The sequence below is a fragment of the Lissotriton helveticus genome, chromosome 11 (assembly GCF_964261635.1).
Source record: "Lissotriton helveticus chromosome 11, aLisHel1.1, whole genome shotgun sequence".
In the NCBI taxonomy this organism is placed as follows: Eukaryota; Metazoa; Chordata; class Amphibia; order Caudata; family Salamandridae; genus Lissotriton; species Lissotriton helveticus.
The window spans coordinates 1,149,616,078-1,149,681,248 of record NC_136072.1 but is presented as its reverse complement, the minus strand read 5'-3'; the positions used below and the strand labels follow the sequence as shown (position 1 = coordinate 1,149,681,248).

Here is a 65,171-nt window from a genome sequence, read left to right as displayed (position 1 = left end):
TCTTCCGGGTCTCCTCTGGACCCTGTGCCATGCAAAATCTGGAAGGAGTATGAGGAGGAATTGTTTCCCACACTCCGCCTAATTTGCAACCAATCCCTTGTTACTGGCACTGTCCCAGCTCAGTGGAAACAGGCGGTGATTTGCCCCCTGCTGAAAAAGCCCTCTTTAGACCCGGAGTATTCCAAAAATTACAGGCCCATTTCCCTGCCGCCTTTTCCAGCTAAGGTGGTCGAGCGCCTGGTCAGTGCAACCCTCTCTAAACATCTGGAACAGCATCATTTACTAGAGAATGATCAATTTGGTTTCCGGCCAGCTCACGGGACCGAAACGGCTCTGGTGACTGCCGTGGATGAGCTTCAGAGGCGTGCAGACAGAGGACAGACCGCGTTCCTGATCCTGTTAGATATGTCTGCTGCCTTTGATACGGTTAACCATAAGATTTTGCTGAACCGTCCATTTGAGGCTGGGGTGAGAGGTAATGCCCTGGCGTGGTTTCGATCTTTTTTGCAGGATAGGCAGCAGGCGGTGTCTCTGCCCCATTTTCAATCGGCGTTCAATCGGGTGCCTCATGGAGTCCCACAGGGCTCAGCAGTAAGTCCCATACTTTTTAATCTTTATCTAAAACCCTTGATCTCGCTTATTAAAACTTATAACATCAAGACTGTGAACTATGCTGACAACACGCAGATGATCCTCTCCTTTGAGGGAGAGGACTCAACATATGTGGAAGTTTTCCACAACTGTATGCGTGATACGTCACGGTGGCTAAAGGATAACTCTCTTCAGTTTAATGCTGGTAAAACCGAGGTGCTTTTTAGCGCCGGGAATAAGATCTCCCACCCGTTTCCAGAAAACTTTTGGCCTCCTGAAACAGGGACTAAAGTACGGCCTGTGGCTTCAGTCCGTAATTTAGGGGTTATGCTTGATCAAAAGCTCAGTATGGAGACTCATGTAAAAAAAAACGACCGCCGGCTGCTTTGCTATCCTTCGATCTCTAAGGAAAGTTTTGCCACTTTTACCATTCCAGGCACGTGCTCAAGTGGCAAGGTGCACAATCCTCAGTAGATTGGATTATTGCAACGCCCTTCTGCTGGGCTCCCCTGAGTTTCTGTTGGATAGGCTTCAAAGGTTGCAATCAGCGGCTGCTAGGCTGGTTCTGGGGCTTCCTAGAAGAGCACATGGGCCGGCTGCCCTTGCCAAGCTGCACTGGCTACCTCTGCGACAGAGGATACAATTCAAAGCCCTTTGTCTGGTGTTCAGGGCTCTTCATGGAATTGGTCCTGCCTCCCTGCAATTGAAATTTACCTGGTACACACCAGCCAGGCCTCTTCGGTCTTCAGCGGCCAGGCTGGTGAAAGTACCTAGATTTAAGAAGGTCAGAGCAGGGGGCAGATCCTTTGAGGTGGCCGCCGCTAAATTATGGAATCTGCTCCCACCTGAGAATAGGCAAACCACGAACTTCTCCCATTTAGGAGAAAGATTAAAACCTGGTTGTTTCCTACGTGACCTATTGTGTGGTCCTGCCCTGTCTGATACTTGTTTGCCCGTGAGTCCGCTAGCGCCAGGATGCCTGCAAGGTGACAGTGCGCTTTATAAATAAATTAAATAAGTAGCGAAACCCCTCCAACTCCAGCTTCACCGGACAATTCGCCGGGACCCAAGGCGGATCACCACTCAAAACAAAGAGGACTGACTTAATTGCAAACCCGGAATACCTCCCATATATCGCCAGGATATCCGAAAAAACAATCAATAAATGTCTAGGGGAGGTCAAATACAACAGAATATCATCCGCATAAAGCGAGATTTTATCTTCCCAATCCGACGTCCATCTCAACCCCTTGACCGATCTGTCCCACCGGACCCAAGCTGCGAGCGGCTCGAGCACCAGTGCAAACAAGAGCGGGGAAAGGGGGCATCCCTGCCTACTTCCCCTCCCCAAGGGGAAGTCACCCGATTTACGATTGTTCACAACCACCCGAGCCAGAGGATCGGAGTGCAAGAGACGGACCCATCGCACAAATTCCGGACCAATCCCCAACTTGCCCAAAACCGCAAAGAGATAGGGCCACTCCACTCTCTCAAAAGCCATAGTAGCATCCAACGACAAAAGTACTGCCGGCTCATGTATGTGTGACGTGCCTCCCAGGACCCCATGAAGTCTGCGGAGATCGAGGGCGGTATTGCGGCGCGGCATAAAACCGGATTGATCCTGATGCACCAGTGTGTGATGGCTAAGTTGCTTGCGACTAGACTGGTGAAAGTCAACACCTTTGGTTCCACATTCAGAAGCGAAATCGGCCGGTAGGAGGGGCACTCCAATCTCAGTTTACCATCCTTATAGATCACTATGATATTAGCGACCCGTTGATCATAAGGCAGACTACCCCTCTCCCTACTTTCCACATTCATATCCCTGAGAAACGGAGCCAGCTTATTAGCATTAACCTCATACAACTCAATAGGGAGCACGTTTGGGCCCAAAGCCTTCCCAAGAGTGGACCCCCCCCCTAATGGCCGCCACCACCTCATCCTTCGTAAAGGGGGAGCCGAGATTCTCTATCTGCATCCACCAATGTAGCCAATGGGATATTGCGTATCATGTCAGTTTTCAGCCTCCGAATACCCCCTCTCCGCCTTATACACCCCCTCATAGTACCGGGTGAATTCGTCCACTATCTGCAGGGGATCTGATGTTGTACCCGACCCGCCTATCAGCAATTCCGGAACAAGCCGAGATGCCCACTCCCCCTTTTCCAACCACGCAATAAGCTTTCCGGCCTTGTCTCCATGCTCATAAATTCTGCTCTGGGTATCCGAGTGCTGCATCTTGGCCCTATCATGAGCTAGACTCCTACACTCATCCCGAAGGAGCGGTGCTAGCCCGCCGAGCCAGTGTTAGACGACACCTCCCTCTCCAGGGCCAACAAGTCTGCCTCCACCTTATCAATCTCAGCCCTGGTCTTCTTCTTCTTCCCGGAAATGAGTGAAAGCACCTCCCCTCTGATAAGTCTTATACGCTTCCCAAAGGGAGCACTTCGAGTCCACCGTATCCACATTCTCTCAAACAGCGATCAGTAATCCGTACTAACTCTTTCTCAGTGCCAGGGTCCCTCAAACGCCATGCACTAATCTGGGCAATCCTAGCCACATCACCCTGCCCCAGCTGAAACCTAATCAAAATCGGCGAGTGGTCGGACACCCCTCTAGCCAGGCGCCGCACTTCATGGAACAAGACTGCCTGAGCCGCCGGCACCAGCACATAGTCTATCCTCGAGAGGAACTGTGGGCCACGAGACACGCGTATATTGGATGTCCCCCGGGTGTCTCAATCTCCACCCATCAACCAGGCCGGTGGTACTTACAAAATCCGACAACCATCTATGGGACGGCAACAAATCCCGGGAAGGGTGTCTATCAGCCTCTCCATCCATCACTGCATTAAACACCCATCCCCCTCCACCCCTCCCCCCAGCACCAGCACCCCAACAGGCAAAGTGAGGAAAATTTTACACCGGTCGCAAAAGGTATCCGCCTGCAGGGCCGGGGGGACATAAACTGACGTAAACGTGACAGTCCTCCCTTCCCACAACCCCGAGATTCCAATGTATCGTCCCCTGTTGTCAGACCAATTTGCCTGTATATTGAGTAGGAACGAATTCTTCACCAGGATCCCTACCCCTCTAGAGCTAAACCAGCATGTGCTACCAGTTTGTAACCCCCTCTATGCAGTGCCACACATCTCTTTCCCATTAGATGGGTCTCTTGCAGCAACGCCTCATCCGGCGAGTGCCTCCTGATCAGTTGTCCCACCATAGCCCGTTTGATCTTCAATCAATCAAGGCATTTATAGAGCGCACTACTCACCTTGAGGGTCTCAAGGCACCATTTACCTTCCAACTGAATGCAGAGAAGCCCAATCCCGGCTAATGGAATTCATAGTGATAGATCAGCCAGTTTGAAGCAGTCAATTCCACCCAATGCCAAAACAAAAAACAAACAACAAAATGAAAACACCACCAAAACGAAGCACCCAACCCCCCACCCTGCACCCCTGCATGCAGCTTGCGCTCATCCCCAACTAGCAGTGTGCCTGTCTCCCCCAATCTAGACTACTTATAAGTAAATGTAGAAAGCAGGAGGACCTTCTAACCGGTCCTACACCCCAGGACTCAGTGCAGCCCCCCCCACTACGGATCAAAACGTAAACCTATTTAATAACACTCCACATGCTGGGGGATCTGATATCCGCCCCTAACTAACCCACAGCTGGGCCATAAGCTGCAAGTCCTCTCGGCCCCAAAAACAGAGTCATTATTCATCGTCCTCCGCCTGGGCGCGAGCCTCAGGCTTCAGTCCCCGGACTCTATCCAGCCAGTCCACCGCCACCTCAGGATTGTCAAAGAACAAAGCATTGCCATAGAGTTCTACCCGGAGTCAGGCCGGGAACATCATCAAGTACTTGACACCCATGTCTCTCATCCTTCGTTTAACTGCCATGAAACTCTGCAGCTGCTTTTGGATGAGTTGGGTAAAGTCAGGAAAGAACAAAAGTGAGGCATTTTCGAAGGCCAATGGGCCCAAAGCCCGAGCCGTCTGCAGGATAACATCCCTGTCCCAAAAGTTCAGGACCCGAGCAATCATAGGATGGCTATTTGCCCCTCGGAATCCTGTGCGCCCGCTCAACAGTGAAAGTTACTAAGGCCCTTGGGCTTGAGGTGGTTGAGAATGAGGTTCTCCACGAAGAGGTCCGGAGTGGGACCCTCTGATTTCTCCAGCACTCCGAGGATGCGAACGTTGTTCCGTCTTGCACGCCCCTTCATAATCAAGTTTCCGGTCAACTAGTGACCTGGCCGCCTTGAGCTCTCACCTCCTGTTGCAATTCGGAGACAACCTCGACCTGACTAGACGTTTTGACCTCCAGGGACTTAACCTTCTCACTCGTCTTCGTGAGGTCCGCCCTTATTAGCCCCTCCTCAATGGAGACAGTGTCCAGTTTATTGTCCATTTTACTCCGGGACGACTGGACCCTGGTGATAGCAGTCATGAGATCCTTCAATGTAGTCTCATCCCCGGCTGGATCCCCCTCCTGGTCCCCCGCTTCACCTCAATAGGGGACCCCTTGGGCATGGTATAACGGTCCAGTTTATTGGTTTGGACCTGTCTGGCCCCTCTCACAATCTTGGTCTGGGGCTTATCGGGGTCCGCTCTCGCTGCCATCTCGCCTCCCGAAGCCGATACGCCGCCTAAAATTGCAGTGATACCAGGCTACAGCACTCAATCACATCAGGGCCCCCCAAGAACATCAGGCAGTCTATGCATATCTCAGGGTCCACCAAGAGCCCCAGGCACCACGCCGGTCTCGCGACCCCAAGGTCCAACTATATCACCACCTCCAGTCAGGCCGGGATCGGGCGGCCGCAGGTCGCCCCGTCGTGTCGTTGTCCTCTAGGCAAAGCAATTGGACGGTGAGATGTTCCAGCAATTACTGGAGTGACCAAGGTTGCACGGCCAGGTCTCCGATCGGCCACTTCCGGTCACTGTCGCCGCTGTTGAACTCCAAGGTGGGTCAGGCCACACTTGAGGTCTCGGTCTCGCCACCCAGTAGGCCGCAGAGTTTCAGAAAAAGTTTTCTGGTCACCGGACCACTTGCGCACACTTTTTAAACTTTTTTATTCTGTTGATAATTTTCTTACTCTGTTGCACAGTTGGCAGCTGGATCTATTTCTAGGCCTAATAATTTGCTGATGTTGGAGTGTACCGCGTTCCTCTTTATTTGCATGTGACAATGAAATGTTTATTTTTGCAATATTGTTATCCCTTTAAACTAGATTTCAAAGGTCAAAAACTGTGTGAAGAGAATTAAAATCCTTTTAAATTGTCTGATTATGTTAATTTTGTCATTCCTACACCTTTTTCCAGTGGTCTGATGCAAATGAATCATGCATTTAACATGTCTTGTATATGATTTGTCTACAGTTTATCATATGACCAGCCTTTTTTGTTTTGCGCCTTTCAGATGGTGGTTGCCTCTACAGTTGTCTTTTCTGTTTCTGGGGTTCTTCTTGCGGCTGGTCTGCTTCTCTTCGTCTTAATCCGAAACAACGACTTGGCAGCGATCCTTTGGAACGAGCTGGTGCTTGAAAGAATTGCAGATTTCTTCATGTGTCTCACAAAGGAGGAGCGAATTCGGGACTATGTTCTGCAGAATGCGGTCAAAGGCGACCCACAGAGCGTCATAGACACCATCGACAAGTATTGCTATGAGAAGGAGTGGGCCATGAATGTAGGGGATGAGAAAGGTAAGCACACACCTAAGATGCACACAGGCTCACCAACCAGGCTCCTCCAGCCTCTTTGCAATGTCCCAATCTAAGGCTTGATTCAGATCTTGGTGGACAGGTCACAGCGGTGATTGTTATCACGTTTGCCGAAATATAAATCCCTTAGGTTATAAGGGGATTTATATTTTGGTGGAGGGGATATCCGTCACCATTGTGATAGAGTAACCCGTCTGCCCAGATCTAAATCTGGCTCAAGACCGATGGCCCCTGGATCCACTCTGAATCCCACTCCCTTTGTAATCTTTCATTCCTCCTTCTGGGGTGTTTTAGGAAGCCCAATCTCCTATAACATGGCTGGAAACTCCCAAATACTGTAATTAGTCTGACTTACTGCCCCCCCACCCCCTTATAACATGCCCCCTATGCATAGATTTTGTCTGAAACACCCAACTAATAGATCCTGTGTGAAACCCATGTTCCTTGAATCAACACGAAACTCCGACTCATAGACCCTGTCTGGAATTCATTCCTTGTCCCCAGCGTCCTGGACTTCTGAACCAGTCTGAAAGCCCCCATCTGCTGGAACCTGTCTGTACCCTCCTCCTGCCCCATTTCCTAACTGCAGTAACTTGTTTAACCCCCACTCCCTGACTGCTGGAACTCGTTTGAAATCTTGGGGCTCGTAGACACTTCCACACTTCTCTTGTTCCTTGAACCCCTAAAAGAAGCGGGGAAGCAAATTTATATTTTTGAATTATTCCCCACAGGTTAATGTAGTCTCCCAACTTTTATTTTTTCTTCTATTTTAATTATGTTTAATTTATATATGGCCAGACCTTTCCTTGGACGCGTGCCAAGCACTTCACATTGGACCGAATGTTGTGTGTCGCAACGATTAGTTTGCAGGCGAGCAACAGGAATGCTTTGATAAGCACAAAATTGTATGAACCAGGTGTGGATTACAGAGAGATGAAGTGCCATGTTGGTGTGGAACACACTGAAAGATAAAGTAAAGTTCAGAGGGGGTGTGGATGGCAATCTACAGTAAGTTCTTTCCAGAAGGTGAAGGAAGTAGCATTAGATGAGAGTGGAGATTGTTCCAAAGAAGGGGTAAACAAGGAGATCTGCCTTTGAAAATTCCTAAGACCAGAAAGTAGAAAACCGAGGGTGGTGTTTTGTGCTGCCTGTGATGTTGTTCTAATGCTATGAATGCAAAGGTGAGTGTTGCATCTTGAAAGCAAGTGTAATGTTGCCCCAAAAATGTGTGAGAGGACAAGAGCCAGCACAGTTGAGTGGAAGTTTGGTTCAAGAGGAATAGTTTGATCTGACAGGCAATCCGATGTCCTAGGTCCTGGAATCTTTACTTGATGTAATCCTTGTAGGGGAGGTGTTGGTCGTGGGAGATGCCAAAGGTCTTGGTGTTGGGGGCACAGGTGGCTAAGACACTATTGAATTGCCTTGTGTTAAGCCAGTTGGTGGTATTTTTGTTGAAGCTGCCCAAACTTTTAGACTCTCCTTTCTGGCGGAGTTTAACTTAAGGTAATTGGCTGACCTGGAGGATCATATTGTGTCCAAGCCGCCTGTAAGCCGTGAACGTTGGTTTCCAAGTTAAATTAGAGTTGTGTTTCATCATCACTTTGTTGTTGTGCGATGTTTGGTTCATCCAAAAGGATGTCAAGGGGCTTCATCTAAAGGGTAGACACAATTTTTGCCTGCATTGATAGGTCCTTGGGGGGACTTAAGATTTGACTAGGATGACCAGAAATTATGGAACATACTAGTGCATTTTTGTTAGGGAAGTGGCAAACCAAATAAGAACATGGTTGGCGATCCCGTAAAGGTTGGACAGCCTCAGAGTGCACAGAGGCCAGTAAAGTACAAAGGATCGGCCTTCATCCGGGACCTGCAGAGCACCTTGGATAAACTGGGGAGTCACTGTTACAGCGTGGTACAACAAGCAAAATCCTTATTCCTAGGCTGCCACAGTTGTGAAGTTGGAGCTCTTTAAAGTGTCTTTATTTTGCTTAATGCTGGTGTAGGAGTTTGCATGTAACTATTGAATTACATAGTTCTGTTTTCTCTAGTCAGGGTGATCCAGATGGCTGATACTGATTGGTGGATCTGTGCAGCGTGTGACACCTTTAGGCAGTTCTGGCTTTCTGGTCTGTTGACCAGAGAGCCAGAAATCTGACTTTTGTTGTACCTTTTTCTACTATGGGTTGTAGCCTACACGAGCCTAGAGTCCTCTTACCTAAAAACGTAAGAAGAGCTGAGAGTCATGCATACTATTGGCCCTCACTGAAGTTATAGGTAGTGCACCATTCAGTGGCCACGGTAGGTTTTTCTAAAATTGGTGGACTCCTTTACACCCTGGGAAGCATGGGTATATATTGTGAAAGATATAGGGCTCCAATGATAAACAAAATTTGAGAAATGAATCCCAACTATGGTCAGATACCAAACACTAGTGTAAGCTGGTACATTTATTAGTTATGTCTTTGTAATAGTACATTTTATCTGCATTTTCTGAAAGTAATATTTATGCACAAGATTCTGTATTACATGGACATTTTACTTATGCTCTCACTTTTTTATTACAAAAGTGAACACTGAAATGTCAGAATGTCAGACTTTCAAAGCATAAATCATGGATTGAAAACCTTGTTAGCTAAAAAAAGAAGAAAATAATAAAAAAAAATAACCAGAGAAAGTATTGCGAATTCAGCTATTGTGTATGTTACATAGATACGGTTTTTACTGTAGTGACAAGACAGAAAGGAAGTTTTGAACCCATTCTGTTTCTAAAAAGAAAACACTGGTGTAATGTTCTTGCAGAATCAAAGTGGTATGTGTGAATGTTACAATGTTAAAGGAAAAATAAGAAAAAAAAGAACTTGTCTCTCTCACACACACACACACACACACACACACCTGTTCTAGTTGTTGTTGGTACCAGCCACTCCCAGAGGGCTGGCTTACCCCCACTCATCCAACACAGGCGTCACAGGACATGTGACACTAATCAAAGGGGCCCGGCGCACGTGCCCTTGGCCAGTTCTACCCAGTAAGATACTGTGTCCATGTTGTGATTACTTATGCATGGGGGCCTAGGGCCCCGCAGTATTACATTGGTGACTAGTGGGTCTGCCCATGCATGCAGGAGCCCAGTGGATTGGCAAGGGGGTGATGTGTAGCTGGTGTAGACTGCTCCCCTGCCTACGTGTTCCAGCAAGGAAGAATGTGGCCTTAGTATAAGGCACTCCTGCCTGCGTGCTGCACGGTTGAAGAAATTAATGTGGCCTGCCCTGGTGAGGAAGCCGGCAGCAGGTGTGTGAAAACGGTGGAGTATAGCGCTGTGCATCGCACTGTGGCTGCTGGAAATCAGTCCCCCGGAGAAACAAGGGGGGAGCGACTGCTCCATCATTGGACATGAGGTGATCCCTGAGGCATGTTAATATAGTGGTAGGCACAGTGATAGCAGAGTTTGCACCCCAGCACCGTGAAGGAAAGCCCGGTTGCAAGAGAAGGCACAGCACAACAAAGTAGAGGCAGCGCCTGGACGAGAATTTTTCCCTAGGACTCGGTGTCAAGAGCCCTGGAACGTTCCTGAGTTTACGCCTGCAAGCAACCCTGCAAGTCGACATCAACCTGGTGAGGTGAGGCTGCCAGGGATAGGATGCAAGGGATGGGAGAGTGGCGTTAAGGCAAGTGGAAACGCATCTGCACTTGAGTAGTGCTCTCGCGCCCCCGCAAAACACACCCAAGGCGCGGAGTGCCCCGGGATGAAAAAGAAGAAAACCTGCCTTGCAGGGGGAGGAGGTGCCGCTGCCTTGCCGGCAGTGTTCTAAGTGGGGGGAAAAAAGTAGGGGAACTGTGGGCGGAGACTCAGAGGGCGGCAACCAATGAATTGGCTCAGTGGGTGGAGTCAGATGTACCAGAAAGAGCAACATATCCAAATTTGTAGTATTTGTTTCCCATTTCACTAACCGGTTACAGCTTATTACGTTATTTAATTTAACCAATAGATACACAAGTTTATTTAAGTTTTAATAGGAGTTATTGACAATAAAATTACATTCACAAAGTGGGATAAGTTTCCAATCACAGAATGTCCCAAATATCCTTAAAAGTGGAATTGCAAGCCATTAGTCTCCCAGCCATGGAGTGTCTGTCATCAGCACTTCTCCTCCCTTTTTCCACAAGAGCAGTTCAAACATGAATGGCAAAATATCCTAGCTTGCGAATGTTTTCCACATAACTATGGCTTTGCCACATTTGCCACATAATGAATCATCTGCTGCATTATCTGACAATTTAAACTAATAAATTGTTTATAGCTCAAACAGAACAAAAGTTACTAAAAAGTGTGACTTGTGCTGCTGTGAGGTGGAGGGCCCTTTGCAATGGTTGACTGGTCACCTTTCTCACTGCTGCAGTTGTATGTTCCACTGGTGCTAATAAGGAAAAATCTTTGCGGAGACTGTTAGCATGTGTAAAAATGTCAAAATAATTAAGTATCAGAAAATGTACAGCACCACTAATACCAGTGCAGTGTGACGGAGCACTTTACATCACACATATTACAGAGACAATTATTCATACGTAGGCAGTATAGTTTAATAGTGATTGGTCTGGAGAAACACACACTTTGAATTTAAAGCGTAATGCCATGGTTGGGGGTTCTCTTTAATTGATTTCTATTCATATGAATCCTTTTTTGCAACATTAGATTAATCAGACTGGAGGAAAAAACAACTCTCTAATTTAATCCTTTATGTTTGCATGCAGCTCTTACATGACAGTTAATAGCTCACTTTCCTATGTTAGGATCTTAACTTATTAACTGGAAGTAACAATAGGGTCTCTCAGACAAAAGCAGTATCCCACTGACCTATTTACATTATGTGCACATTGTGATCTGCATAGCACATGTTCTTAGCAGCATACACTGTAAACCTATGCCATTCCTTTTCAAGACTCAAACCTTCTACTAGACAAAACAGCATCTCGCTCTACTAAGAACATGAATCACTGGAGTTATGACCTTTTTATTGCTGCCGAAAATTGTTGGAGGCTAGGAAAGAGGCAGTAAGTGCTTTTAAAACCAGAGTATATTCAGAAACACGATGCCCCCACCCGAAGTTAGCACCCTGTGTGGTCGCACTGCCCTACAGCCACCCTGCTCAAGGGTCCTGTAACCTCAGTGAGAGTCACTGTCACTCTGTTGCGCTGCTTCATAGGTCTGTCCCCAAGACTGGAGGTGAACTTCATGGATTGTGGTGGACGGGTCTTCAAGGTTAATCCAAACTTGCCACCGCTAGGGTCTACCTGCTGGTGCTAAGACACCAGGGCTTTTAAGATCTTGCTGCACCTTCTAAGGTCTAGCACAGGAATGTGCTCCCTCAGGAGAGTGGTCTGGGAGCCTGGTCATTAAGGCCGAACCTGGTTCCCAAGTTCCCAATTCAGCAGCTCTGACCATAGCGCCACCTCCGCTCCCCCACTGAATACCATTCTGCCCCACTTAGAGAAACTTGAACTGACCCGCTATAAACACCTGGATGTGACTCAATTCAAATTAAGCACTATACAAGAGAAATATGCTGCCTAAAAAAATTAACATCCAAAACAAGCATTGGCATAGCCAATAGGTCTCGCCTTTGGGACCTCATAAGTGTTTAGTTATCCAGCACAATATCCTTGGTGCCACAACATCAAGTGTTGCATGTGTGAGTGGCTTGTGCAGCTATACCACTGTGAGGTTGAGATGCTGCAAGTGCTTTTACAGGAGCCCTTGTGACATTGTGCCACATCAAAATGTATCGTTGAGTCTGGTGTAATACTTCTAGCCCCTATTCCGGTCTTCTCCCACCCAATTCATCCTTAAATGTCCCATGTTCAGCCTGTGGTGGTGGTGGACGTGGTGGTGGTGGACGTGGTGGTGGTGGACGTGGTGGTGGAGGAGGACGTGGTGGCGGACGTGGTGGTGGTGGACGTGGTGGTGGTGGACGTGGTGGTGGTGGACGTGGTAGTGGTGGACGTGGTGGTGGTGGTGGACGTGGTGGATGGGGTGGTGGTGGATGTGGTGGTGGATGTTGTGGTGGTGGTGGATGTTGTGGTGGTGGTGGATGTTGTGGTGGATGTTGTGGTTGTGGTGGTGGACGTTGTGGTGGATGTTGTGGTGGACATGGTGGTGGTGGACGAGATGGTGGTGGACGAGATGGTGGTGGACGAGATGGTTGTGGACGAGATGGTGGTGGACGAGATGGTGGTGGACGAGATGGTGGTGGTGGATGAGGTGGTGGTGGATGAGGTGGTGGTGGTGGACGAGGTGGTGGTGGTGGACGAGGTGGTGGTGGTGGTGGACGAGGTGGTGGTGGTGGACGTGGTGGTGGAGGACGTGGTGGTGGTGGTGGTGGACGAGGTGGTGGTGGTGGTGGACGAGGTGGTGGTGGTGGACGTGGTGGTGGTGATGGACGTGGTGGTGGAGGACGTGGTGGTGGTGGACGAGATGGTGGTGGTGGATGAGGTGGTGGTGGATGAGGTGGTGGTGGTGGACGAGGTGGTGGTGGTGGACGAGGTGGTGGTGGTGGACGAGGTGGTGGTGGTGGTGGACGAGGTGGTGGTGGTGGTGGACGAGGTGGTGGTGGTGGACGTGGTGGTGGTGATGGACGTGGTGGTGGAGGACGTGGTGGTGGTGGTGGAGGACGTGGTGGTGGTGGTGCTGGTGGATGTGGTGGTGGTGGTGGATGTGGTGGTGGTGGAGGACGTGGTGGAGGTGGAGGACGTGGTGGAGGTGGAGGACTTGGTGGAGGTGGAGGACGTGGTGGAGGTGGACGTAGTGGAGGACATGGTGGTGGACATTTGTTGGATGTGGTGGTCGACCTGGTGGAGGTGGTGAATGTGGTGGTAGATGTGGTAGTGGTGGATGTGGTGGTGGATGGCGTGGTGGATGACATGATGGGCGTGGTGGACGTGGTGGTGGTGGTGGACGTGGTGGTGGACGTGGTGGTGGTGGTAGACGTGGTGGTGGTGGCAGTGGACGTGGTGCATGTGGTGGTGGACATGGCGGTGGTGGTGGCAGACGTGGTGGTGGTGGCAGACGTGGTGGTGGTGGCAGACATGGTGGTGGTGGACGTGGTGCATGTGGTGGTGGACATGGTGGAGGACGTCGTGGTGGCGGTGGATGTGGTGGTGATGGACGTGGTGATGGCAGTGGACATGGTGGCGGTGGGTGTGGTGGTGGGCGTGGGGGTGGACGTGGTGGTGGTGGTGGAGGTGGTGGTGGATGTGGTGGTGGATGTGGTGGTGGACCTAGTGGATGTGGTGGTGGACGTGGTGGATGTGATGGTGGTGGTGGTGGACGTGGAGGTGGTGGTGGTGGTGGACATGGTGGAGGTGGAGGACGTGGTGTTGGTGGACATTTGGTGGATGTGGTGGTCGACCTGGTGGAGGTGGTGAATGTGGTGGTGGTGGTGGATGGCTTGGTGGATGACATGGTGGGCATGGTGGTGGATGGACATGGTGGATGTGGTGGACGTGGTGGTGGTGGACGTGGTGGTGGTGGACGTGGTGGTGGTGGACGTGGTGGTGGTGGACGTGGTGGCGGTAGACGTGGTGGCGGTGGATGTGGTGGCGGACGTGGTGGTGGTGGAGGACGTGGTGGTGGTGGAGGACGTGGTGGTGGTGGAGGACGTGGTGGTGGTGGAGGCGTGGTGGTGGCGGAGGACGTCGTGGTGGAGGAGGACGTCGTGGTGGAGGAGGACGTGGTGGTGGTGGAGGAGGACGTGGTGATGGTGGAGGAGGACGTGTGGTTGACATGGTGGTGGTGGAGGATGTGGTGGTGGTGGAGGATGTGGTGGTGGTGGAGGATGTGGTGGTGGTGGTGGAGGATGTGGTGGTGGTGGAGGATGTGGTGGTGGTGGTGGAGGATGTGGTGGTGGTGGTGGAGGATGTGGTGGTGGTGGTGGAGGATGTGGTGGTGGTGGTGGAGGATGTGGTGGTGGTGGTGGAGGATGTGGTGGTGGTGGTGGAGGATGTGGTGGTGGTGGTGGAGGATGTGGTGGTGGTGGAGGATGTGGTGGTGGTGGTGGAGGATGTGGTGGTGGAGGATGTGGGTGTGGTGGCGGTGGCCGTGGTGGTGGTGGAGGACGTGGTGGTGGGTGTGGTGGTGGTGTGGACGTGGTGGATGTGGAGGTGGATGTGGTGGTGGATGTGGAGGTGGTGGTGGTGGAGGATGTGGTGGTGGTGGAGGAGGATGTGGTGGTGGTGGTGGTGGTGGTGGAGGGCGTGGAGGTGGAGGATGTGGTTGTGGTGGAGGACATGGTGGAGGCAGTGGACGTGGTGGTGGTGGAGGCGGTGGACATGGTGGATGTGATAGTGGATGTGGTGGGCGTGGTAGTGGTGGTGGACGTGTTAGTGTTGGTGGTCGTGTTGTATGTGGTAGTGGTGGTGGACGTGGTGGTGGTGATGGACATGGTGTATGTGGTGGTGGTGGTGGTTGATGTGGTGGTGGTGGAAGTGGTGTATGTGGTAGTGGTGGTGGACGTGGTGGTGGTGGACGTGGTGTATGTGGTGGTGGATATGGTAGTGGTGGTGGATATGGTAGTGGTGGTGGATATGGTAGTGGTGGTGGATATGGTAGTGGACGTGGTAGTGATGGTGGACGTGGTAGTGATGGTGGACGTGGTAGTGATGGTGGACGTGGTAGTGATGGTGGACGTGGTAGTGATGGTGGACGTGGTAGTGATGGTGGACGTGGTAGTGATGGTGGACGTGGTAGTGATGGTGGACGTGGTAGTGGTGGTGGACGTGGTAGTGGTGGTGGACGTGGTAGTGGTGGTGGACGTGGTAGTGGTGGTGGACGTGGTAGTGGTGGTGGACGTGGTAGTGGTGGTGGACGTGGTAGTGGACGCAGTGTACGCAGTGTATGTGGTAGTGGTGGTAGACGTGGTAGTGTTGGTGGATGTGGTGTATGTGTTAGTGGTGGTGGACATGGTAGTGGTGGTGGACGTAGTGTATGTGGTGGTGGACGTGGTAGTGTTGGTGGATGTGGTGTATGTGGTAGTGGTGGTGGACGTGGTAGTGTTGGTGGACATGGGTGTATGTGGTGGAGGACGTGCTGGTGGAGGACATGCTGGTGGACGTGGTGGCGATGGATGTGGTGGAGGCGATGGATGTGGTGGAGGCGATGGATGTGGTGGAGGCGATGGATGTGGTGGAGGCGATGGATGTGGTGGAGGCGATGGATGTGGTGGAGGCGATGGATGTGGTGGAGGCGATGGTGGTGGTGGAGGCGATGGTGGTGGTGGAGGCGATGGTGGTGGTGGACGCGATGGTGGTGGTGGACGTGATGGTGGGCGTGATGGTGGGCGTGATGGTGGGCGTGATGGTGGGCGTGATGGTGGGCGTGATGGTGGGCGTGATGGTGGGCGTGATGGTGGGCGTGATGGTGGTGGTGGACATGATGGTGGACGTGATGGTGGTGGTGGACATGATGGTGGACGTGATGGTGGTGGTGGACATGATGGTGGACGTGATGGTGGTGGTGGACATGATGGTGGACGTGATGGTGGTGGTGGACATGATGGTGGACGTGATGGTGGTGGTGGACATGATGGTGGACGTGATGGTGGTGGACGTGGTGGTGGTGGTGGTGGACGTGATGGTGGTGGACGTGATGGTGGACGTGGTGGTGGTGGACATGATGGTGGACGTGATGGTGGTGGTGGACGTGGACGTGATGGTGGTGGTGGTGGACGTGATGGTGGACTTGATGGTGGTGGTGGACGTGATGGTGGTGGTGGACGTGATGGTGGATGTGATGGTGGTGGTGGGCGTGATGGTGGTGGTGGACGTGATGGTGGTGGTGGTGGACATGATGGTGGACCTGATGGTGGTGGTGGTGGACCTGATGGTGGTGGTGGTGGACCTGATGGTGGTGGTGGTGGACGTGATGGTGGTGGTGGACATGATGGTGGTGGTGGTGGACATGATGGTGGACCTGATGGTGGTGGACCTGATGGTGGTGGTGGTGGACGTGATGGTGGTGGTGGACGTGATGGTGGTGGTGGTGGACATGATGGTGGACCTGATGGTGGTGGACGTGGACGTGATGGTGGTGGTGGTGGACGTGATGGTGGACTTGATGGTGGTGGTGGACGTGATGGTGGTGGTGGACGTGATGGTGGATGTGATGGTGGTGGTGGGCGTGATGGTGGACGTGATGGTGGTGGTGGACGTGATGGTGGACGTGATGGTGGTGGTGGACGTGATGGTGGACGTGATGGTGGTGGTGGACGTGATGGTGGTGGTGGTGGACATGATGGTGGACCTGATGGTGGTGGTGGTGGACCTGATGGTGGTGGTGGTGGACGTGATGGTGGTGGTGGACATGATGGTGGTGGTGGACATGATGGTGGTGGTGGACGTGATGGTGGTGGTGGTGGTGGTGGTGGTGGACGTGATGGTGGTGGTGGTGGACGTGATGGTGGTGGTGGTGGACGTGATGGTGGTGGTGGTGGACGTGATGGTGGTGGACGTGGACGTGATGGTGGTGGATGTGGACGTGATGGTGGTGGATGTGGACGTGATGGTGGTGGACGTGGACGTGATGGTGGTGGTGGTGGACGTGATGGTGGTGGTGGTGGACGTGATGGTGGTGGTGGACGTGGACGTGATGGTGGTGGTGGACATGATGGTGGACTTGATGGTGGTGGTGGTGGACGTGATGGTGGTGGTGGACGTGATGGTGGTGGTGGACGTGATGGTGGACGTGGACGTGATGGTGGACGTGATGGTGGTGGTGGTGGGCGTGATGGTGGACGTGATGGTGGTGGTGGACGTGATGGTGATGGTGGACGTGATGGTGGTGGTGGACGTGATGGTGGTGGTGGTGGACATGATGGTGGACGTGATGGTGGTGGTGGACTTGATGGTGGACGTGATGGTGGTGGTGGTGGACGTGATGGTGGTGGTGGTGGACGTGATGGTGGTGGTGGTGGTGGACGTGATGGTGGTGGTGGTGGTGGACGTGATGGTGGTGGTGGTGGTGGACGTGATGGTGGTGGACGTGATGGTGGTGGACGTGATGGTGGTGTTGGTGGACGTGATGGTGGTGGTGGTGGACGTGATGGTGGTGGTGGACGTGATGGTGGACTTGATGGTGGTGGACGTGATGGTGGATGTGATGGTGGTGGACGTGGTGGTGGACGTGATGGTGGTGGTGGTGGACGTGATGGTGGACGTGATGGTGGTGGTGGTGGACGTGATGGTGGTGGTGGTGGACGTGATGGTGGTGATGGTGGTGGTGGTGGACGTGATGGTGGTGGTGGTGGTGGTGGTGGACGTGATGGTGGTGGTGGTGGTGGACGTGATGGTGGTGGTGGTGGTGGACGTAATTGTGGTGGCAGATGTTGAGGGCCTGGATGGGGGTGGTGGTGGTGGTGGTGGATGTGATGGTGGTGGTGGACCTAGTGGATGTGGTGGTGGTGGATGTGATGGTGGTGGTGGATGTGGTGGTGGTGGATGATGAGGGCCTGGTTGGGGTGGTGGTGGTGGTGGTGGTGGTGGTAGTGGATGTGGTGGTGGACCTAGAGGATGGGGTGGTGGTGGATGTGATGGTGGTGGTGGACCTAGTGGATGTGGTGGTGGTGGTGGTGGATGTGGTGGTGGTGGATGTGGTGGTGGTGGATGTGGTGGTGGTGGATGTGGTGGTGGTGGATGTGGTGGTGGTGGATGTGGTGGTGGTGGATGTGGTGGTGGTGGACGTGGTGGTGGATGTGGTTGAGGTGGTGGTGGTGGACGTGGTGGTGGAGGATGTGGTGGTGGAGGACGTGGTGGTGGAGGATGTGGTGGTGGTGGAGGATGTGGTGGTGGTGGTGGTGGAGGACGTGGTGGTGGTGGTGGTGGTGGTGGAGGAGGACGTGGTGGTGGTGGAGGACGTGGTGGTGGTGGAGGACGTGGTGGTGGTGGAGGACGTGGTGGTGGTGGAGGACGTGGTGGTGGTGGAGGACGTGGTGGTGGTGGAGGACGTGGTGGTGGTGGAGGACGTGGTGGTGGTGGAGGACGTGGTGGTGGTGGAGGACGTGGTGGTGGTGGAGGACGTGGTGGAGGACGTGGTGGTGGTGGAGGACGTGGTGGTGGTGGAGGACGTGGTGGTGGTGGAGGACGTGGTGGTGGTGGAGGACATGGTGGAGGACGTGGTGGTGGTGGAGGACGTGGTGGTGGTGGAGGACGTGGTGGTGGTGGAGGACGTGGTGGTGGTGGAGGACGTGGTGGTGGTGGAGGACGTGGTGGTGGTGGAGGACGTGGTGGAGGACGTGGTGGTGGTGGAGGACGTGGTGGTGGTGGAGGACGTGGTGGTGGTGGAGGACGTGGTGGTGGTGGTGGAGGACGTGGTGGTGGTGGTGGACGTGGTGGTGGTGGAGGACGTGGTGGTGGTGGAGGACGTGGTGGTGGTGGAGGACGTGGTGGTGGTGGAGGACGTGGTGGTGGTGGAGGACGTGGTGGTGGTGGAGGACGTGGTGGTGGTGGAGGACGTGGTGGTGGTGGAGGACGTGGTGGTGGTGGAGGACGTGGTGGTGGTGGAGGACGTGGTGGTGGTGGAGGACGTGGTGGTGGTGGTGGAGGACGTGGTGGTGGTGGAGGACGTGGTGGTGATGGAGGACGTGGTGGTGATGGAGGACGTGGTGGTGATGGAGGACGTGGTGGTGGTGGAGGTCGTGGTGGTGGTGGAGGTCGTGGTGGTGGTGGAGGTCGTGGTGGTGGTGGAGGACGTGGTGGTGGAGGAGGAGGAGGAGGTGGTGGTGGTGGTGGATGTGGTGGTGGTGGAGGAGGAGGAGGTGGTGGATGTGGTGGTGGTGGACGTGGATGTGGTGGATGTGGACGTGAATGTGGTGGACGTGAATGTGGTGGACGTGAATGTGGTGGACGTGATGGTGGTGGACGTGATGGTGGTGGATGTGGACGTGATGGTGGTGGATGTGGACGTGATGGTGGTGGACGTGGACGTGATGGTGGTGGACGTGATGGTGGTGGACGTGATGGTGGTGGATGTGGACGTGATGGTGGTGGATGTGGACGTGATGGTGGTGGTGGACGTGATGGTGGTGGTGGACGTGATGGTGGTGGTGGACGTGATGGTGGTGGATGTGGACGTGATGGTGGATGTGGATGTGGACGTGATGGTGGTGGTGGACGTGATGGTGGTGGATGTGGATGTGGACGTGATGGTGGTGGTGGACGTGATGGTGGTGGATGTGGACGTGATGGTGGTGGATGTGGACGTGATGGTGGTGGTGGACGTGATGGTGGTGGTGGACGTGATGGTGGTGGATGTGGACGTGATGGTGGTGGTGGACGTGATGGTGGTGGTGGACGTGATGGTGGTGGACGACGTGATGGTGGTGGTGGACGTGATGGTGGCGGCCATTAGAGGGGTTCACTCCGGGAAGGCCTCTGGCTCGAACGGGCTCCCTACAGTTGTACAAGTTGCCAGCTAATAGGCTGGCTCCGTTTCTAAATGACATATATGTGGAAAGTAGGGTTAAGGGTTGTCCGCCTTATGATCAGCGTGTCGCTAATATCATTGTGATCTATAAGTACGGTAAACCGCGACTGGAGTGCCCTTCCTATCGGCCGATTTCGCTCCTGAATGTTGAACCAGAGGTGTTAGCCAAATTACTTGCAAGTAGACTAGTGAAAGTCATTACGTCCTTAGTGCATCCGGACCAGTCTGGCTTTATGCCATGCCGAAATACCACTCTTAATCTTCGTAGACTGCATGGTGTCCTGGGAGGAGCGTCCCACATACATGAGCCGGCAGTTCTCCTATCGTTGGACGCCACTATGACTTTTGATAGAGTGGAGTGGCCCTATCTTTTTGCGGTCTTGGGCAAACTTGGGATTGGTCCAGAATTTGTGCAATGGGTTCGCATCTTGTATTCCGGCCCTCTGGCTCGAGTGGTTGTCAATAATCGTAAGTCGGGGGACTTCCCTTTGGGGAGGGTTACTCGGCAGGGTTGCCCCCTTTCCCCCGCTCTGGTTTGCCTTGGCTCTTGAGCGCTTGCGGCTTGGGTGAGGTGGGACAGATCGATTAAAGGGTTGAGATGGACGTCGGACTGGGAAGACAAAATTTCACTGTACGCGGATGATATCCTGCTGTATTTGACCTCCCCAAGGCATTTACTGATTGTGTTTTGGGATATTCTGGCGATTTACGGGAGGTATTCTGGTTTTGCTATTAATTGGGAATTGGGCGAGTCAGTCCTCTTTGTGTTGAGTGGTGATCCACCTACTGTCCCGACAAATTGTCCGGTAAAACTGGAGTTGGAGGGGTTTCGTTATTTGGGTATTTTTGTATCGAAGGACCCCAAGGTGAGATATAGCGCTAATTTGGTACCCCCGTTGGCTAGGCTTAGAGGGAAGGTGGGGAGATGGAAATCTCTGCCGCTCTCCCTGTTGGGTCGGGCGGTTTTATTTAAGATACTGGCTCTTCTGCGCTTCCTGTATGCCCTTCAAAACACCCTTGACCCGGTACCTCCCTTGTACTTTAAGGAATTCGAGTCTCTGCAGAGACAGCTCCTTTGGGATGGGAGACCGCGGATTGCGCTATATAAATTGATGTTGCCATGGTATGACGGGGGATTGGCTTGCCTAACATCTGGAAATATTATTGGGCTTCCCCGCTGGCGGCCATCAATCATGCCATCTATGGCTCGCCAGTCGATCCCGGGTATGCGATGGACCGTGGCCAAGTGCCTTGGGGGGGGGTGAGTACACCAGAGCTTTATATGCTAGACCGGGACGGTTTCCTTTGGTGGGACCGCCGGCGGTTACGACGTGGGTGTGGCATGAGGCCAACCGTTCTCTTAAGTGGGACGGGAAGATTACTTTGGCGACTCCGCTATGGAACTCTGAGGGTCTGGGCAGTTTGTGGAAATCAAAAGGATTTGATCGGTGGGATCTTATTGGGATCTCACAGGTGAAAGATTTGTGGGGGAAGAACGGGATTCTCACGTTTGAAGAGTTGCAGGACAGACACCAACTGCAAGAGTGAGCGGTTTCGCTATATGCAGATTAGGCACGCGTTGCTGGCTGGCGTTCCCCGTGGTGTTACACCCCCTGTGGGCTCTCCGCTGGAGGACCGGGTACTGGATGGGCATCTCCCCACTAAGGCAATATCGCTGATTTATAAAAAGTTGATTAACTACACCGATGACCCCTTAGTGACACTCGGTGAACAATGGATTGCTGATGGGTTGGTCTTAGACAATGAAGATTGGGGGGAGGCGGTTTCGTCTCCTAGAACTGTAGCCGTCCCGATGAGGCTTAGATTGGTGCAGCTGAAGATTCTCCATCGCTCTTACACCACAGGTCCTAGATTGTTGCGGATGGGTTTGGCTGCAAATGTGGACTTCCGTAGAGGGTGTGGGATGATTGGGACATTTATGCACATCCTGTGGGAGTGTGCGGAGGTTCGTGGATATTGGACTGCTGTGCATGGGAAAATACGGGAGGTGTGGGGCGTGCAGCTTGAGTTGGAAGCGCGCCGTTGCTTGCTGAATGTATGGGAGCCGACCGACCTCACGAACCACGGGAAACTCTGGGTCACACTTGCTTGTATGATTGCCAAACGCAATATTGCGCAGCTATGGGGTGCCAGCCAGGTCCCTCAGATTGGGAAATGGATGGAGGACCTGGATTGATGTATGTTTTGTGAGCGGTCAGTGTATGTTGCCAGGGGGAGACCCGGAAAATGGGGGAAGATTTGGGGTGCTTGAAATACATACCGAGGTGATATTTGTGTGCCCCCACGCTCCAGCAGATATTACTGAGATGTTGGTTCCACCTGATTCCGATATTGTTTATCCTGTATTTTTGCTGTAACTGAGGAAGTAATGGGATAGTTGCACAATGTCAGATGTCACCCGATGCACTTTTTGTTATTGTTTTGTTTTTATGTGTTTAATAAAAAGATTAAAAAAAATAAAAAAGTAAATGGCAGCCCTGCGGATACTCCCATCATGAACATAATGGAGAAAAACTGCCAAGGCCTAGGAAGAGGACTGCAGTTAGCCCCTTCCATGCGGGGCATATTCCCCTGCTGTGCTGGGGGGCGCGCACAGCGCCCCGGTGCTCATGACGAGCTGAGCTTGTCGTGAGGCACAGTGCTCGTGTGCTCATGTGCTCGTGACGAGCTGAGCTCGTCATGACCACACCAGTTCCCGTGGAACGCTCAGCACAGCAGGGGAATTATCCCCTCGTGTGAGCGTTCCACGGCTCATGACCAGCTCAGCTCGTCGGGAGCAGCGGAGCGCCGTGCTTCATGACGAGCTGAGCTCGTCATGAGCATGGAAAAGGTTAATCCTAGTGCAATGGGTGGGCAACTATAGCCACATGGTAGCTCCAGGATCGAGGTACAAGTAACTGTGACTGCTGGATATGACTGGGCAGCCCTAACTGCAGTGTTTTCCCTGTTTTCAGATAAAACTCCAACAGGACACAGTGCAAGGGAAATGAGCAGCAGTACAGGAGCAGCTGTTGTAGCTCAATGTTGTTGGGGGGAAAGTGTACCTGCGTAAACTGAGCTAGCAAACCCCTAAGACTCCATCTTGCTTTGGGTGTAGAAAGGACTAAAGCATCCATCAGCAATTGAGCCCCCTAAGGGAACTTTAAGCAGTCCCCTAAGGGAACTTCAAGAAGACAAGCTGCCAGGGCTTGTGTGATTTGCAGTGACGCCTACTGGCCAGAGGTGGTCACTGCAGTAGTGGTGACACCAGTGAGTAATGCACTTGGGCGGGAGGTGTGGTACAGGGTAACAGTCCCAGGCAGCAAGTCCTGAAGGACTGACAAAGTGAACAGCATGCGCTCCCAGTGCTGAAAGGACACCACCGAAGAAGTGAGTGCACATGCCACCCGAAGTAGAAGTACCATCCGTTTGCTTTTGTAATTTGTTCACTTGTAATCTTCTCATGTATCAGTTCTGTTCCTATTGTGAAGCGCTCTGACACCTTTGGGTAAAGTCTGCGCTATATAAAAACGCATAAATAAAGGTTGGTGTGCCGAAGATTGTACCCTAAACACTGACGGTACGGGCTGGAGCCCGAGAGCGAGAACACTTAAAAGTAACAAGGACCCCCTGAATATGGATCAAATTCCTGGGTCAGGGTAAAACATATAGTGAAAAATAACAGTCCCAGGCAATTTAAAATATGAGACAGGCAATGTGGGCCAGCACAAAATAATCAGCTATGCAAAGAAAGTTTTACTTTGTATAAGAATCACACATTTTTAATTTATTTATTTATTTTGGAAGTTTTCTATAGCGCTGTCAAGACCCGGAGGTAGCATAGCGCTTTACAGTAATAGAATCACAAAAATCTGTATAAACATATACATAGCATAAAAATAACATATGTAAAGTATAAGCATTCAATGAGTGACATTGTAAGCGGAACATGGGTGAGTTGCCGAGCTTCTTTGGTTATGGGATTCACTGTAGTCACATAGTTCAAGGGTTGCTTGCTGACCCCGGTTATGCACAGCCAAAGGAGCGGATCAGGAACAAGGATTTGAGTTGCCTTTTGAATTCCACAAGAGGGAATAGTTCTGATGTGCGGAGGGATGGAGTTCCAGATTTTGGGGGCGTTTCCAGTGAAAGAGCTGTCCGCTGTTCTTTTCTTTCTGGTTTTGGGTAGGATGAGCAGGAAGGAGTTAGAGCTTCTCAGATTCCTGGCTTGGCCTGCTTTTTTGAGTTTATTTGCCAGGTATTCGGGTTTGCCGGTATGGAGGGCTTTGTGGGTTAGGCAGGCCGTTCTGAAGTTACTACGCATTTCTACTGGGAGCCATTTGAGTTCCTTGAGCGCTGGGGAGATGTGATCTGATTTTTTTGATGCCGGTAATCATTCTAGCTGCAGCATGTAGTGTTTTGATCGGTGCCAAGTTCGATTTCGGGATGCCTGTTAGGATTGCGTTCCCATAGTCTAGTCTTGACAGTACCAGAGATTGAGTGGCCAGTTTGAGATCCTTGTTAGGAATGTAGGGTTTGATCTTGTTCAACAGTCTGAGGTTAAAGAAAGCACCTTTGGCTGCATTCTTGATGTGTTTTACCATGTTTAGTTTGGGGTCTATGATGATGCCAAGAGATTTAACAGAGTCGGCTAGAGTAAGATTTCCTTTAAGTGCATCGATTGCTTTTAGCCATTCGGTGATTTGAGGGTTGTCTTCCTTGTTCGAGATGAGGAGTGTCTCAGTTTTGACTGGATTCAGTTTCAAGTGATTGTCAGCCATTGTTGAACAACTTTCAGGACATCATTTAGTCTATGTATGTCAGTGAGAGAGGAAGTTTCTAGATAGATCTGTGTATCGTCCGCATAGAGGTGAAAGCGGATGTTGGCTTTTCTGAGTAGCTTGGAAAGTGGTTCCATATAGATGTTAAAAAGCTGAGGCGAGAGCACCGAACCTTGGGGGACGCCCTTATTGACATGTTGGATTTCGGAGGTGAAATTCTTGATTTTTATTATTTGTGTTCGGTTGTGTATGAATGAGGAGATCCATTTGAGAACTACTTCGCCGAGGCCAGCTCTTTCTTGAAGAGCCTTGGGGAGGAGTTTGTGGTCTACCGTGTCGAATGCTGCAGAAAGGTCAAGGAGAATGAGGATGCAGCATTTGTCTGAGTCCAGAGATCGATATAGTCTATGATGTTCAGCATCGCTGTTTCTGTGCTGCATCCTTGTCTGTAGCCAGACTGGAGGGGGTCTAGGAGATTGATGTTGTCCAGATGATGAGTCAGTTGCAGGAGTACACAGCGTTCCAATGTTTTGGCTAGTAGAGGGAGGTTAGATATTGGTCTGAAGTTGTTCAGGTCTGTTGAGTCAAGACCTGGTTTTTTCAGCGGGGGGGTAACTTGCCCAATTTTTAGGCAGTCATTGACAACTCCGTTTTTTAGGGAGCTGTTTATGATGTTGCCCCATATAGGTGCAAGAGTGTTTCATTTTCATGATTAGTGAGGGAGGAATGGGGTCAGAGATATGAGCTGATGGTTTGGAGGACGAGATCAGCGAGATTATCTCTGCGTCTGGGGCGGGGCGGAAGCTAAGCCAGGGGGTGCTCAAAGAGCCGGGAGAGAGAGCCTGAGGTGCATCCGAACTGGTCTTCTTGGGGTGTGAATTGTTGGGGTCAAGTGAAAGTTCAATTTTTGTGATCTTTTCGTTGAAGTGGGCGAAATTGTCGCAAAGATCTTTGGACGCTAGCACAGAAGAAGACAATGGTTTGGACGTTTGTTGCCTGATGATGCTGTAAAGCTCCTTCGGTCTATTTTTGGCTTTGTCCAGTGCCTCGCGGAAGAAGCTGGATTTTTTGTTTTTGATGTGGCTGTTGTATTTCTTTCGGGCTACTTTCAGTTGATCACGAAGATTTAATAAAAATACTCATTCTTTAAAAACAATAGCGCTTTACAAGTAGTCAAAATTTTATCCATAAAATCATATATCCTGATCAGAAGTAGTATAAATGACGATTGTTTCTTCAACGCGTTTCGAAACAGTGAGTCTTCATCATGAAAGTACCATCATATAATAAATCTAAAATTTAAAGATAAACATTCTGTAACTAAACATTAAAACATTTTAAGGAGATTATTTTAAAAAAAAAACATCATACATACTGGCACAAACATTGATTTTGTCTTCATAAAGTTTAAAATAAGCTGCTTTTGTATTCACATTTATTAAAGCCCAAGGTTAGGGTAAGAAGGAAAACAGGATTGAAAAGAAAAATAGAGATATGAATGAACAAATGGGACTATCAAATTTGTTTGGCAATATCATCCGATGAACAACCAGTTCTGCTTTCTAATTCCTTTCATATGAAAACTGATATGACGTAATTTTTATATTAAACAATTGTGTCTTTTAGATAGATCACTTTAGACTTCAGTTTAGCAAATGATATGGGACTACTTTCTATAACTATATAGATGGTATGTATGAAAAAATGGGATTTACTCGCTAGTCCACTGTGTGGTAACTCGCAAGAACAAATAAATGGCAATAATTCTCTAAATCATTCATTCATACCACTGTATCTGCGAGCTATAGCAGTGGAACCCACATTTTCTATGAATAGGGAGCACAGAGGTGTATAATAACTCAAAGGTATACAAACGTGTTCAAAGCATTTAAGCACAAGCAGTGGTTTGGTATAGGTTGTCTGGCGCCACTTAGAGTCTCACAGTTGATTAGCTCTAGCGGTTGTATCTGACGGTGCTATAAGGTAGAAGGAACCACTTTAATCCTTCCAAACGCAGCTTACGCCTCAAACAAGCTACAACACTCCTTAGCACACGTATGTCAAAGTTATGTTATATATACAGGTGTTTCCACGTGGAAACACCTGTATATATAACATAACTTTGACATACGTGTGCTAAGGAGTGTTGTAGCGTGTTCAAAGCATTGCTCACCTAAAAAATCAGAGAGCGAGAAGTCCGAGAGGATGACCATCAGGTCAGAGAGAGAAGATAACCTGCCAGAGGTCAGCGAGGACAACCTGCCAGAGGTCAGCGAGGACAACCTGCCAGAGGTCAGCGAGGACAACCTGCCAGAGGTCAGCGAGGACGACCTGCCAGAGGTCAGCGAGGACGACCTGCCAGAGGTCAGCGAGGACGACCTGCCAGAGGTCAGCGAGGACGACCTGCCAGAGGTCAGCGAGGACGACCTGCCAGAGGTCAGCGAGGACGACCTGCCAGAGGTCAGCGAGGACGACCTGCCAGAGGTCAGCGAGGACGACCTGCCAGAGGTCAGCGAGGACGACCTGCCAGAGGTCAGCGAGGACGACCTGCCAGAGGTCAGCGAGGATGACCTGCCAGAGGTCTGATAAGTGACTGGAAGTCAAAGTATGAAAGCCTATGAGAAGTAGGGAACAGAAGGTTGCGATGACTGGTCTGGTCACCGAACAAGGAGAATGCATTGTCCTATGGGTAGGACAGGGCCAAGGAGACCCATTTGAAGAGCACGTCACATGGAGAGATCTGGTCCGAGAAGAGCAGGACCAGATGGGACTAGACCGTGTTGCGAAGTGAAAGTACAAGAAAGAGGTAATTGTGTGGCATGAGGCCACCGCAGAAGAAGTTTCAAGAAGAGAGGATTGTGTGATCAGACAATTTGCACACCGCAAGATAAAGGCTGACTGAGTGCAAGAACATCTGGAAGGGAGCCAGGTCCCTTGGTAACATTGGTGGCACCATGAGAAGCAAGCTGTCCAGGAGTCTTCAAAGCACCAAGCAAACCTAGTGATTGCAGAGGTGAGCAAGCCGGACCATTTGTGACAGCCACCTTAGGAGTCGCATGGGAGACTGCTCGGATGTCCTGGGTGACCTCAGATCTGACCACTTCACACCACACCGTGGCAACCCAGGGGAAAAGGCCTCACGGACAATGGTGAGAGCTGGTCTCGCTATGAGAGAAGAGTCTACAGCCACCCCTCCGCAGGTCTCAGGAGACTAAGATCTTGTGCTTGGTGGCAGGAGAATCCTATCCGGAAACCACTACTCCCCAGGTGGTGTGAGGGACTTGAAGGTGGGACTCGTAGTGATTTCTTCATGAACCTAGAGGGTGGTGTAGGAGTGACATGGCGAAGTACACCCAGTGCAGTAGAAGCCTGGTGAAGAGGGCCTCCGGGACATCCTGTGAGAGGATAACACCCAGGAGAGGGGCATCCTGTGGAGAGAGGGATGTTTGGAACTACTCTGCCATTCTGTAGCTTGAAGCACCGCTGCCTCTGAGAAGATGCAACAACAACCAGGACTGGTTAGTGAAAACGTGACATCTACCAGATTCACTATCGCTCCAGCTGCACTGCCACAAAGAACTGTACAGCTAGAGACTTTGATGTCAACTTCCACGCCTTGAGTCCAAGGAGGACCGGACCCGCAGGGCAACATTGAACTGTGCCAAGCGGAACTGGTGATCCTAGCTGCAGTTGTACCATAGTCTTGTTTCTGCAAGCAGCTGAACAGACTCGGTGGAGGATTCTATTATTGTTTTATTCTTTCCCACAGGTTGAAATTTGTTGTTCCAGTTTGAATAAAGTTTGGGAGGGATGTAGTGACCTGCTGGTCACTGTTCTAGTTGTTGTCAGTACCAGCCACTCCCCGAGGGCTGGCTTACACCCCACACAATGCAGGTGTCTCCGGACATGACCCTGAAAATAAAATGGGCCCGGCTGCACTTTCCTGGGGCCAGTTCTACCCAGTAAGATACTGTGTCCATGTCATGATTACTTGTACATGGGGGGGGGGCATAGGCCCCGCAATGTAACACCACTTTACACCATGGTGTGATGTCTAGAGTAGGTTGTCTATTAAAGGTATACTAGTCCAGTAAAACTCCTGGATAATTTTTTTAACGTTTCGCACATTGAATGTGTACTGTAGAGTGCAGCACGCATGCAGTGTGTGAGCTGTTCTTTGCATCTGCCTCCAGGAGGCATTTATTTTTGATGCAAAACTTGGTCTGCCTCTTTTGTAGATAAAACAGTGGGCGCTTGAACACCCAATACCTCCCTTGTAGCTCCCTCAAGACTTAAAGTAGTGCAAACGCTATTTGGGCTGAAAAAAGGGCACTTTTACATTGCAGCAGAGGCTTTGCACTGTAGCATGAATGAATGAATGAATTCTGAGCTTCGATCCTGGGTACACCAAGAGTGAAGGTACTGGAAGGGAAGAGAGAGTAGAAGGTCAGCAAGATGGACTAGATTAATGTATAGCACAGAGAGTCTGGTGCCTGGACTAGCCTTGAATGACTTTCCACCACGGGTTTTAAGGGTGGGAGCTTCAAGAGGTTAGCATTGGATGATTTAAGACCCCTCAGTCTTTTATTGGCTGAACTGGTATTTTGGTTCAATGGAATTAAAAGCTCTGAAAACCAACAGGAGTATCTTGGAAAGGGTCCTTTTTTGGATTGGTAGACAGTGACGTATTTTTGAGGGCTGCGGAGGCTGAGCACCATTTGGGAAGTTTCAGTACCAGTCTAGGTGAAGCATGTTGTACCATCTGGAGCTTATGTAGTAGTTGTTTGGAGGCTCCTGTGTGAAGACTATTGCAGTAGTCAAGCCTTCAGGTGATTAGAGTGAAGGTTTTCCCGGCGACTAATGGAAGAAAATCTAATAATATTTTGTAGGATTTGATATGCTTGAAGCACATTCCAGCTACTGTCGGAGCCCGAGGGTGGAAGGAGATGGTGGTGTGTGTCTGGTTTAGTTATGCCAAGAGTTGCAAAAAGTTTCTCTAGGTTCTAATCCGCTCCATACCTTAGAATGAGAGAGGTTGGTATCTCTTTCCTGGGTCTCGATCTCTAACACCCCGCAAGGGGAATCAGAAACACTGGAGCTGGATTCTCGGTGAGGAGGATGACAGCGTCTGGTCAGTGTGTCAGTTGGGGACTTGGCTTCCTTCTGGACTTGCTGTAGTGAGCCGCAGCCAAGAAGGTAGTTGAACCGCACCATTCCTTACCATAGCAAGTGAAGGCATATTTATACCTTGAAAATGTTTAGGAATGCCAGTATTGAGGTAAAAGTCTGACATAAGAAGGTCAGTAATGAACCCCTAAGGAATAGATGCTCATGCACAATAAATGAGTTCTTGGAGAAATCAATAACCAAGCAAGGGGAAGTCCTAAAGGCTTAAGAGTCTGGTTTTCCAAGAATCCGTTGTGACGAAGAGTATCGGATGTAGTTGACCATGCCTGTATTTGGTTAGCATGAGCAATCTAAATAAGGACTGGATTTCTATGCCTAAATAAGGGCAATGTGAATTATACCTATATAAGGGCATGAATCGGGGAAATCTAGATACGATATCTAAATCGACACACAACAATCTTTTGCGACTTCTACTGTGGCAGGGGGTTGGGGCATGTTAGACTTGCCAAATAGCAGGATTTCTGTTTTATCCGTGTTACATTTAAGGTGGTTGTCATACATCCACAGGATGGCATTGGTGAGACAATTTTGGACATTTGGTTCAGAACCGAAAGAGCCTTTGTCTAGGGTTAGAATGAGCTGTGTATCGTCAGCATAGGATGTGGTAGCAGTTCCAAAAGAAGCTATCGGGAAGATAAAGGGAGCCATATAGATACTGAAAAGTGTGGGTTAAGGGATGACCCTGTGAAACTCCCGAGGTCACTGGTCTCTGCTGATGTAAACTGTCCTGGGCTACAGTTTTCTCTCCTGTCAGTCAGGAATGATTTGATCCAGGACGGAGCCTTACGGGAGATGCTGCACTCTTGAATCCGTTGAAGGAGTATGCAGTGTGAGATGGTGTTGAACGCTGCAGAGAGGTCTAGCAGTTTCAGGACCGCATTGTTACCAGTGTCCAGGGTCCTTTCTGATTGCTTCAGAAACCTTTAGTAGGGCTGACTCTTGAGTGTTTGAGTCGTAAACCGGATTGTCAGGGGTGTAAAGAATTGGAGTTTTCTAAACAAAATGAGTTGACCATTCACAGTACTTTCTAGCAACATGGTCAATGCCGGGAGCAGAGAGATGACAGGATGCTGGGGTCTCCGAGGGACTTGTTTTGATGGAGTTTAAAGACTGCCAGTTTCCAAGCTGTAGGGACTTCAGCCGTAAATAAAGATGTGTTGAGAATCTTATTGAATACGGGGTTGACTGTATTGACTGGCTCTCTCAATGACCCATGTCCACCAACTATCCTCCACATGGCAGACTTGCAGGAAAGAATGGCTTTGCGAGGTTGTAAGAGCGAAACCTCCTGCATAGGAGTCTAGCCTTCCAGTTACGGCGTTGGAGGGGCTCTTGGAGAGATGGTCAGTTGTGGAGATGGAGATTAAAAAGCCCTGTTGTATGGTTTGAATCTTCTGCTCCAAGAATGCTGTGAGATCTGGTCACAGAAGGCTTGAGAGGGGGGAGTTTTCCCTGCAGAGGGCTTTGGGTATTTGGAAAGATTTTGCGTAGTATTTTTTGGGTGGTGGTGGACGTCCTCAATTTGGGCGGTGAAATAGGCTTTCTTGGTTGCTTTGATCAGATTATGGTAGGATTTCTGGTCAGTCTTGTATCCGGACAGGTCCTTAGGTTTGTAGGTGTGACGCTATTTGCATTCAAGCTGTTTACAGTGCAATTTCTGTTCGGCTACAGTGGGGTAGAAGCAGGGTCCAGAGGGGGCTGACCTGCGTTTACAGGATCGAACTGGGGGCGTTTGTTCGTTGACATTGTTCATAATCCAATTGTTAAATGTGTTAAGATCTGTAGATAGTCTTCCAGTAACCACCAGGGGAGGTTGTGGACAGATGGGTGGTGAGATTAGACTAGCCATCAACTTGCCCTGTTTGTGCAGGGTGGGTGGGCCCATATTAATACTGGGAGTGGAGGGATTAGGGGTGTTCATCGGGAGTCTGAAGGGGCCTAAGCTATGATCAGACCATGGTTGGACAATAGGATCATCAAGTACTGGTTGAGGGTGGTTGGTACAGACCCCCTCCAGATTGTGTCCCGCTATGTGGGTGGGTATGGTCACTAGCTGGGTGAGACCGATTATGTTTAGGGTATCTATGAGATGAGAAAGTTCAGAATTATTGATGATCTCAAAGTGATAATTAAAATCACCCAGATTGGTGAGTTCACGTATTGGAGTATGGGTGGAGCTAAGGCCTCTCCCAGGGTGTCCAGGAAGGTGGGTCCCGACCCGATGGGCGGTAGAGTAGGCAGCGGGCAAAAGATTAGTAGGGGCTGATCTTGAAACCGAAAACTCAACTTTCTGCTCCTTTGAGAGAATCAAAGTAAAGTGGCAAGTAAATATCCATGCAAGACTTTGTGTCGCTTTACAGTGGTGCAATGTTTTGATAAATCTGCCCCTCTGTTTTTTCGTCCTTAACATTTTAGTCCAGGGCAGTAGCGTGAAGCAGGGCATGAAATGGTCCCCTCTGTGGTCTTGGTGAGCAGAGGTCCATTGTAAAAAGTACTTCATTATAATAAGATCCCTTTTGCACTTCCTAACTGCTCAGAAATCGAACAAAATTACTATTGTTTTCTGTTTTCCAGGGTCCATTCTGGATAAGATCGTGGTGGAGACAAACCCCTCAATGTGCCTTGAGCTGGGCGCCTACTGCGGTTATTCGGCGGTGAGGATTGCCCGACTGCTAAAACCTGGGTCGCGACTTATCAGCGTTGACATAAGTACTACGAGACTCCGGGTAGCCAAGCAGATGGTGGAACACGCTGGGCTGCAGGATAAGGTACTGAGATTCAGTTAATTCTGTTGGGGGGCAAGAGGGGTTATGATGGAGTGACATAGTTCATGCACAGGCCCAGCTGGGGGCAAGAGGCAACCTGCAAGAATGGACTCCCTGCCAAGGGCTCCCTTTTGAGGGCAAAGGTGGGCCCGATTCATTGAACCCGCTGGGCTCAGACCCATCCTTTGGGCAAAGAGGCACTTGGTTGGGTGAGCTCACCATGCACTGTGTCACTCTGGGTAGAAGGGGGGACAACACAACAGTTAACCCGGGGGGGATGTGTGCACACTGCCAGCCTGAGGAGAAAAGGGGACCTGGCGGAATGAGTTGATTTCCCTCTGTCCTAGTCTGAGGGCAGGTGGGGGCTGGCAGAATGTGTCCATGTTCCTTTGTCCTAGTCTGAGTGCAGTTGGGGGCCTGGTGGAATGTGTCAACGGTGGGTTGACTCGGTGCGAAAGGGCATATGATGGGAATGAGGCCACATCCCACTGTCCACGTCTGGGGGTTACAGTGGGCCTGGTGGATACACACAAAGTGCAATCTGGAGGCTACAGAGGTTCTTGTGGCATGACACCAGGGGGCCTGCTGGAGTTAGTCCACAGTCCTCGCCTTAAGGCAACAGTTAACCTGATAAACTGAGCCTAGGACGATTTATTGTAATGATCCCTGATCCCAGCATGATGCCTCCAGGGCCTCTGTATTTAGCTTACAATGAGGGCAGCAAGGGAAGATACCATTGGGGTAGCTTCTTTTCTGCACCACATACTGTTTAAATAGGGAAAGTACGTGATGCAAGCTGGAAAAGCTCTCCGTGCAATGCTTGACAAGGGGGAACATCCTTTACAACGCAACTTTTACAACGAAATGCCTTTACGATGCAACCATTACAACACAATTTTTACAACGACTTGCCACGACTATCCACGGGGACTGGAGTTGGAATAGTAAATTATACTATTCACTATCCAGCGCCCCCAACGCAAGTCGTTGTAACGACTTGCGTTGTAAAACTTGCGTCGGAAAGGCATGCGTTGTAATAGCATGCGTTGTAACGTCATACATCCCTTGACAAGTTATTGCCACCCCTCGGATATTTTTCTTCCTTCTCATTGATGGTTGTGACACCACAGCGGGTCTCCTTTCGAAGACCCCACCCTGCTACCTTATCAATTAACTGAAGAAAACTGCCCTGTAGGAGACAGACCAAACTCCATGGGCCCTTCCTCCACCATGATCACTTTGAGGTTAGTTGCAATCCGGGCACAAGTCCTAAAAAAAGAAGTGGGGGGGTGCTGACATCACGATACGAAGTGACGTCACGAAAGGTGGCTTGCACCATCAGACTCATTGCCTCCCCTCGCTCACCCTTTAGATGCGATTGCATGAGGGAAGCCAGCGCATGAGCAGCGTTCTGAATGGGCGCCGATCTCGCCCCAGAGAGCCCAAAGAGTGAATGTGTGGCTCCATTTCCTCCAGTTATCGAACTCCCAGTGAAATAAGTGGGGGGATGCTGTACACCCGCGTGGTACCCGACTCGAGCCCTGGTTGCAATATGTCCACTTGCACCATTCATTAATCAGCCCCTTCGGTTTATACCCCTAAGGGTACCTTTCACTTGACCTCTGGGGTGCACATGGATCCGGCTGGTGCTTGTGAGGTGAAAGCTAGCATTTTAACCCAAGATCTTCCATCTTTTCAGGTCCAGTTTGTCGAAGGTCCATCCAATGAGGTGATCCCACAGCTCAAGAAGAAATATGAAGTGGACACTTTTGATTTTGTGTTTATCGACCACGTTAAGGATGAATATAGAGCAGACACAAAACGGTTGGAAGTAAGACATTTTTGTATGTCGCTAAGAAATTGTGTCTTACATGCGATAAAGAGATTGAACATGTGCTGGTTTCATACACTCCCTCAGTTGATGTTTCCTCTGCCCTGATTAGGAAATCTGTTAAAGAACCAAGAAAGTCAAGGCTTTGGAGTCAGGATGAAAGTGTGATTTTTTTTTTATTTTTTTTTTTCTTGCTGTCATGTGTGCAGATTGTTTGACAAGCCTGTGACCCTGGAGAGGCAGTGGGGCTGATTGAGAATCGTCTGGAGTGGGATACCAGCCAATTCTAGTTGGTCCAAGTTCCCCTCCTTGATTATGTAGTGCGTGAACTCCAGGCACCATATTTACCATGTGTGGAAATGGACCTCCTAAAACCCCATCCGGCCAGCCCTGCCCCCGAGATCCGTACAATCCCCTGACCCGCATTGGCCACCTCTGTAACTCGCCCCCATGTACCTACTTTGGTTAGGTACATGGGAGCTGAAAGTCCCCAAATCGGCGGGTCAGGTGGCTCAGCGGGCTGATGACTCCACTGCAGGGGCCTCATGGTCACAGGTTAAAATCCTGGTGGGTCCACTCAGCCGTTCATCCATCTGAGGTTGATAAAATGAGTACCGTTGGGTAACAATAAAAATCTGTTATTCAGTGCCAAGATACCTATGGGTGAATGTGCGCTTTGCAAATACACGTTATCTTATAAATCAACGATACTTGCGTAAAAAATACCTCAGTAATTCTAGGTACTCATTGTTTTACTCATTCTAGGGACTAAAAGCGATAATTGCAGGGCTTTGATTGCCAGCTGACATCAATGATTCTGATAATGTTGGCGCCCCTATACCTCTTCATCTGGCTCAGTGTGAGGACATTTGGGCACAAGCAGTGTGAGGATGGAGGTTCATGGCAAGAGTCAAGGGATTAGGATATATAAAAAGATATGAAATAACAGTAACAAACATACATTCTCCTATAGACCTTTTGTATATAGCACCTTCGAACCATCAACTAAAGCCAAGGAGCTATACATAATATTTATTTATAGAGCGGGATCCTAGCCCCAGGGGCAGCAGGGCACTTTTTAGAATAGTTCAATACAGAAGCCATTTATAATACCATCTGCTTTCAATAAATGTATTCACTGAAAAAATACAGTTAAAAACTCAGTTGCTTCTGGATAAAACACGACAAACAACTGACATTTGCTATTTATGGTTACCAGGTCACCTAACAAGCCATAATTTGCTGCCTGCCAGGCTCAAAATGACAATTTGCCGATGGCACTAGAAACGAAAAAAACATTATCACGAGAACAAAATGACGGCCAGCGCGTCATGGCGTGTGTTCTGTGTGCTGGTAGCCATAACTGGTGAAGTTCAGTGGTTTGTCATGTTTTAGCCAGAATTATAACTTGGTTTTAACTGTTTGTTTCACTGAATTTCACTTTCACTGTCGAGCCAAGAGCAGAACATGCGCTGATTGTTGCTCGACTTTTAGTAAAGGGGTTTTCAAAGTGCTACCAGTGGCCTGAAGCTTGCATGCACATGCGCAGCCGCCATCTGTCTCCTCCATCACGGGTCATTAAGTTGCTTGTTTTTATTTCCCGTGCTTTCCCCTCTGCCTCCGTTCGATCACTTTCGTGGCTCCTTTGTGTGCTGCGTCCCCTTCGCATTCCTTTCCCTTGCTCTCTGTATTGCTCCAGGTTCATTTACTCCAGCCCCCACCCTTACCTGTCCTGCTCAGCTTTTTTTAAGCCCCCCATGGCTCCTCCCTTTCTCTCTTGTCTCACTGCTCCCTATCGGCAACGTTCAGTTGATCTTCCATCAGGTCTCCTCCTTCTCATCTGCCCCTGGAAGTTGACGCTGTCTCGCTGCACTGAGCGATTCCCCCTACACAGCCCTCCTGAGGAGAGGCCGATCCACCCACGCACACTCTCTCCCCTGCCCCACCTCCATCTCGATTGTCCTTCCACGCAGCCCCTTCGTGGCTTGTCCAACCGTGAAATTAAATCCATGTCACTTCTGCAGAGAGAAATACGCTGGTCTGAGCGAGACAATCTGTCTGCTTCCCTCCCCAGAATGCCCCCACCCCGCCCCATGGCACCCACCCCTTCACTCACAGGGCGCCTTACAGGTGCAGTGTTATGCGTAAATCCTCAATCTTGCACACAAACACACAAGCAAAGTTCACGGTGAAGGGCGAAGACCGACCATATACAAACTTAAAAGAACATTTACACCTCACCAGTACTAACAGAACTGCTCACATGTCACTCCCACACAGGTACAGACACAGGCACACAGCCCTCATTAGGAAGTAAACAAACTGCTCATGCGCACGCCCACACACTCCTAAAATTACATGTTACTAGAAAGAATACAGACTATTCGCTCTTTCACACAACTTCAAGTACTAGCAGCTGCTCACATTTCACTCTCATATAGAAGACACACCACTCTCATTACGAAGTACACCAACTGCTCACACACGCACACACCTCACACGGAAATCACATGTTACTAGAAAGAATACAGACTGGTCGCTCTTTCTCACAGGCATGCATACAACTTCAAGTACTAACAACTGCTCACATTTCACTCTCATATAGAAGGCACACAACTCTCATTAGGAAGTACACAAACTGCACGCACACACACACCTCACTTGAATGACTACAGGCTGGTCTTTCACTCAAACACGCACATAACTTCAAGTACTAAAACCAGCTGCTCTCATTTCACTCTCACAATGACACACAACTCTCATTAGGAAGTACACAAACTGCTCACACACACAAGCACACACCTCACACTGAAGGGCTCTAACTGCTCTCATATACACACAAACACATTCTCATGTGGATGGAGATACTGTTTGCACCTGTAAGAAATGTTAGACTGCTCAACTACTCATGCATGCCTACACTCATCAGCCTCACTAGAAAAGGCATCCATTGTTGGCAACTTTCTTACATGTGCAAATATGCACACCTTATGGGGAAGGAGCTACCGATATATATATATATATATATATATATATATATTGGTGCAGGGCCTTGCCTCTGGACAGACGCTTCACCAAGCCCCTGATATCCGTCAAACCCTGAAGTACACCGCATTTGTCTTTGCAAAGCAGGAGTTTGTCCACAGAGTGTGACCTGGGGCCAGAGTCAATCTGTTGCAGGTGGCCAGTCCCTGCAGCTCAGTGCCTTCAGCCATACACTGTGGTGGTTGGGTGCCTGGCCTATTCCTGTGTCCAGGCCTTTCAACCAACCCTCCAGGGGCATCCAACCCCTGAAGCAGTGGGATTAGGCAAACATCCCAGCCTGAGCAAGGCCCTGCTCGCACCCTTCTGCCATCAGCCAATCCCTTCACGCCAGTGCTTAATTTGAGCCAGTGGTTCCCAGTGCCTGGCACTGACACTTAATTGTCAACAACAGAGCTTGTGACAGTCTGCCACATTATGGCACTGCCTGGCTAGTTTAGAGAACCACAACAACAGGTAATTATGAATTCAAAATACATACAAAATGACTTACCTGCTGCCCAAGCCATTCCTATAGCTTTGGAGGACTGAAGTAGTCGGAATGGTCACACTTATAGGAGTGTGATGGTTAGCAGTTGTTACTATTATTGGCAGCATGGCAGTGGCAATGTTTGGTACAAGCTGCAGTGGACTCCTGACGAGAGCTCTGTCACTGTTCCACGCATGACTTTTGGCTGGGCACAGCCCAGTGTGGGTGGTCACCCCTGCTGTGGCCATGCCCGTCTTTGCAATAAACTAGGCCTTTATTTCTTTTTTACCCTTTGTGGCACTTGTGAGTCAAACATAACTTGCAAATTCACAAAATAGCAGGAAACGCACTACTTAAAATGGCAGCATGGGTGTTTGCGTTCTTGTTTTGGCTTCCGAGTCGCACGCTTTTTCTGTGTTTTTGCCTGGTGTTGTACTCCACTCCCCCCACCTCCTGGGCTCACTCCTGTGCTCACTCCTGTGCTACCCTTGGAATTCGACAACAAAAGGTCTCTCCCCAAGGCTGTGGAAGATTATTTTCCACAGTTCGAAATTTGCAAATCTAAATCATCTAGCGAGTTTCAAGATGTCATAAAAACATTTCAAAAACCTTCTACAGACAATCCCATTTTTCAAAATCTGATCAACAGGAGTCATGTCTCGTGATTGTAAATACAGAGATATCCAATACTATTAACCATTTAAATCCAGCTTGGCATTTTTCTAAACACTTATATCTGAATGGATTTAAACCAAACCAATGAAAGCATACTTTTCGCAATAATGTTCTAATCAGGAGTGGCCAGTGCAGGTAAGAGCGGTGGGGCGATGGGGCAGGATGGTGGGAGTGTCTACAGAAAAATCGAGGGAAAGTGAAATAAGAAAAAAAGAAAGCCACTTGCCGAGTCGGTAATGCAGCGAGAGCAAGGTGAGTGGTTTTCTTTTTTTTTTTTTTTTTTTTTTTTTACATTTCATTTTCCCTTGTCTGTCTTGCCTGCACAGGCTGCTTCTGATTCTAATTTGTGCCACGTTTGGTGCAAATCTGTTCAGTGCTTCAAGTAGGCATGATCAAAATTCCCCGTGGGACCTAAAATGGGAACACTCTTCTTTTTACACTCCTTAACTTTTTATCTGACGGACGGATCTACGGGAAACTTGGCATGCCAAACCTTAGCTGACTTCCCCAGGTGATTGACCGCATGGATGGATTTTACAAACGTTATAGGGAAATCAAACCAGCATTTACAATGCAACGGTCACGCCTTTGCAAAACTTAGAGCTATTGGCATTGTAAATGACAATTTTTTTATTTCTGTGTTGGTTTTGAAAACAGATCAATAAATGGCATTGTCATTTACAATGCCAATAGCTTAATCTCTCGCAAATGCAAGACCTATTGCATTTGTACACAGACAGAGCCACACACACAGACGGAGCCACACACACAGACGGAGCCACACACACAGACGGAGCCACACACACAGACGGAGCCACACACACAGACGGAGCCACACACACACAGACAGAGCCACACACACAGACGGAGCCACACACACACAGACAGAGCCACACACACAGACAGAGCCACACACACACAGACAGAGCCACACACACACACAGACAGAGCCACACACACACAGACAGAGCCACACACACACAGACAGAGCCACACACACACAGACAGAGCCACACACACACAGACAGAGCCACACACACACAGACAGAGCCACACACACACAGACAGAGCCACACACACACAGACAGAGCCACACACACAGACAGAGCCACACACACACACAGACAGAGCCACACACACACACAGACAGAGCCACACACACACACAGACAGAGCCACACACACAGACAGAGCCACACACACAGACAGAGCCACACACACACAGACAGAGCCACACACACACAGACAGAGCCACACACACACAGACAGAGCCACACACACACAGACAGAGCCACACACACACAGACAGAGCCACACACACAGACAGAGCCACACACACACAGACAGAGCCACACACACACAGACAGAGCCACACACACAGACAGAGCCACACACACACAGACAGAGCCACAGACAGAGCCACACACACACAGACAGAGCCACACACACACAGACAGAGCCACACACACACAGACAGAGCCACACACACACAGACAGAGCCACACACACACAGACAGAGCCACACACACACAGACCGAGCCACACAGACAGAGCCACACAGACAGAGCCACACACACACAGCCACACAGACAGAGCCACACACACAGCCACACACACAGAGCCACACACACACACAGAGCCACACGCGCACACACACAGAGCCACACGCGCACACACACAGAGCCACACGCGCACACACAGAGCCACACGCACACACACACAGAGCCACACACACACAGAGCCACACGCACACACACACAGAGCCACACGCACACACACAGAGACACACACGCACACAGAGACACACGCACACACACAGAGACACACGCACACACACAGACACACGCACAGACACAGACACAGACACACGCACACACACACACACACACAGAGACACACACACACACACACACACACACACTGGTGGTGGTGGATGTGGATGTGGATGTGGTTGTGGAGGTGGATGATGTGGAGGTGGATGATGTGGAGGTGGATGATGTGGAGGTGGATGATGTGGAGGTGGATGAGGTGGATGATGTGGATGTGGAGGTGGAGGTGGAGGTGGAGGTGGAGGTGGTGGTGGAGGTGGTCGAGGTGGTCGTGGTGGATAAATCATTATTCAATGACCTTTAAACAGGACTTGCAGAGGTACTAGCCTTGGGCTATTTGCATTAATATATTAATTAAGGTATTGGTGGTGTGATACTGGTACTTCTGAAGGGGAGGTCATGGTGGAAGTGTTCCTGGTGGTGGTAGCAGTACTCATGATTGTGGTGTGTTTTTCTGGTAGTGGTGGTGGTAGTGTACTTTTTGTGGTGGGGTGGTACTGGTGGGTGTGGCGGTTGGTAATGGTACTGATGGATTGGGTACTGGTAGAACTGATGATACTAGTGGTGGTTGTGGTCCTGGTGATGGTAGGGATGTTCCTTGTGGTGGTGTGTTTGTTCTGACAGCGTCATTAATCGTTGTGGTACTGGTGATGGAGTGTTAGTACTGGTAGCGGTACAGGTGGTTGTTGTGGTACTCGTGGTGGTATTAATGGGGGTGGTACTTGTGGTGGTGATACTGGATATAGTGCCAATCAACCCAGCTGTAGTGCTGTATGTGCTAATGGTGGCAGAACTGGTGGTAGTGTTTCTGGTGGTGATAGTCGTAGTAGTGGTCATATTGGTACTGATGGGGGTAGCATTGGTGCTGGGGGTACAGGTAATGTCGGCCTTTGCCAATTCCAAGTTGATCCAACACAGTAGACAAACCAGTCGTTTAACGGTGCATACTCCTTTTGGGCGACTGTCACTTTTTCTGCAAATGCAATGCTCCAACCCCCATATAGTATACCGGTGTCCCTTAACTATAACCTCGGTGGGAAGTCTTAGTCCCTCCTAGGTAGAGCCGGATAAAATGTGTGGACCTCCTCATGAATTAATGGAATTAATAAATGAATATAAAACTTTTAAAGCGCAAACTTAGCCCGAAGGCATCAAGGCATCAAGGCGCTGCAGACAGGATCAGTATATCAAAGTTCACAAATTACTAAAACTCAAGGATTAAGGGAGATGAGGGCTAGAGCAAGAGAAAAGCCAGGTCCTCAAAGATTTCCTAAAGGCAGAATGTGATTCCAAATTGGAAATTGAGAGAGGAGGCAAATTCCAAAAGTTGGCACCCAACAGCGAGAACGCCCCCCCCCCCCTTCCCTACCTACCCCCCTCTCCCCCTATCTGGCTTTCCTGAACCTAGACACTGTTACCCAACTCCTACTGGCAGATCTAAGGTTCTTGCTCAGGATATATCTGTGAAACAGTTTATAAATGTCTTCAGCACCTCTGTTTTGCAAGGCCTTGTGTACCATACACAGCGCTTTAAACACAATTCTCCTCCCAAGTAGGAGCCAGTGAAGGCTCCTAATGGTGGCTGAGACAGAATGAAATTTAGGAAGACCCATCACCAGCCTAGCTGCTGCATTCTGCACCAGTTGGAGTCTATGCAGGAGCCCCCATTTATTCCTAAATAAAGGGCATTGCAGTAATGCAACCTGGATACCACTCATCCTCCTCAAAGATATAGACCGTCCTCGAGCAACAAGCTGCTGGTGATTGGGTCTAGATTAGCGTGGTCAACCACATTACATTCTTAACCCCACTGATGTTCACCACGCATCGTTTCGACGATATCTTTGGGCATCATGCAGGTAACCCAATTTCTACCTCGTAGAACACACTACGATCAATGTCCCTCCAACCATCTGAAAGGGAGCCATTGAACCTGATGCAAATTGCAGCTTTTTCAAAGGTATGAAGTGCTATGCATGGTGCAGTGCAATACTCTAAGCTGTAGACATATGCAGATGTTCCTTGGGTGTCAATCAAAAAACGATGACGATGACCATTTGTAAATGCAGAATTGGATTTGTAACCTAGTCATGAAGAGGTATGTGATCACTGTCCATGTGATTATTGCTTTCTGAGGTTTGCAAAACTCAAATGGAGTCTGTGAACTCTGGGTCACCACTTAAATTTTTTAAGGAGGGCATTTTCATCCACTCTGGATCGCCCTTGAAGTTCCCTTGTTTGGGGTATTGACTCTTTTTCCCCTAAACGCCCCCTGCAATTATATTCTGTAAAATAGGATTGGAGGGGTGATTGGAAATCCCTTAACATTGGGTCAAAATTGTGTTGCCACTATTAAGCAATGTGGTTGCATATGTTTCCCCCAATCACAATTGTTTGAGGTTCATAACGTTTTCAAACATAATATATGCATATAATTGATTTGCTAAGCATACTGTTAAATATTACATTTTTTCACCAACATACTGATCGGACTGTCACCATTTGGCTCTGGGCACTTGCCAAATGTGTTGTCCAATTGTCTACAGTTTTTTTTCTTTGTGTGTAAAGAGTTGCCTAATCCCTTCTCCACCCAAATGAGTGTCTGGTATTAAAAAAATCTGCAACTTACAATGCATTGAAACTGTGCCTGCATTTGATATAATATCATAAACCACCACAGAGGCAACCCACCAACCTGAACCAGGGGCAGTAAATAAGTATTCCAAACAGTTCAGGAGACAATTAACGAATCGCAATTAAGAAAAATCAATTGCAATCAAATTCTACTTTGCAAAAAGGAAAAAAGAACAGAAAGGGGAAGGGGTAAAGAGAAGGGAGACATAAATCAAAACTGTCAACAAAAGATTTAAAAAAATCACAAATTTATTATAAATAGTGCGCTCAAAAAGATAATTGCTGGTTTATAAAACAATACATAACATACAAAAGAAAACCAAACCAGTGGCAAACATTAATTATGTTACAAAAGAAGGGGTACAACATATACAGAGATTATGTGTCCTCTAGAGTTTATAAGCCACAAAGACGTCGACGGCGTTTCAACCGCAGTCCGAGGTTGCAGTCATCAGCAGGACAAAATGAATGAATGAATGAATGAATGAATGAATGAATGAAATTATTTATAGAGCGCACGGTGGCCAAACGGCTTCCTGGCGCTGAGAGCTCTAGGGAACAGAACAAACAGGGCCAAGGAGGTTTAACAGGGGTAGGCCAGGGCAAACAGGAATGTTTTAAGCGCTTTACGGAAGTGTGAAAAGATAGGAATAGAACGCATAGAGAGAGGAAGGGAATTCCAAAACCGGGGTGCAAGAACAGAAAATCTAGTCCCACCAGTGCGAGTTTTGCGGAAACGGGGAACAGTGAGGAGGGCAGAGGAAGATGAACGGAGAGTGCGGACAGGGGTGTGGGAGGAAATTAGAGAGTTGATGAACGCCGGTGCAGAGCGATCAAGGGACCGATAAACAAGGCAACCTAGTTTAAACAAGGATCTCTGCAGAATGGGTAACCAGTGAAGGGATTTGAGGACAGGAGTGATATGGTGAGTTTTGGGCAAGTGAAAGATGAGACGGGCAGCCTGATTTTGGATTGCTTGAAGGCGGCGGGTTTCGTAGGCAGGAATACCCACGAACAAGCTGTTTCCATAATCAAGGCGGGAAGTGATGAGGGCAGAAATGATAATTTTGAGAGATTCAAGGGAAAAGAAATGAGAAATTTTCCGGATCAACCGAAGGGAGAGGAAGCAGGAGGATACTACAGCACTGACCTGGCCATGCATGGACAGGTCCTTGAAACAATTCAATGAGCGTCAAGGGTCTGCAAATATAAATACAACAATATTTAATTTTTGGGCTTCCTTAGAGGGAAAGAAAAAAAGAGGGAGATAAAGAAAGAAAGAGAAATGAGGGAAAGAACTACTCCCACCGTGATTTAAAAAAAAAAAAAAGAACTAAAGACCAAACTAGTCATAGGAGAAGAAGTTACCAGGCCCCTCCTAGTTGGAAAGACTGCCACCACCAATTGTCCAAACAGATCAACATTCACCTACACTTAAAATTCTGACCGGAGCAATCACGTTTATATATTTTGTGTGCTTGCAATAAATTCCGTTTTCAAATTACTGTGGAAAGAGAACTCAATTAGTATGCTAGCCGTACTGGGTAAGGGTTGCTATTTATGTGCTAGTCAGGAGCCACTTACTTAAGAGGCGATTACAATTCACATACAACAAGGATGTCACATTAATTCTTCCTGTTGATTGCAAAGTTATAGTGGAGGAGTAAAAACGTAATCCTCCGTCATGGACTTGTCAATAGTTTCCACGTCTCAACACCCAGCAGCAAGTCTGAGAGAAAAACATGAATCATTTAGAGTAACTATCGGGAAAATCACATAGTATACTTCATAGACATAGTGCTTAAAGGCATGAAGCATACATATCAAAAGAAAAGTTCAGAAGTTTGCTGGTGACTATTAGGCCACATAATATTGCTAGAGACTAAGTCGACTTAGTCTCTAGAATTAATATGTGGCCTAATGCGGGCAGACACATTACGTGTCTTTCCCTTATCGGTATACATATTTGGAGGGACACGGGTCTGTAGGATAGTCACCAGAAAACTTCTGAACTTTTCTTTTGATATGTATGCTGGCTGCTGCACTTTTACCTTTCGCGACAACTAAACATCAATTTGATGTTGTTGAGCCGGCCCGACATGTTGTACTTTCTGTTTACTTAATTTGCCATGTTTATAATCAGTATGCGGAAGCGGACTGTCTTGATATTCTAACATGTAAGACACGCAATCTAAAACCGGAGACGTTGGACTCCTCGAATTTTTATAAATGTTAATTTTTAATGGCTTCATGCCTTTAAGCACTATGTCCAAGTGGATTATCATGTAACTATGATTGATCCTAGGATATTGCTTTCCGTGGTGATTTTAGGTTGTAGAGCATGCCGACTAATAACAATTTTTGATGACTATAGGCTGTAAAGCACCCTGGTAGGAATTTCTTGTGGTGCCATGGCTAGCCAGTTTTTTAACATCTATGAAGTATACTATGTGATTTTCCCGCTTAGTTACTCTAAATGATTCATGTTTTTCTCCCAGACTTGCTGCTGGGTGTTGAGACGTGGAAACTATTGACAAGTCCATGACGGAGGATTACGTTTTTACTCCTCCACTATAACTTTGCAATCAACAGGAAGAATTAATGTGACATCCTTGCTGTATGTGAATTGTAATCGCCTCTTAAGTAAGTGGCTCCTGACTAGCACGTAAATAGCAACCCTTACCCCATACGGCTAGCATACTAATTGAGTTCTCTTTCCACAGTAATTTGAACACGGAATTTATTGCAAGCACACGAAATATATAAACGCGATTGCTCCGGTCAGAATTTTAAGTGTAGGTGAATGTTTATCTTTTTGCACAATTGGTGGTGGCAGTCTTTCCAATTAGGAGGGGCCTGGTAACTTCTTCTCCTAAGACGAGTTTGGTCTTTAGACCTTTTTTTAAAAAAATTCACGGTGGGAGTAGTTGTTTCCCTCGTTTCTCTTTCTTTCTTTATCTCCCTCTTTTTTTCTTTCCCTCTAAGGGAGCCCAACAATTTAATATTGTTGTATTTATATTTGCAGACCCTTGACTCTCATTGAATTGTTTGTCTTGATGATGACCGCAACCTCTGACTGCGGTTGAAACGCCGTTGACGTCTTTGTGGCTTATAAACTCTAGAGGACACATAATCTCTGTATATGTTGTACCCCTTCTTTTGTAACATAATTGTTTGCCACTTGTTTGGTTTTCTTTTGTATGTTATGTATTTTATAAACCAGCAATTATTTTTTTGACCGCACTATTCAAAATAAATTTGTGATTTTTTTTTTAATCTTTTGTTGGCAGTTTTGATTTATGTCTCCCTTCTCTTTACCCCTTCCCCTTTCTTTTCTTCGTTTTTCCTTTTTGCAAAGTAGAATTTGAGTGCAATTGATTTTTCTTAATTGTGATTCGTTAATTATCTCCTGAACTGTTGTTTGGACTGCATTTGATATAAATAATTTTTTTATAGAATTACTACTATTAAGAAAATATGTATAAACTGTTAACTGGTACCTTTCCATGTTCCTCTTTACAGAAAAGTGGGTTGCTGAAGAAAGGCTCTGTGCTAGTCGCTGATAATGTCATCTGGCCCGGTGCGCCGGAATTCCTCCAGTACGTTCGCACAAGTGGGCGCTACGACTGCACCAACTACCCTGCCCATGTGGAGTACTCTAAGAAAGAGGACGCCTTGGAGAAAGCGGTGTTTAGGGGAGGAGCGCCTATTACCTGCCTTCTCCTGTGATGTGGTTGTGGTGTTTGTTGTTCCTTGTGCCTTTTGTGTGGGTTGAAATGATGTCGGAGCCTATGATGGCAGCAGAGGACCTCTGGTTTTCAGTGGTGTCCACCTCATCACCCCTGAGCTGCTGTATTTATTTGTAAATAAATTCTCTTTGGATGTTCTTAGATTCAAGTTGTTCTTCTAGATCTGATCTTCGCCACTGTAATAGAATAGTATAATAATCTCCTTACTTATAGGAGCTTTTAGGTAGCTTTCTTCATCTATTTGTCTGCCCGTGTGTCGTTCACATTTTTGTCCCACCCATCACAGTATAGAACATGGGGCCAGTGTTAGCTCACTTTAGCCATTAGGTTACTGGTCTTTGAGCGATGGAATTCTTCACTTGCACAATGTGCACTCTACTCCCAAAAGTTGTCCACGTGTACAGTTTTACAAAAATGTGTATTTTTACTGTGGTGTTGCTTTGTTGCCTCATAGTAGTTTCAGTTGTCAGTCGGCCTTCAGAGATGCCATATCCTACATTAAAAACCTTATTTATGGGGGGTGGGGGGAGCGGGTTGTTAATGGTTTCGATAATGTTCCCTCTGTAAAAACTCTGATGGATTGCGATGTCACATGTGTCTTTTTGCCTGGCAGAAATCTCTGGGGTACAGAGCTCTGCAATTTCTTCGTGATCAATACAAATAGTTTATTTTTTTTTTTAAAAGAAACCGTGCAGGGGGGAGAGATCCGGGTGGGATGGAGTTGGGGACAGTTGGGGGGGGGGGGGGGGAAGGCGGGTTAGTTATTTGCAATGATCCCAAATGTAAAATGTAAGTCATGATGGATTGCATTGTTCTTTATATATGTACCTATGTCTGGCAGATACCTCTGGGATACAGAGATCTGCGATTTTCTGTGTGATCTATCAATAAAATCTGTTTTTTTTAAAAAAAAGCAACCTTATTTATTATTTTATTTAAGAGTTTTATAAAGTGATGGCCAGACCTGAAGGCATCTCAGCGCTTTACAATTATCATGAGTCAATCGAACACCAAAAATAACAATATTAACAAATTGATTCATGACAAAAATCCAGTTCAGGGAGGGGAGGACAAAGGAGCGAGGCATGAGGTAGGTGATGTAGATGTCTTATCAAATTGACTATACACTGCACTGGGCAAGGTTCTACGATAAGCGGCACCTCTCCATTCGGAAAGTTTGGTTGAGGAAGAGTTCTTTGAGCTGGTTTTTTAACTTTATAAAGGAGGGGTTAGTCGTGATATGGACTGGTATGGAGTTCCAAATTCTGAGCGCATTTCTAGAGAAGGAGCATGATAAGGTTTTTTGTTTGAGTTTTCAGAGAAATCAGAACTAGTGTTAAGTGCTCCTGAGGTTGCTTGTCTGACCGGCCTTATTGAGTTCGGAGGCCAGGCCGGCAGGTTTACCAGTGTGCGGAGCTTTGTGTGTGAGACCAGCAGTTCTGGAGTTGGCGTGCATTTCGATTGGGAGACATTTTAGCTCAGAGTGGGAGAAATTTGATCGTATTTCTTTACTCCCGTCACCATCCTTGCTGTTGCATTTAGAGTTGATCAGAGGGGAGCGAAGTGGGATTTTGCTGCGCCTGTGAGGGTTGTGTTCCCGAAATCCAATCTGGACAACACCAGGAATTGAGTGGCCTGTCTTAGGTCATTGGGTGGGATGAAGGGGATCTATTTTGTTGAGAAGGTTTAGGTTGAAGGCGCTCTTTGCGGTGTTCTTTACATGTTTGACCATGTCCAGAGAGATTCCCAGTGATTTTACTGAGTCGGCCGGGGTGAGACTGCAGTTGAGAGCATCAATGGTTTTTAGCCATTCTGTGATTTGTGGGGTTTGCTCTTTGTTGGAAATGAGAAGGAATTCCGTCTTATCTTGGTTGAGTTTCAGGTGGTTGAGGGAGAGCCAGTGTTGGATTTCTCTTAGAGTGACGTTTAGTCTCTGAAAGTCACCAATGGAGGAAGTTTCTAGGTAGATCTGGGTATCGTTTGCATATAGGTGGAAGGGGATGTTGGCTTTTTTGAGTATGGTGGTGAGGGGCTCCATGTAGATGTCGAACAGTGATGGGGAGAGAACTGATCCTTGTGGGACACCCATGCTTATGGGGAGTGGGTCAGACATGCAGTTTTAAATTTTTATTCTTTGGATGCGGTTTTGCAAAAAGGAGGTAAACCACTGCAGGACCACCTTCTGCTCCAACCCTTTCCCGAAGTACATTGATGAGCAGTTTGTGGTCTACCAAGTCGAAGGCTGCCGATAGACCCAGGAGTATGATTAGACAGCATTGCTCCATGCCTAATGATTTGTGGAGATCATCTATGACGTTCAGGTTCGCTGACTCAGTGCTGCAACCTTTTCTGAAGCCCGATTGGTGAGGGTCTAGAAGGTTTTTACTGTCAATGTGTTGGCTAAGTTGCAGGAGAACACATCTTTCCAGGATTTGGGCTAAGAATGGGTCGATTGGTGACAGGCCTGTAGTTACTGAGATCGTTTGGGTCAGAGCCCATTTTTTTCAGTAATGGAGTGACTTGGCCGATTTTGAGACAGTCTGGCATGACCCTGGTTCTCGGGGAGCTATTTATAATCTTGGTCCAGAGCGGGGCTAGGGAGAGTTTGAGCTTCTTAGCCAGTTGGGCAGGATTGGGGTTGCAGAAGTGGGATGAGGATTTGGCACTGGTCATCATTTTAATGACCTCTGCTTCGGGGATGGGATTAAAAGATTTCTAGTAGTTAGGGGGGTGCACTGCACGGTTGGTTTGTTTATTTGTAAGGGGGTAGTATTTTGTTGGTTGGCCGGTGGTTGACGTCCAGGGACAGCTTAATCTTGTTGAATTTGTCATTAAAGAAATTGGCAAAGTTATTGCATTGGTCTTTGGAAGCCTGAACAGAGGAGGGGAGTGGTTGGACGTTTGTTGTCTAATACGATTGAAGAGTTCTTTGGGCCGATTTTTGGCATTGTTTAGTGCATTACAGAAGGAAGTTTTTTCATTCTTAATGTGTTTTCTATATTTCCTGAGTTCAGATTTAAGTTGACCAAGGTGGATTGTGGATGGGTTGGTCCGCCAGAGTCTTTCTGTGGCTCTTAGTTGTCTTCGTTCTGAGTTTAGGTCTGTGTTAACAAAGATCTCGATGGAGTGTTCTTGACTGTTTTTTGTTTCAAGGGAGCTATTTTGTCAAGAATGGAAGTCATTGTTGCATTGTAGTGTGATGTAAGTTCAGTTGTAGAAAGGTTGCATGAGGTGGTGGGAAGGAGTGAATTTATCCTTTCTTCCAGGTCGTCTAGGGGAATCTGTCTTAGGAGCCCCCCGTTGGGCAAGAAACCTATGTGCGGGGTAGGCAGTGTGTCATTTGGATTATGTGGAATAGGATAGTGTAGTGGTCGGACCAGTCAACAGAAAGGGTGTGATCAATGGTGACTGTATCCTCATGAGCTATAATGGCATCCAGGATGGAGCCCCTGTTATGGGTTTGCTCTGTGCAGTGTTGGATAAGATTGTGGTTGCGTAGCAGTTCATTTAAGGATTGGATCAGAATTCTTTTCGTCATTCCAGTGTAGGTTGAGGTAACCCAGAATTATGATGTTGGAGTCTTAAGAGTGAGTAGTGTGTTATAAAGTCGGACAGGTGTCCTCCGTATGATGGGGTGTTGCCTGGTGGATGGTATAGGAGATGGCAGTAGAGTGTTTTGTTGTCCTTTGTCTTGATGGTGGAGGTTAGATAATCAAATGTGTTGTAGTTGAAGGACTCTGATTCCGTTATAGAGATGTTCTTCTTGTGGATGATTGCAATCCCCCTGCCTCAGTGGTTCTTTCTGTCTTTATTGATGATTGAGAATCCTGGGGGGACAAGCATGTCAAAGCAACAGGGGGATGATTCATTTAACCAAGTTTCTGTGATGTCTGTCATGGTAGAGGATGGTTTCAGCCAGTTCTGTTGCATGTTTGGTAGCCGATCTGCCATAATGAGCATGCAGTTGGTCGTCCCTTTGTTGTATAGTTTCTTTGTTAGGGGAGCCATGGGGATATTGGTGAGGAAGGCTGGAGGCCTAAACGTTCTAGGTGGGGTGCTGTCTCTACCAAATCAGTGATAACCTGGATCTTGAAGCAGGGTTGATAGTTCAATATGCGACGTAAGAGTTGGCGAGATCAATCGCCTCTCTGGCGGACATTGTGGTACTTTTTCTTTTAGGTCTCTGAGGTTCCTGAGGTGTGGAGAGGTTCAATAATGTGTTGTCCTGTATTACGATCTCTAGCAGGCTTTCCAGTAGAGCAAGTCTGAGTCGTATTTGAGGATGATGGGGTAGTGGAGTTAGGGTTCAGGATGTCTTGATTGGGGTTGACCCAGATGAAGAGAGCTGATCATTAGGAGAGTGGCTCAAATTGTTACTGTTGCCTATGTTGCCCCGGAGGATGGCCGTGGGCGATTGAAGTGGAGTGGAAAATCACATTGTGATTCACGCAGCATCTTCATGAGTGCCGGAGAATGGTGAGAGTTAAGAGTCATTGTCTAAGGGACAGTTTCGCTAGTTGGCAATTGAATTGTTGAGAGGAGGGGGGAGAGGTGGAGATCGTCAAGGGGTTGGAGAGTCTCAGCGGAGACTAACCTCAGGTTTGTTCTGGTAGACAGGTATGTATTTTGCGAGTCAGGGGAAGTGGAGCAGAGGGAGAGAGTGGTGTCGGGGGTGATAAGTTAGTGGTGGTGGAATGTGTCATGTGATTGTTTTGAGAATTGTCCAGGGGGTAAGCCGGTTGAAGTATAGGGAATTGTTAGAGTGGGAATGGTGTAAATGAGTGAAGGCATTGCGTAGGGTGGGGAAAAGGGAGTCAAGTGAATCTAGGTTGTCATTGTTTGCTTGGATCAGGACTGTACAGTTGCTGTAGCTGGTCGCAAAGGTGTGGCCACTTCGCTTAGGGCGGTTGGAGATTGAGATTGTCAGTTTGCAGCTGGGAACGGTGCTAGTAGTTTTGGATATGTGATGGTGGGTTCTAAGAATTCCATTCCGCAGGGCTCTGGTTGTGGAAAATGAGATCCATTTTCTGCGGGCCTTTAGACAACACCCGTAAACACTATTCGCTCACATATACCAGTGCTTCTCCAATCAGCCTGTGTTTTGAAGTTTCTTTTCGCCTTGAGTGAGAGATTGGGGGTGAAGATGATGGAGAAAGAGTTGGGGCCATGGGGTTTCAGGCAATTCGGTGCCTAGGTGCGAAGGGAAGTTAGAGTGGGAGGTATCATTATGTCTTAGTCAGTAAGGTAGCTAGCCACCCAGATCTCTCCTCAGTCTATTGAACTTAGAGGGGTAGAACTAGGAGGTGTCAGTGCCTAGAGTCAGCGCGTCGCACTAGAGGCAAGGAACTTGGCATACATATAGGGGATCCAGGAAGACTAATTCAATGTCTTAGACTGATACAGGAGTTGGATCATCAGCTAATCGTAATTGACGTAAGTGTCCTGATGGGCTGCCATCTTGGGGCCAGGTGATCAAGTTAAGTCAAGACAAGTACCGCCCTTCACCGTTATTGAGCTCAGTCAGCTAGCTCAGGGAGCTGTGAGTCCGCGACAGAGAATTCCGAAATGAAGTGCAATGAAGCTGCTATTTTTGTTTATTTCTTTATTTTTTATTGGCTTCTGTGTTCGCGAGGCATCAGAGAACGGTTGTAGAAGGCTAGTGTGTGTTCATTCCCATTTTCTATTTAGAAACAAACAGATCTGAAGAGGTCTACAGGCTTTTCTCAGCTCTGGTCTTGAGGAGCTGCCATCTTAGGGTCAGTCAGCTGACTCAGTTCGATAACTCGGGGGCGTCCTTGTTCAAGAGAGGCATCTGAGAAATGTCAAGGAGGGCTAGTGAGCGCTCATTCCCATTTTTCCATTGCCAAGCAGGCAGGGAGCCATGTGTGTGTTACGTGCGCTCATTTCTAGTTACTGTTACAAAATCGGCAGATTTGAAGATGGCTGCCGGCATTTCTCTGCTCTGGTCCCGAGGAGCCGCCTGAAATGTTGCAAAAGGCTAGAGCGTGTTCATTCCCAGTTTCACTATCAAGATCAGCAGATCGGAAGATAGCTGCCGTCTTTGCTCAGCACTGGTCCCACGGAGCCGCCATCTTAGGGTCAGGCGACCGGGTTACTCGTGTCCCCGCGCCGCACTGTGGCTGCGGCCAGCGATTCACAGAAATGATTCAGTGCTCCAGTGAGCAGACCCTGGCAACTCACCGGAGTTGCCATCCGGTCCTGATCTGCCGATGGCTGTCCTCCGGCAAACCACACGATTCCGGTTCACCTCCCTTGTGCTTCGGTCAGTTCACGAGGGGGGGCAAGCAGGGATTTACAGTGGCAGAGAGATGGCTGTTCCGCACTGTTGGTTCTGGTGTCCGCTAGTCCCTCCCCGGCATCAGTTCCAGCTCTAGAGGTAGCGAGGCACGGAACGGAGCTCCCTGTAGTGGGCATACAGCGCAATTCCGTTTTACCCTTTTTGTGGCTTGGTGAGTCATGGTAGTCGGAAAGGTTGCAAAGTGGGTGGGGCAGTAGGGATTTGTACAGAAGAGAGATTCCGGCACCTGAGATAAATGAGAGGACTAGGTTGGAGCTAACCAGAGTAGAAGCAGCAGCTGTAACCAAATATTTACATTTAATCCACATGTAAATGAATACAGATCAGTGTCATGAAACTAAACACAAACTGAGAAACCAAGAAAGAATTCACTAGTAACCACAGCACATGTAATCTCTGATGTGGGCTTCAAATGTCTACAACTGGAACTGTTGTCCAACAGATTCTGTGCGGGACCGCACCCGACCCTTCAAGGAGTCCATTCCTGCCTTAAGGGAATTTATGAACACCAAAGAGTAAGAACATCACCTGAAAGCTCATCCCTCAGCCCAACCCTCTTCAACGTATACATGACACCCCTGGCAAACATCGTCGAGCCACAGACTCATCATCTCCTATGTGGACGACACCCAACTCATCCTCTCCCTGACTAATGAACTAATGACCACCAAGGACAAGTTCCAAAGATGCATGAAAGATGTGGCCGCCAGAATAAACAACTGTGTCAAACTCAGCACCGACAAGATAGAAGTACTCCTCTTTGGGAAAGGCAAGGACGCCCTTTGGAACAATAAATGGTGGCCACCTGAACTTGGTCCAACCCCTAATTCACCGACCACGCCCGCAACCTTGGTATCATTCTCGACAGCCAGCTTTCCATGAAGAAGCAGGTCAGCGCTGTCTCTTCTGCTTGCTTCCTCGCCCTCCGAATGCTCAAGAAGGTCTTCAGATGGCTCCCACCCAACAGCAGGCAAACAGTTACGCAAGCTCTTGTCACCAGCAGACTAGACTATGGCAAATTCCTCCACATTGGAACACCCGCCAATCTAATGACGAAACTCCAGACTATACAGAACACTGCAGCCAGATTCATCCCGACCTCCCCAGATGGATTCACATCACCCCCCACCTCAGGAAACTCCACGGACTACCAGTCGTAAAGAGATGCCAGTTCAAGCTGCTCACCCATGCTTACAAGGCACTACACAACGAAGGACCGGCGTTCCTCAACACTCAAATGAACTTCCGCCAACCTACCAGAAAACTCTGCTCCAAATCCCTCTTCCTAGCAGCCTCATATTGTATCCACTGGACGAATAGCGGAGGCCGCTCCTTCTCCCTCCTGGCGACTATGACCTGGAACAACCTCCCCCTGCACCTCAGCGCCTCACCATCACTCCAGCAGTTCAGGATGGATCTCAAGACTTGGATGTTCAACCAATAGGAGAATCGGCAGCTCGTTCTCCTAGCGCCTCAAGACCCTCACAGGTGATGCAGACATGCACTGCAAATCCGATTTATTGTAATTGTAACCAGCATTTATAGAGCGCACTGTGACCCTATGGGTATCCTGGGGACTCCAGCAACAATGCGTTGCAGTAATCCAGTCGACTCAGAACGATACTTCCCACTACCAAAGATCTGGTCTGTTTAGAGAGCAGCGGGAGGATTCTTTGGAGCACTCTCATCAGAGCGAAGCAGCTACCAACTATTTTGTTTACTTGAGACTCTAGTCTCCGATTACAATCAAAGCTGACTCCTAAATTGCATACTACCTTGACAGGAATCAGTGGAGCTGTCGCTGGAAGTGATTGATTGAGAACAGAGGCCTGGATATGCAAATTTAAAAGATTTGGAGTGACTGGGAATATCAGGAGTGTGGGGATACTTCAGTGATTATACGGATGATTCTAGGTTTTCACTTACACTGTGAATAGCAAGGTTGTATAGCATGAAGGCTTTGAGGACATCCCTGAAGTGTTTACCTTCATCAAAAGGTTGCTCAATCAGCAAAGCAACCTTCCCAGTAGGCATCAAAACCAAACATAAAACCAAAGACAGATTATCTCTTTCCTACAGACGCACGCCATTGCCTTTGATATGTGATTCAGGCACTCCGGCTTCACCTCTAGCATTCTGCAGACTCTACAATCTAGAAACCAGCTGCATTGCTGGCATTGAGTTTGGGCAAGCTTCATTCTCTGTGCTAAGAACCCATCGGAGCATACGCACCTCCCAAGCTCTGGATTTCTTCATGTTTTAATAACTTCTTGGACAGTGGGCATGGAAAAAACAATAAAAAAATACAAATTTGCATAAGATCTATTCAAGTAACAGATCTAGAACACGTGGAAGGGACACACATGTGCTCCTGGCTTACGGTAAGCAGAATTAGAAACATTTTGATGACCACCCCAGAGGTGGCACTCTTGTTCTTTCCTAGGAGGATATATACTTCTAGAATGTGATCTCAAGTGGTCCAATGGTAAAGCATGAACTGTGTGTTCTTTTTCACAAGCGGTCAAACTGTACGTATGCAAGAGAGTAATATGACTGCATTTGTATTTGTATGTGAATTTGCATTTTTTTAAAGTGTTTTTAAAAACGTATACCAGATTCGCAAGTCAGCCCTGACGGCCAACGAGATCCTGACTCTGTGATGTGGCAGCACCGCTCCAGGCATGGCCATGCCCAAGCGTCGACAAAGTCCTCCCAGGTCTCGCCACCCTACTCGCAATGTTCAAGAAACCCAAGAGTCATTGCACTGTCTTCAGATCGATCTTCCTTTTTCCGATCACCCAGAACAGGAAAGTCTGAATTTCCAAAACCTTCCCTGCCGGCAAACTGGGCAACCAGAGGATCGAGTCCAGTTCGATGCGTAGGAAAGTTAACCTACAGCTGTGCCCAGCTGTCTTCTCTGGCGCCAACTGCACCTCAAACTGTTTAGCCATGTCCTGAAACTGGTGCAGCGTCCTCCCACACTCACCTGACTGTCCCTTGCCAATGAATAAGTAATCATCCAGGTAGTGTGACACTTCCAATGACCACTTATCCTCATAAAAGTCTACTGCAGAAATGTGCTGAACATTTCAAACAGCACACAAGAGATCGCATATCCCATTGGCAAGACCTTGTCCACAAAAATGCCCCCCCTCCCCGCATCCCCAGCAACGAGAAATCTGCCGGGTGTATTGGCAGCAACCGGAAAGCCGACTTCACATCATATTTAGCTAGCTCCGCTCACTGCCCGCACCCCCTTACTACTAGGAAAACATGGGGGTTATGCCCTAATTACCCTCATGTACATGAGCACATTACATCAAAAGATGTGTATAAATACAAAGGAGAATTGCAAAAAACACAGTTGATGGACCGAATGTAGAACAATGTCATACATTCACCCCAGTACAAGGATCTGGGCCTAAATCCATCGTGTTTTTGCACTCCACACCACCCTGGGTTAGACACTGGCTATATGCAAATCAGCTCTGACCCTGTGCCTCATGGGAACAGTCCAGTCCGAACTACCAAGCCATGTCTTTCCCAGGCCGGAATCAAGCATCCAAGGACCGGTTTCTGGCTATCAGCCTTCATTCAGCCTGGATATCTTGACTCCAGTGGTGTGGAGAGCCTGGGAATACAAAGGAGCACAGAGGGATCAATTCAATATTTATTTGCATCCAGGGATAAACTAAAAACCCTGATGTGTCAAAATTAAATTTTAGGGAAATAAATTCACAGATCAAAATCACATATATACGTATCAAAGGACAAGGTGGAGCACAAACGGAAAAAAGTCAACAGATAATTATACAACAATGAAATACCTTAGTTTGCATTCATCTACATATAATACAATATATACATCACATATATAATATTTACAAAACGAATACGGTGAGGGGTAGGCTACACGGTACGGACACGGGCTTTTGAAGTAAGTGCCACTGTTTGTTGTTGAGCGTAATGTGCTCCACGCGCCCCTGGGCTCACCAGACTTTAATATTTGCTGAACACATACCAGCGCACACCAACGCGCCTTGATTGAACTATGCTCGGCGGGTAAGAAGCCCTACGCTTTCCTGGGGCTTACTCAACTTTTTTACTTTCTAGTTGTCAATTTGCCAAATAATCAGCGACGCATACCAACGCGCCGTCGCTATAACCTGTTCTCTTTGAATTTCTATATCTGAATGTTGTTTAGCGGGTAATGTGCCCCGCGCGCCCTTGGGCTCATTGTATTTTGCGACTTACTTAACAAGTACCGGCGTACAACCAACGCGCCTTGATTTATTTGTGTTGTGCGGGCAACAAGCTCTGCGTGCTATTGGGCCCACTTAACTGTTCAATTTGCCTAATAATAATCATTCCTGGCGCACACTAACGCGCCTTAGCTAGTGCCACTGTACTTGGTATATCGTTACCAGTACTCTGAACTAGCCCTTTGAGGCTCTAACCCAGAGGGACGTTAACTGCCACACCTCCGACATGATCGGGAGACCGGCCATCTCACGGGTCAAGCGCGGTGATGACTTGCTGTTTGGATATGTTGCAGAATGAACCATAATGTATACTGACACTCCCCTCGCTACACATGTACTCACAAATGGCACCGACTTAACACACTTAACATGTTCTGACAGACTATACAATGCGTCTGAATATCTGATGTTTGATATGACCCCTGGGGTGAGCCAGTGAGGTGGCTCAATTTCTTACAATACTCAGTTACTTATGTTACTATCTGTGTTGAGGGTGGACTTAACCCTTAGCAGGAAACACACTTTGAGTTTGCCAACACCTTTCTACCTCTCCCCAGCCTTAGCTACAAGGGCTTCAACCCTGATGTCTGACCCGCCGGGCACTGTTGACACATATAAACTCTGACTGTGAGGTGAGTCTAATTACACTTTGACCTCGCTGGCTGGTCTAGGAGTTTACCCTGTAAGAATGATGCTGCACACTACTGGTTTTAATACATTGATTTTATTTGTCCGCTAGATAATGATGCATATGAATATCCACTATTGGTTTTATTCACATACTAGCTGCATATTCACTAGTATGTCACCTTGTCATTATATTCTCACGGTCACTTTGAGTTATGCATTTTGTCATTTACCTGTAGTAACGGCCTCTTTTGTCTCCCATTCCAGGCAGGAGCGGTAGTTCTACAGGTAGTACAATGTCTGTGCTTTTGGTAAACCGACACTTATATAGGTCATGTTTTGTAGACTGTAGTACTGTGTCTTTTTAGGTCCTGAAGAATCGCTTGCCAATGAGCTTCTAGCGAGAAACATGTTGACCATATCCTTCACATCTTAGTACTGTTCCGTATGTGGAAACTTAAAATCCAGTGAGAACAGACTACTCTTGTTTTTAACTGAGGCTAAGGACCACCTGAATAAAGTTGTTTTCCGGTACCTTTCGCTTCATTTTACCTTCACCTACACAGTCTACACTTCACTGGCCCCATACCCCCACTTCACCCATAGGCTGTTGGATTAAAAGATCTCCGCCAAAGAGCCCCTCTTTGAGGTGTTGCCCGTTGGGAATTGCACCGCCTACCCAACGAGGAGCATTGCCTATGATGAAGCATGACACCTGCAAGGGTGTGTGAGGCCTATATATCCAACAAAATGGATACCCTGGGGTAGTTTTCCACTGAGCACTTCTTTCCCCTTTCCCCCCCCCTTGCACCCTAGTGACCGTTTGACTGTCTAGAAACAGCCTAGTCTCCTCTTGTCTTGTTGCATTATCTAGGGCTTTGACTTTGGCTGGACCTTCCGCTCCCCTTTTGAGTGGTAATTTAAGGCCTTTGGATCATAACTGATCCTTTCTCTCTCCTCTTTTTGTTGAACATCACAATAGATACTGGCATAAATCAGAAAAGCTGACGTCCAGTTCTCCATATTGACGGGCACCCTGGACCTCCTAATTAGCTCACATTCTTCCTCCTTCGACCCCTATTTATCCTGTATCTCCCTATGCAAAAGCTTGACAACATCCACATACTCATGACGCCATATCCTGTTTTTGTCTTGTCAGATAATTGGGACCCCAATGGCATATCCAGACCCATATACGGAAGCTTCTTCTGTCGCTTTTCCTCCAGAGTCTCGACTTTCCTGTCATTCCAGTCCACCTTATCAGTCTGCAGACACCCCCCACCAGGCGCTTTGCCCCCGTCTCCGCACCCTTTGACGCAGATGCCGCAGATCTGCATGCCCCTGCTCCTGAGTCCCTCACGGACCCAACTCCCACACCCACCGACCGGCAGGTCTTCTTACGCCCTTCTGTAGGGCCCCCGTCCCATGCTGACCACCATTCGCCCTCACCTGTCGGGTTCATCCGTGTCTCCCGGTCTGTCCCTGTGGCTCTCGTCTTCTTCTCCTCCACCTTTGTCTTTCCTTTGGCCGCATGTGCCTCCTGTAAAACACCAATTGACTTTGTTGCTGCTCCCTGGCCATCCTTCACAACCAACAACTCAGCATCCACATCCTCTCTCACTTCACCTTCCTCCAACTCGTCACTACCATCCCCTTAGTCCAATTGCAGCTCATCCTCAAACTACGCAGGCGCCCACAGTACTTCTCTCACTGCTCTCTTTTGTCCTTTGCTCTTTGTTGCACTCACACCACATCCAACAGCCGCCGCCACCGCCCACTCCCGTGATGGAGGCTAGGCCGCAGCGGGCACCCCTGCTCCTTTAGCCTGGCGTCTCTGGACTGTTTTGCGCCCACCTGCCCTAAAACCAGTCTGTAGTGTTTTGTTAGGTTATTGTCTAGTCTTTCTAGAACCTTTCATACTCTTCGTTCCTTTCCTTTCATCACTGTATTCTATTTGGAATGTAGTTTGAATTACCAACTGTTTTACTATTGATCTGCTGGCTGTGTGAGCTGCTGCGCAGCCCTTGTTCCAATAAACCAACTTAAAGATCAACCTGCCTGTGAGCTAATTACTACAAAAAACGTGGCGACGATTTTTGAACAAGTGTTTGCCCTCCACGCGTGCATCCATGGAGTGAGATTCAGCAAATCTGAAGATTCGGCCGATCATAAAGAACAGAGGAAGCTAAGTGCCAAGAGAAACCAGTTCACCCCTCGAGAAGACGGAAGAGTAATTGGAAGAACTGGAATACCTGCCCTACCCTTCCTCAACCTCGCCGAACTTAACAAAAAGAAAGGTACTATACATTTTTAATCTTCTCACTCGAAGCGGCAGCAGTCTCACTTCTTCGCGGGCATCGGCCTGCTTGCCTACGTCAGTTACGCTCCAAGCGTATCTGAACTATGTTCTTGGCGTATTGAATAACGCCCAGCCATCGGTGCAAAAGCATCTCTTCTTATCGCAACCAACGTAAACTGCATCCTGAAACGTCACTGGAACGCAACGTCCTGACGTTGGAACGCAACGTTGGGGGCCATTTTGCGGATCATCTTCGTTTTTTTTTCTTCAATGTTTATTGTCACACTGCTAACGTGCAGTAAGAGAAGAGCGAGTTTTCAACGCGCAACCAAAAGCGCGATATAACAGTTACCTAGCGCAATACTGTTCACGAGGTCATCATAACTTAACTATCACGAGGTGAGTGGCAGCAAAACGCCCTAACTAAGTCGTCTTTTCTGAAGATTCAAATTATCACAAAGCGAGGAGACAGTTTAAACACAGAATCTCTTTGTCTGAAAACTATTATTATCACAAAACAAAGAGACAGTATTTGTTTATCCTACTTAGTTTGGCCATCAAATACTCTTTTATTTTTCCTTGACTGTGTGTCCCTTCAACATTTTAAGTGAAATCTTCACATCTCTACAAACATGAGCCTACAAGCTGTTTCTCCTCCACCACCGTTCCTTGATCTGCCAGGCGAACCTCCCATTGTCTGGAAAAAGTGGTTTGACGCATTCACCACTTATTTAGGGGCCATTGGTGCGTCCAGGTACAGGGCAGAAAGAAAAAAATATCTCCTGTTGAACAGTCTGGGATTTGAAGGACGTTCAATTTTTAAACATTTACCACCCCTGGTAATTGCTCCTGAAGAAGAAGATTTAGATGATTACAATCAAACTGTTAAACTTCTTGAACTACGTTTTGATGTTAAACCTAGTTTAGTTGTTGTCAGGCATAAATTCTTCAAATCTGAGCAGAAACTAGGAGAAAAGGTGGAAGATTTTATCTCTACTCTCAGAGTATTGAGTGCTGAATGCGAGTTTGAAAATTTTAGGGACCAAATGATAAGAGATCAGTATATTTGCAAATATTTAGATAAAAACATCCAACAAAAGTTGCTTTCACTAGATAATCCATCTCTCGAAGAGACTGTGCGAGTAGCAAAAAGTATTGAATTCTCCAAACTTTCTGTCAAGGAATTAGATGTAAGACCTTCCTCGTCCATTACTAAGGATGAAACAGTAGTCAGTTCTGTAAAAATTGTCGATAATAAGATGAGTGCTTTTGGTCGTTCTGACAATAAATTTTTCAAACAAACCAATGTATTTTTTAAATGTGGCAATTTTCCTCATTCAAAATCTGGTCGTCCTTGCCCGGCCAGAAGTGTTACTTGTAGACTCTGTGGCAGAGTCTACAAGTAACACTTGTTTTAAAGAGAGAAAAGTGCATTTTTAGAGCACAAAAGGTAGAGTATCTCGGACACGTGTTATCTGAGAAAGGTGTGGAGCCTAGACCTGGTCTAGTCAAAGCTATTGTCGATAGTCCTGCACCCAAAGACAAAAGTAGCTTGAAGTCGTTCATAGGACTTTGTGAGTTTTACGCTAGGTTCATACCTGATTATGCCACAAAGGTACAACCTTTGTCTAACATGCTTAAAAAGGAGGTTCCTTTCCTATGGGATGCTAATTGTGAAAGTTTTTTTTGGGATTAAGCAAGAACTTACTGGGCCCAAAGTCTTAAAACCATTTAATCCCAATTTGTTGTGCACTATCACTGTAGATGCCAGTGGGTTTGGTTTAGGGGCTGTCCTCACTCAGGAGGTTAGTGGTGTTGAACATACTCTAGGATATGCTTCGAGAGTTCTTCGTGGAGCTGAATCCAACTTTGCAGTTATTGAAAAGGAACTCCTAGCTTGTTGTTGGGCGATAAGAAAATTTAATCCGTACATTTGGGGTAAACATTTCCGTCTGAGGACCGATCACAGTCCTTTAGTCTCTATTCTTACTGGGGTTCGGATTAAAGAGCATTCCCCTAGAATTGCCAGACTTTCAACGAAGCTACTCCAATACGATTTTGAGGTCAGTTACATACCTGGCAATAAAAACATAAGGGCTGATTACCTTTCAAGGAACCCTGTTGATTTTGACTCTGACAAGGATTGCGAAGAAGATTATGACGATGAAGACTGTTTTGTAGCTTTTGTTGGAATTGATGATATGCGCTCTATTAGTGAAGAAGAGTGGAGGGAGCATTTATCCAGTGATACCCTGCTCAATGAAGTAATCAAATTTATCAGAGTAGGTTGGCCCAAGGAAAAGAATGTTCATGTTTCTCTTCAGACCTTTGTCAAAGTTTCTGATGAGCTCTCTATTGAAGGTGGTATTCTCATGCGTGGCGACAGACTAGTTCCTCCCAGTGATCTTAGAATTAGGATTGTCAAAGGTGCGCATGAGGGTCATCTCGGCAAAACATTGACAAAGAGAAGGGTTAGAGAACATTACTGGTGGCCCAAGATGGATCAAGACATAGACACTGTTGTTGCTGAGTGTGTTGTCTGTTCCAGTGCTGAGAAATGTTTGAAAACACGTTCTCCCCCTCTTCAACCTATCCCTTTCCCTGATAGGCCTTGGGAAAAGATTGGTATCGATCTAGTAGGTCCGTTCTATTTACTCCCTCCTGCCTCCAGATATGCGATAGTTGCTGTCGACTACTATTCTAAATGGCCAGAAGTCCGTTTTGTAAGTGAGGCCAATTCCAAGAATGTTATTGACTTCTTGAAAGACCTGTTTTTGCGTGAAGGTTTTCCCTCATCCATTGTAAGTGACAATGGCTCACAATTTGTCAGTCAGGAATTTAGTTCATTTGTTAATTTGAGTGGTATCAATCATCTGAGGAGTGCACTTTATCACCCTCAGACGAATGGTCTTGTCGAGCGAATGAACAGAGTGCTCAACAATTGTATTCAGTGGGCCATTGCTCAGCACTGTCATGTCCCGAACGCAGTTAGGTCCATGTTGTGGTTCTATCGTACCACCCCCCACTCTTCCACCAAAGTTTCCCCTTTTGAACTGTTACGTGGGAGAAAACCATGTTCGAAATTTTGTCCTGGGTGGATGTCACGTTGGGTGAAAATGAATTCTATTGACAATGTGGATGAAGTTGCCAGGTCTAATGTCTTGCATGCCCAATCTAAACAAAAAAGTATTTTTGATTCCAGGAAGAAAGTGATCTCTATGCCATTTGTAGTGGGCGATAAAATTGGGATCAAATTACCCACTCACTCCACCAAGGGTAGTCCCAAGTTTTCTGAACCTTTTGTCATTGACAAGGTCTGTGGCAATTCTGTGAGAGTTAACATGAAAAACTGGTGGAATGCTGCCAGAGTTGTTAAGGTGGGCAATTCTGTTGTTCATCTCCAGTCTCCTCATGATGTTCCTGTGTTGCCTTCTTCTCCATCTGATCCTGTTCTACCTTCTCATGATGAGCTTGCTTTGCCTTTGCCTTCTTCTTCTTCTTCTGCTCCTGTCTTACCTCGTAGGAGTTCTCGAACTCGAGTCACTCCTGCCAGGTTCTGTTAACTTCTTCTGCTCCAGCTCAATTTCTGTTCTTCTTCTTCTTTTGTTGTTTTGTAGAGGAGAGGATAATGTAGTGTTTTGTTAGGTTACTGCCTAGTCTTTCTAGAACCTTTCATACTCTTCGTTCCTTTCCTTCCATCACTGTATTCTATTTGGAATGTAGTTTGAATTACCAACTGTTTTACTATTGATCTGCTGGCTGTGTGAGCTGCTGCGCAGCACTTGTTCCAATAAACCAACTTAAAGATCAACCTGCCTGTGAGCTAATTACTACACAGTCTCAACCACTGGCTTGTGGCCCCCCTCCCCAGGCTGCTCCAATCTGAGGAGGCCGCAACACCACTGGGTTTCGCATCCGTCAAGGCTGTCCCTGACCCTGTCTGGGGTTGGTCCCTGCTCTCCACCCACACCCACTTGCCTTTTGCGCTCCGCAAACTCTCTTCCAATGCTGCTGCAGCCTCCTCCTCTGACTCCTCCCAAAGGTCATCTACCTTGTCCCGGTCCCCAAAACAGAGCTCCGGCCATTTCTTCTCAGTCTCCTGGATCAACCTGCGCTGATCCCTGATCGTCTCTTCTAATGTCATGCCCTCCCACCTAGGGAGCAAAGAAGGAGGACTCCTGTTCCTCCCAGTCTGCCCACAGGGTCCCACTAGCCCCAAAACTTTGTCAGCCCGCCCACCATCACCCCCCTCCCAAGGACTGGCAGCAAACCTTTGATGTCCCAGGCTGAATTCCCCCGGCCCCTACCCCAGCCCTTCTGGAAAGGTCAGTGGGCCCCTCCCCTTGTGGAAAAGTAAATTTTGCCATGTTATATGTGCCTACGTGTTCCCCATATTATACTATATGTGCATGATCGATATGCATGTATTCCCCTATGATCGATTAAAGACGCAATCATAGTTGTGTCCAACTCTAGTATGCCAGTTTCCAGTTCTCGTGAAAGCAACGAGTATTAGGCCTATGTAAACCTATGTTGCCACGCTTTACAGTGTGCACGTTAATTCATTGAATTGTCCCCGTTTCTAGGCCTCAAAAGGGCCCGGACACCAGTCTCAGCTCCTGTCTCCTGAACCCTTTCCGAGGAGCGATACAGCCCCCACCTGCATCCCTGACCCTTCACTTACTTCCTGCCTCACAGTGCCCGGCCCGGCCTGGCTCTGCCTGCCAGTCTGCCAAGAGTATGTTATGCTTCTAGTTATCAGTCCAGCCCTCCTTCTCTGCATTCCTAAGCTACTGAATCGCATCGATAGTTTCTGTCATGGTCTAGCCTTTCTGTCTCCATGTAAGAGAAATACTGTATTAATATTCATAAAATATTCACGCACCAGTCTTAGTGTCTAGTAGCCTTT

The 65,171-nt window shown here is 48.2% G+C and overlaps 1 protein-coding gene across 1 annotated transcript; it reads left to right on the top strand.

The window, feature by feature from the left end:
- Nucleotides 1-6,019: 6,019 nt before the first annotated feature.
- On the top strand, nt 6,020-47,438 carry LOC144791599 (catechol O-methyltransferase-like). The gene is made up of 4 exons (XM_078666322.1): nt 6,020-6,302; nt 32,337-32,530; nt 34,227-34,358; nt 46,529-47,438. The coding sequence occupies exons 1-4, from the start codon at nt 6,020-6,022 to the stop codon at nt 46,733-46,735; spliced, it is 816 nt and encodes a 271-aa protein (XP_078522448.1). The 3' UTR covers nt 46,736-47,438.
- Nucleotides 47,439-65,171: the final 17,733 nt, after the last annotated feature.

Coding starts and splice junctions, on each gene's coding strand:
- LOC144791599 (XM_078666322.1), top strand. CDS start 6,020: ATGGTGGTTGCCTCTACAGTTGTCTTTTCTGTTTCTGGGGTTCTTCTT. Junction 6,303..32,336: donor GAATGTAGGGGATGAGAAAG/GTAAGCACACAC, acceptor TCTGTTTTCCAG/GGTCCATTCTGGATAAGATC. Junction 34,359..46,528: donor CAGACACAAAACGGTTGGAA/GTAAGACATTTT, acceptor TCCTCTTTACAG/AAAAGTGGGTTGCTGAAGAA.